The sequence below is a fragment of the Megalops cyprinoides genome, chromosome 9 (assembly GCF_013368585.1).
Source record: "Megalops cyprinoides isolate fMegCyp1 chromosome 9, fMegCyp1.pri, whole genome shotgun sequence".
Taxonomy (NCBI): Eukaryota; Metazoa; Chordata; class Actinopteri; order Elopiformes; family Megalopidae; genus Megalops; species Megalops cyprinoides.
The window spans coordinates 23,714,728-23,786,816 of NC_050591.1; the positions used below are offsets into that span (position 1 = coordinate 23,714,728).

At 44.4% G+C, this 72,089-nt stretch overlaps 1 protein-coding gene across 2 annotated transcripts; it reads right to left on the reverse strand.

Moving 5' to 3' along the window:
• Positions 1 to 8,281: 8,281 nt before the first annotated feature.
• epha4l (eph receptor A4, like) lies at positions 8,282 to 56,407 on the reverse strand. 2 transcript variants are annotated; one of them, XM_036537377.1, is made up of 18 exons: positions 56,203 to 56,407; positions 54,311 to 54,378; positions 51,413 to 52,076; positions 34,909 to 35,064; positions 30,374 to 30,709; positions 23,602 to 23,726; positions 22,979 to 23,138; positions 22,402 to 22,513; positions 19,612 to 19,670; positions 19,284 to 19,397; positions 18,721 to 18,906; positions 16,011 to 16,072; positions 14,925 to 15,134; positions 14,481 to 14,630; positions 14,028 to 14,221; positions 12,234 to 12,389; positions 10,927 to 11,935; positions 8,282 to 9,593 (listed from the first exon to the last, which is right to left on the reverse strand). In XM_036537377.1, exons 1-17 carry the CDS (start codon positions 56,297 to 56,299, stop codon positions 11,821 to 11,823), a joined length of 2,964 nt encoding a protein of 987 aa, XP_036393270.1. In that variant the 5' UTR covers positions 56,300 to 56,407; the 3' UTR covers positions 8,282 to 9,593; positions 10,927 to 11,820. The 2 variants fall into 2 exon arrangements, with proteins under 2 accessions (XP_036393270.1, XP_036393271.1); XM_036537378.1 differs by lacking the exons at positions 8,282 to 9,593; positions 10,927 to 11,935 and having other exon boundaries at positions 12,230 to 12,389.
• Between the last annotated feature and the right edge of the window lie 15,682 nt (positions 56,408 to 72,089).

Below are 72,089 nucleotides of genomic sequence, written 5' to 3' on the forward strand. Positions count from 1 at the left end.
GTGGCGGTCTGATGGAAATTACAATGGGTCCTCCTTATTATATTTTCACCACTTATTATAAGGAGCCCTTAAAAACATGTTTAAGAGGAGAGGAGTGGAGATTTGCCGCATCCCTGTCATTTAAATCTTCCTGACATGTAGGTTCTGTTGAACTACGCCCACACACTAGAAATACACCTCAATCAGGAAGATCTTCTCCCATAATTCAACTGTTCCACACTGATGCCCGCAGTGGAGTGGAGTCTTTTTTGCAGCAGCATGCCACCGGGCCTGCATTGAAGAGATATTCTATCTCACACAACCAATAGTGACATCTGAAAGACTTCCCCATCTTACCCCTCAAAACCCCCCTGTGCACCATTCAATCCTTTTCTCTTTTCAAATAAAGACAATCCATATGTTTCCCTCTATGCATGGTGAGTCAGAGGAAGGATCAGTGCATTAGCCTGTTTATCAGGGACCCTCTCCTGTGACCGCAAAGCCACCTCTGTGTCAACTGAGCCGGAGACAGGAGTGAAATCGGCCAATCTCTCTTTGCCCCTCCCTTGGGTCCGGTGACCCAGTTTAATGGTCAATTACTGGGGTGAGGCTCCGGTTCCTACGGTAAGAGCTTCTGGATTTGCATTCTTGCTGGTTCATTGTATGTCTATCTGCATTGCAAGGTACCATTCCTACCTCCCCGCCCTGGGGCACCCGATAGATGACCCGAAGCTCTCTTAAAGGAAATGATATGAGTCTGATGTCAACCCCTGCTCAGGTCAAACCTAAATCCAATCCCACAATTAATCCAACTTTATATTCTACACATTCTAACAGAGGGGGACTGACAAGACAAACCTGGTTTAGTGTTCTCTAGCGAAGCTTATTTTTCTTGGACAAGTGCATACTATATATTAGCTTCTGCCCTTGGGTGCCTTTATGGCCACTCTACCTTGTGAATAACAGCAAGATGAGTTCAGAACCACTGGCAGGCTAAACTACTGCAGTGCTTTCCGTAGTTTGTTAAGTCAATAATTTAATGCTAATTGGCAGTGGCCAAGGACTGACTCCATCCCCATGTCTCCAAGCAAAAATAAAGTGCTTTACGTCATTTTCCAAAGGTGGAACTGATCTGTCTTTCACCTGGATTACATTTCGAGACAAACCTTGAGTTTGGCTCTTAATCCGCTGCTGATAGTTTGAGCTTGTTATTTAGACAGTTTTTCCACCCATGCAAACATTGTTTAACTCCGCACACATTCTCCCATTCCCCTCGCCATTCCATTATTGGGAAGTGCTGCTGAACGGCTTCCATATGCGGCCGTCTGGATGGCTCACACCGCAAGAGAGGCCCACGGCTGTGGCCAAACCCTCACGCACTGTCCCACTTCTACACTGTTGTTTTTGGACAGGGTCGTTAACAGAGCTAATATTAATTATCCGCTGAGCCTCACTAAGGAGACTGCAGAAAGGCCTGGGGTATGGGTGAGTGATGGATCCAGGCCTCTCGAAGCCAGGCCTGGCTCTCCACTCTGGCTTGTGTAAACAACACCCCCACGTCCATTACGTTTGCGGAGGCCAGGGTCTCCGTGAGGAGGTTTAATTGATGATTTTATCAAAGTGTGTCACTCATATACACAGCCGCATTCCTTGGCTGATGTGTTCTTTTATTTTCATTCTACAAATAGTCTGTCAGGAATATGTCCAGATGTTTGTTTAAAAGACAGCGGGAGAAAAAAAAAACCTTAGCCAAGTCAGAGTTTTGAAGAATACTAAGCAAAAAACAAACCCATTTCAGACATACTCAGCGATATGGAAGATTTGTTCTTGTTTATTTATTGCCATCATTCTTCCACAATCAGTCACCAGTGGCTTGATGCTGACTGAATGATGGGCTTTGTGTCGTAAGGCCCCTTTCTTTCTTTTCATTTTTATCCTCTCAGGGTGAAAGAATGAATCCAGATAAGGGGAGGGTGTTTGTGTTTTATCTCTCCCTCTCAGTAAGGCACTATGCTGGCGAGAAGACTGTCTGCACTGCTTCACAGTTATAATCAGGCACAGCTCTGGCCAGTTCCTACAAAATTCCTGATCCCCAGTGTGACTTTCGGGTGACTCCATTAACCTGTGCTTGGCCTTTCGCTGCTTTCACCTAATCTGCATCGCCCCTCGGCCAAACGTGGTGAAAAACCCCTTCACTTGTGTACAGAGGAGGCAGGTCAACTGCCTGGACAAACATCAATATTTATAGAAAGTGATTTGCAGATGAGATTATGTAGAGGGAGGTGGAGCAGGCTGGGATAAGACATTGTGGTCAGGGGTGACCCTCTCACCTTTAAAGACTACGCCCAGGACACAAAGCAAGATAAGGCTGGTCCAGCTGATAAACCTGATTCAGCCAACAGTCAGGTAATCACCTTGTGTTGTTCTCATGCATGCCTTTTGCCTATGTAGAAAAACAGTAGATTCATCTTGAAGAATCTTTTTATTTATCATTGAAACATGTTTAGGGCACCTAAACTGCTGCCGTGTGAAGGTTTGAATCCCCGGTTGGACACTGCTGTTGTAGCCTTAAGACTCAATGAATTTTACCATTAGCTATCCACACAGCTCACAAAATGCACAAGAAAAATGTGGCTCAATGTGCAAAAATATTATCATCTGTTTACTTGTTTATGGTATGTGGAAAAAAGACAGACAGGCTGAGAAGCTGAGAAGGGGATTTTTTTTTGTTTTATTTTTGAGTTGATGGACTGTAAATTTAAAGACTTGTGCCTGTGTTGGCCCTCCATGCTGCCTGTTTCACCAACAGTGCCATGTTAAGAAAATATATAGTGCTTTGTAAACCTACTGGAGCTTAACATGGAGAGGCCATTGCAGCCTGACCTACTTGTGTTCATTTGGAACAGAATTACTCAAAGAGGAGGGTGAGGAAAGAAGCTGTCATATTTTCTGAAGAGAAGCATGAGGTTCCGTTTTGAATTGCAGGTGATTAATACAAATTGTGTTGCTGTACAGAAACGAATAGTGTTATAAGATATGATGAATTTGCCACAAAAAATACAATTATGCATCTATTCACCCTCTCATCCCCCATCTTTCAAGTTAATGTGGCTTCAATTCAGCCAATTACCAATAAAGTTAAAACAAGAAGTTAGAAAATAGAGAGTTTTCAAAGATCAAAAAGCTCCAGAAAGAGACAATCAATTCCACAGCCACTTTTGGTGTGTGCATTTCAGAGGCTATTAGAGGAGAAAAATGACAAAAATGTTCCTTCACAATGACTTTTGGGTTTTTATCCTCTTCACTAATCCTCTTTCTCCTGGAAGGATGTCTTAGTCTGGGGAGACCCTCTGTCGCCTTCCCCCTTCTTCACCTCCTCCAACCTTTCTTCCGTCTTTGTTCTTCCCCATCCTCTTCTTCCTCCACTTGGTTCTACTCCTTCACCACCTCCTCCTCTCATCCCCTCCTCTCTCCTCCCTATGTGCAAGATTCACTCAGGTTTCTATGGCAACTCTGGCAAAGAAACATCTAGATTTATTTATTTCTGTTTTCAGAAGTTATCGCTGTGCTACTAGTTTGTCTTAGTTGGTTTTTATACATGAGGATTTCAAAAGCATCACAATAGCTGAGAAATAGTGCATTCTGGCTTACCTGCCTACTGTCTTAAACCAACAAAACATGCCAAATCAAACAAATTACTTAAGGCATTTCATTAATTGATTAAAAATCAGAAAAGTTGTAACTGCTGCTTAAATACTATGTACATGAAGACTGTTACACGCTGAAATAGTTCCAGATGAATTATCTACCAATGGTTCTGGAAAATTGTCATATGTTTCTTACAAGTGACACAGTCATTTGAAAACAATGACCTCGATATGCAAACATACACTTTTTAACTAATCTACTGCATATGTGGCAGTGTGGGGAGAAACCTAATGGTTCATTCCCATCAACCATTAATGGTCAATCCCACTACTAGGTAGCTAGATGGCTGGATGGAAACATGGTTGAACTGAACAGATTTTCATATCGTTTTCCATTGTTATTTACATAGCATTAAATATATGGTTTTTCGGCTGTGTTTTATCATTTCTAAGGTATTTCTGAATGGTGCTGCCTAGCATCTGTCCATCAGCTGTATACTGTAACATTACTTTTCAGATTGTGTCATCAATGGAAAGAGAACGGACAAAGTGATTTACAAAAAACAGTTTTCCAGTTTTCCTGCTCTGAATTGTTTGTTTAGTCTTGTCCTTTGTATCAACTTTGCTCCAAGCGCTTCAAGTTTTACGTCATAGGTCTCCACTCCTGTCACATCCTTTGAAAATAGTCTGTGGTCACTGGTTTAGTCCACCCTACACGATCTCCCTATGTTGTAATCTGTGGTTTCCATTAAGAACTTTCCTGCTAAACTTCCGTTTTATTTTTGCCTTTGAGTCAGCGTGGTCTGACATTACAACACTGTGTGCTATAAGCCTGGCCAGCTTTGTCAAATTTGCCTGTGCTGTCCACTTCTGAAACAGAGAGAACAGTTTTTAAGCCATTTGCTGCCTTAATTAGTAAACCACTTCCTAGCATTTAAATATTCACGACAGAGCTCCATTTAGAGCGTGTGGATTATGAATTTTCAAGAGAAAAAAGGGACCTACTTTAATTACCTCAGAAGAAGTAATGAATGGATATGTCAATCTAAGGGTAGAATAACTGTCTTGGTTAGCCATAAATTGGAAATCCTCTTTTCAGCCTAGCTTTAAACAGGGAAGTCTGCCTCCATCAACAAAAGGTCACAGTAAATCCAAGTTCTCCGAGCGGTGGGCTTAATGCCATTCTGAAGAGCTACACTTCATGCGAGCCTTCTAATTGGATCAGGAAAAAAAGGAACATTGCAAATGTTAAGTGTCAATTTAAGTTGTGCTCTGATCTGACAGCCAGCGCTGGAGCTGCAGAGAGTTTTCCCACCCATGCAGCTCAGAGCAACCAAATAAATTTCTAGCATTCCACGAGAAAATGTACTAAATATCCTTGCAACAAAACAAATAGCCTGAGCAGGTACTTAGCTCCAGCCTCAGTAGATATGTAGTTATGTAAACCTAGAAAAAAGGGTTTTCTTTCTTTCATTATGTTGGCAATTCTGTCAATCATTCCAGTGACTAATATTCAGTCCCTATACCTTTGCTTTTGCTGTTTTTAAAAGAATGGCAACACTTTAGAAACCCTTGTCATCAAAGCTCTTACGAGGCAAGAAATAAAGAAAAACCTTCATGAGGGACTTTTGGATTGTGATGACAAAAGCGATTTCCTCTCCAGCCGTAACGAAAAAGTGCAGGTATCAGGTCTGTCTACAATTATGGGAGCCAATACCTGGCCTTTCAGCATTGGTTTGTCAGAGCCAGATTGGCGTTTTATTCTCTTTTTTTCCCTCTCTCTTTTCCTCTCCCTGTGACAGACGGTCAGATCTCAGAATATTTCATTTGGAGGAGACGTCCCCTGGCAGAGTGAGGTGTCAATCCTGGCCTTGTCCTCTGTGACCTGTCACGGTTTCTTCTCCCTGCTCACAGAGAAGGACCATTCCTGAATTCTGTTCTCCCTGCCCTGTTGTCTACCCTTTGGCTCTCTTTAACACACACACACACACACACACACACACACACACACACAGACACACACACGCACACCCCTTTTAGCTTGATCCTCACAGAGAATCTCTTCTCTCTAACATTCAAAACATTCTTGTAAGAGCAACACAATGGTGGAGGAAGTGTGGTTCGTATCCACTTTATTTCAGCTGTGTTATCTATTTTTCAGACATGCATTCACAGGCTGCATGATGACGAGCTCTTTTAAGACCTTCCAGCATCTTCTTCCGTTTGCACACAGGATCCAAAAATATGGTGGCGTCTGAATGCAGAAGATGAGGTGCCTGTCTGTTGGATGCTGGGTAACTGAGGAATAGATCAGCGGGTATCAGTCAGTCTTACTCATTACCTTAAGAGGGAAGAGGGACATTTAAAGATAATGGAGAACTCTGCTCTATGCTGCCTTTAGTCTGTCCAGCCTGTCTCTAAGTGCTGTAAAGCCCTCCTTCTTCATAATTTGCCACACATGTAAGCCTCCCTCCTCCGTGAAGGTTGTGCCGGGCTGAACAATAAAGTGGTGTTTATCCAAGGAAGTTGCTTTATCTGAGCGCAGAATTCTGCAAAGGTGTTGGACAAACACACACTGTTCTAATTATCAAGGAATCTAGAATGTTTGTTGCATGTTCTGTTCTCCTGCAAAGTTATACTAACAGTTTTGTTTTGTTTTGTTTTCAACATCCTCCTTGCGGTTGACGGGCATCTAAATTCCCACATAATCATTTTTTTCCCCTAATGTATGCATTCCTCATTAACATGATTGTCACAAGAAAAAATGTAAAACGCTGCTTGGCGCAAAGCAGCATTTACCATAATTCTAAAATTGCAATTTTTTTTTTTTTCTATCAAAGACTTGGACAATCAACATTTTATCACTGCTGGAATGGCTGCGGGAAGCAGATGTTTGCTGATTAAACGTGCATGCCGTGCCAAAGCAGCCACATTAAGCCCCGAAAGCGGCCCATTCACGACGGACGGAAACTTGACGGAAAGCAGACCCTGCCTGAGAGACAGAGCTACAGCTCTGTGGCCGCGCGCCGCTGCAGAAATATAATGCCGCTTGATTGTGGAGTTTTTTTTTCTTTTTTGCATGTTGGCTCTCTTCGCCAGGCAGCGTTTACTGACAATCAACGCCAGAGTTTACAGAAACGGCAGATCAGACCAGAGGGAGGTTAAAGGATGGAGGATGGGGGGGGGCGAGAGGGGTGCCTTTTCACATCGAAAATGATCCTAGCTCCGGAGGCGTGCCCGGGGAACGCTGCTTCAAACACCATTAAGTGTGTTTACACTCCACGCTGAAAATCGACATAAATAAGAACCAGCCATGTTTGGTCTGAGTGCGGCGCAGATGTAAACCCGGCGTTCGCAGCTCCAGACACGCGGAGCTGTGGTGGACGCGCAAAGGCATCGCTCCATTTGGAGATCGGAACAGGAAAACCAGTAAATGAGAGAGATGCAGAACTGATACAGGCCACACAAAGGGATACAGGAAGGGATCACTGCAGGAGGCTGAAGGAATGCGCCAGCGAGTGGATAGTGATGTTGTCAATAGAAACACATGTACTGTGTCTATAATGAATGAGGATACAGGACAAAAAAATAACTATACGGGCATCCACCTGAGAGCCAACTAACTGTGGTTACAGCTGGTTTCCAGAACACTCAAATCTGCTCTCTAAAAGTAGGTAGTAGCAGGGGTTGAAATAAATGATTAAGATAGACTTATGGTAGACTTCACACCATAAGCACTAGTGAACCTCCCTGCCACAGGCTCACTGGAATAGCAAGAGTAGGCACCTCCCATTGCTTAGCAAGGGGAGATAAAGACACCACAATACCATAGTTTTCAGAAAACAGAATACTGTGTGTATATACTGTACATTGTATTATACTTGTTGGATTATATCAATATACTGTATATTGAGATAAAATAATAAACGTGGAAATGTATGTAAAAATGAAAATGTTGAACTCTTTGCAATAATACAACTCACCAACAAGTCCTCTGTGTATTCCCAATGTGTCACTGTTCTAGTTCAACTGAATTTTCGCCAACCTTGTACTCATTGGACCATTGGGCTGTATCAAGGGATCATGGTACCAGAGTGAAGCTATTTATATTTATTTCATTATTTATTATTATTTCAATATTCATTTCTGTATTTTTGTATCATTTTCTATATTATTTTGCATTATATATATATTTCATATTTCATGTATATATACTCATTTGCTCAATTTAATTCTTTTTTTTGAAATTGAAATACAATATTTATTGGATATATTTTTAATGATTGCCTGAAATCTTGATGGCCCTCCATAGATCCCTTTCTTGTAGCTTTTTGCTCTTGCTATGCACGCTTTGTAAAATATTATTTTGTGAGTGTGTCATGTGTGATTAAGGTGTTTGCAATATTTATCCAACCATACGATGCTGAGCTGACAGCAGGTTTCATACAGTTTCTACTTTAATAAGAATGCACCTCAGCACTCCTCCATTTTCTTCATTTTGCTATTATTTTACAATTTACAAACTAGATATAAAAGACCATAAATAAATGACATAAGTTACATGTACCTAATTTCATCAAAATGGCAAAACAAATAAACAAAACAAACAAAAAACAACAAAAAAGTTAATCTATATGACTAGATCATATGCCATCTGAATGCATACAACAAAAATAGTTTTGTTAGGTTTTTTTTTTCATTATAAACTAAATTAAAATGCATTGTACAGTACATTCTATTTGACTCTCCTACCCCCCACAGTCCTTGCATATTCCAAACAGGTCCTTGAAGGATAAAACAAATAAAAAATAAAGAAAAAGAATATTGAGTTGGCTTTGAGGGCAGAGACATTTGAAATGTGTGAACATCACATATAATACAAAAAAACTGAACAATAAAATAGACCATGTGAACAGGTCTGACTGACATTTGGTGCATATTAGAAAATGGTGAAAAAGAAAAAAAAAAACAACAATGGTGTCCAATATTTTTCCCTTTTAAAACCATTCCTGCAGTAAGTTTTTTAAGTACATAGGTGTCATCCTTTCAACTGTCCCTCTGATACAGGGACCCCTGAACCATGGTAGCCTCCCACCAAGAGAGCGCCTGTCGCTCTGTCTGTTTGTCTGTCAGAGTCCTGCCGAAGCACAAAGAGTCTTTAGTAGGTGGTGGGGCTCAGGCTCTCCCCTTTCTCAATCAGTTTTCAGGACACTCATCTCCATGCAGGTGGTTGGGGGGGAACGGCAAGGTGTTCCATCCCTTCGTTGGGGGCAAGGCCAGAGCAAACACCGCCCCCGGATCCCTCTCTGTACAGTGACTATGAGGCAAGCGCATCCTTCAGCACATATTCTACATGTTTCATTCACTCCTTTAATGCAGTATTCAAGTCTTCTGAAACCAATCAACAATGTACTGACGGATCAAAAGCAAAGTGCCTCATGCTGTTTTTCGACAGACAAACAGCAATCCAGGCTCCTCCTCTTTTTTTTAAAAAAAAAAAGAAAAACTGTCTTCCTCCACAAAGACAAAAGCGGACAGGACTAAATTTACTGGTAGCACTTTGAAGACATTCTGTCACACACAATGCACAGCTGTGACATGCAAACAAAAACTTGTAAAAAAAAAAAAAAAATCAAAATAAAAAAATCAGTCATCTGCAGGAGCCACATCTTTTATAATACATTCCTCCAATGTTTTTTAGTGTCATTCAATTTTTTTTTTTTCAATAAACGGGTGATTGAGGTTAAGCTCTCCTTTTTTTGTCTTTCTGCATGGACTTGAGGCCTACTGGGAATTCTGGGAGTGAGTTTTCTCATCCTAGGAGCAGAGGGGGCACTGCAGGAGACTCCAAATGGAGTGGAAATGCTCTTCGCTCTGCCGTAGAGTGACGCGGTTTTTGTTTTCTTCCCCTCCCGCCTGGGAAAAGAGCGCTGTGATGCTGATAGACTGCGGCAGCTGTTTCAGACACTGGAGAGGGGAGACAGGAGGAGAACAGAAAAGGGAAAGGATCAGAGAAGGACAGTCAGAGCAGGGGCAACACCTGCACTCCTTTCCCCACAATGGAAAGGAGAGGCTTCAGAGGACACTTTTTGAGAAGTGGTCTCCCAGCTGCACTCCCTTCACCAGCTGCTGAGTCAGTGTGACTTTCATAGCCTGCATTTGATTAATCTCTTCCATTAACACACCTTCTCACTGCTAGCTGACTGACTGGTCATTATATATTGATCAGGCTCTGTTAAGGTGGTAGTCAGTTCGTTACATTATGCAGATTCAGTCTTCTTTGAAGCAAGGCATGAGGATTCCTTAGCAAGGGATAAACACTAAAAATAACATGCTGAATAATAAAGTGCATTCAAATCAATTAAAAACAAAAGCACAAAAAAAAACCCTGTTTTTTAAAAAGACTGGCAAAAGAGCATTAAGTATGAATAGGGAAGTGTAAGTAATACTGGAGATGCTTGATGTAATTGCTTAACTTCCATCATAACATTCGTTCAATTGATCGGCCCTCCTCAAATTCCGTCAAACATTTTTGGCACCATCTCAGATGTCAGTGCATTAACGGATCTCTGAAGCTTATATGTGTCTGTGCTCTGAATCTCTGCAGACTCTACTCTAAGCTCTGCAAAGTCCTCTATTTCACTAAGCTCTCTATAGCTGTAGTCCACTAACAGGAAGACAAACACACGTGCGTGCACACACACACACACACACATGCATTTAAACAGACTACATTTGTGCTTAAGTACAAGCACAAAAGTTTATGTCAGCCATTTTCGTTCCTCTGTGCCATATATGTCAGTTACACAGTAGGGCAGCTTATGTCATCTGTTTTTCAATAAAAGCCAAAGGGTCACTCACACATGGATAGCAGCACTAATGTGAAATAATTCATCAGTTAAGGGCCTGAGCAGTTTTAAAGAAACTTAAGTATGACTTTTAAAAACAAAGCCTCCGCCATTTCAATTGTTCCAAGGGTTAACTGTTTAGACAAAACCAAACAGAGTAATGACCACTTTAAGAGGCATAGTGTATTACACTCAATATTGCTATAGTCCATGAAAGGAATATATACAAGCAAAAGCTTTTTGGCCATGTTTTCCATTTGATTACTTCTCCAACAACACTAAAATTAATTTTAGAATATCATAAATAAATTATACTGAAAACCTAAAGCACTTTGTTCACCTCCCTTCAACCTCAATTCAATGAAATGACAAACAACTGTGGTATATAATGTGACTGAGCAATATTTTCCTTCACAAAAAATATAACAGGAATGTCATACAGTACTGCTTACCTTAATTCAAAATGGATGGGGTTTCCAGTAATAAGGCATGCCTTTTCAGCTATTTATTTATTTTTTTCTTTTTTTTCCAACCAGCTGGATATCCTCAGTACCTGCAGACAGGTTCTGCTCAGGTCATTTTGAAGAGAGAAACAAAAACGAATCCCAGTCTATTTTCTCAGTATCAGGTCCAGGAAAAGGGATGAGGCCTAACTTTGTCCACAAGGATGTCCAGCCAAATTGAAGTAGAACGCCGAGCCTTGGAATTCAGGTCCACAAATTCTAGAACGGAGACATCTGTTCCGATTCAAAGGGCAGTGGTGGGGTTGGGAGGGGGGGGGGGGGGTAAGAATGCACTGTTTGTGATCAAAGACTTTCCTGAAATGTCCTGAGGAAAAAAAAAATTCTTCGTTCCAGCAAAACAACAGAGCAACAAACCAAAACAGCCCCCCACTGCGTTTACAAAGGCTGGACAGCACAGTCTTATCAGCGATGGTGGACTGACCCAGTCCAGGATGAATAATACGGCAGCAAATTACAAAAAAAAAATCATACACTGGCACACAAATACAAAAAAAAGTCCATGGATATTCCCAGGGAAAAAAATCCAGAAACAAATTTGTCAAGAAGGAGAAATCCCTTCCCAGTTTCACTGTAATGCAGAAGGCACAACAGTTTGGCCTCTATGGAACTGTTTTGAGTCCACCACAACACCACTGATGAACAATATCCGGTTGTCAAAGGGCAGGGATGAAGCTTTATAAAAGTGCCGTTTTTTTCTGCTTTTGTCTTCTCTTCTTTTCTTTTTTATTCAATTTAAAGTGCATGGATGAGGTAAACTATTTTATTATTTAATTTGTCTTTCCTTAAAATAAAAAGAAGTTATGAATTTGTTTATGTCTTGGCTCAGACGGGAACCATTCTTCCTTGTATCTGCTGCATTTGGGACAGCATTCCCTGGATGCTAGTTAGGATCTTGTTCTGGTGTGCGGCTGAAGTGATTCCAATTCTGGCCATATCACTGTTGACAAGAGAAACAAAACAAACAGTAAAAATTAATGTCTATGTGTATACATATTATCATATGTCATGCACATAATATAATATAATATAATATAATACAATATAATATAATATAATATAATATAATATAATAGTTATATGTGTGTAAAAAAAAAACTGACAGCTGTATATAAAGCCCTAAATAAATGAAGCTACAATCATCATCAATGTCATAATTCAACAAAATGAATAATCAGCTCATGAAAAGCCACGCTATAACCTCGCCCCCAGTTAGGACAGTACAAGAGTGTACTCACTCCTCCGTCATCTGCACCACGGCCTCCAGGGTGTTGTAACCAGCAGCGGTGAAGTTGTCCTTGTACCTCTCCATCTTGATGGCCTGCAGCCAGTCACCCACCGAGCCCAGAGCGGAGAACTCCGGGCTGCTGGGGTCCAAAAGGGTGGTGTTGGGCCTGAGGGGAATAAGGGAAAAGGGGAAGAGGGTTACATATCATTCCAATTCTACACTGTCAGGCCTGGGCATAGCTCTCTGTTGGTTTCATATTTCAGTTTGACTGATTAAGACCTGGAAAAAAAACTGACTTGACTTCTCAGCCAACTAACAACATCAATTAAATTACGACCTGAGGTGGAGTGAGCGCCAGAGAGCCCTGAGGCCAATGGGAACTGGAGGTTCTAATCCTAGATACAGTTTCAGCCCAATATAATACAATCTCCACACATAGAGGCATGAGAGATGATATGAGGGTATGGTAGATGTGACAGACTCAGCAGGCAGCTTTGATTCCTTTGATTCATTGTATCTTCATCAGTAGAAGCCAAGTCAAATATTGCTTCTTCTCTGTCCTGACACAGTTAAGCCTTGTTTAAATAGAAAATATTAATGGGGTTTGGCATTTTGTACAACAGCTGGTATTCCCAGCTTAAAATGTTTAATTAATTGCAGTAACTGTTCTTTCTCTGTCACACTTCAATTTGAAGTGAATTAAAAAAAATATATATATATATAGATATATATATATATATATATATATATACGTTTGGCTGGTGTAATTGGACTGAAACTGACAATGCGCTCACACACATGCATATACATATATGCAAATAAGTCCATTTACATCTATGTGAGTCATTGTGTATTCCTCTGTTGGGCTGGGTTTGTGTCTCACAATGGACACTGGGAGGGGAGATGACATGGAGCTGCTCCATAGATTTACAGCACACAGAGCTTGTATGATACGGGATGCACCATGGAAGGGGAGGGGTGGGGGTGGGAGAGCCCCCATAGTTTTACAGTGCTTCACCACTGTCTGCCATTAAATATTTACTGTGCCCCGTGCAGCTCTAGCAGGGACACTGGGCATGCTCACTGTGGCCCCCCACTCCTCCACTTCCTCCTCCATAATTCAACAGGCCGCCGCAGATTGATTTAGCCGGCAGCCCTGTTTTTAAACAGCACTTTGGGGAGGGAGGTCTTTGGCCGCGGGGAAGCCTTCCACGGTCGGGGTGTGAACAGCCTTACTGGGGGCCCTGTGAGTCATGTAAATCGTCTCGTAGTACAGCGAATGCCCCGAGGACACCTCGCGACCCTCCCCTCCCCTGCTGTTTATGTTAACCTGTGCTCGTAATTAGTCAGCGAGGACTTCCTCTCTCTCCATTCCATTAAGTGCCGTCTGGCCATTAAACAGGGATAGATGAATGCCGCTGCCCCTTTAGAATGCAATAAACGTAAGTGGATCGTCTAGAACGTGTACTGCTTTAAACAGGTAAGTAATGGCGCCCAGGTTCAAAGGTCATGTTTTTAACATGTTTTTGAACCAGTCCCAGGAAAGAACAATTTTAATCCCTCACCCCTTCGGTTAATATAGGAATAACGCTGGCAATGAAAGGGCGTTTTAATTAACAGTAAAAATTATACTGTGTGTTTGATACAAAAATGTGAACTGGAGAGTATGGTACAGAAAGAGAAGGGAGAAAAGAGAAGGGATATCAAACAAAGTCCATCAAAAAATACATAGTCAATCAAAGGCTCAAGCCACCTCCTTGCAATCCCCAACTGTGTGCAGGTGTGCAAGAGAGGGTGTGCCCACCTTGTGGTCTCTCCTCCTGTCCTCTTCAGGCTGTTGGGATTTCGGATCAGCTTGTCCAGCATGTTGACGATCTGTCCGAACTTGGGCCGATCGCTGCGCTCCTTCTGCCAGCAGTCCAGCATGAGCTGGTGCAGAGCCACGGGGCAGTCCATGGGCGGGGGCAGCCGGTAACCCTCCTCAATGGCCTTGATCACCTATGTGTCGGGTGGGGCAAAGATGAGGGGTTAGAGTTGAGGTTCAGGCACATAGCTGTGAGACAATCTCCATATTCGCTCACAGATCCTGCATCAATGCGCAGTGAGATTTTTTCACACTCAGATAGTTACAGTTACAATTTACACTTACATTTTAATCACAGGACATCATTTTCAGGTTCATTTTGTTGTTTTGTTATTGCACTGCATATTTAGCTTCTACTGTGTTCTAAAATGCAAAAAAAAAAAATTCACTCACATCCTGGTTACTCATGTCCCAGTATGGTCGCTCCCCGTATGACATCACTTCCCACATAACGATACCGTAGCTCCAGACGTCAGAGGCAGAAGTGAACTTCCTGTAGGCGATGGCCTCTGGGGCAGTCCATCTGATGGGAATCTTCCCACCCTGTGATCGATATGTTCCCATTATTTCCTTTTACAAAAATACAGCACACACACACACAGACACATACACACACACACACAAACAGTCATGAAGTGGCCCTCTGTCTCATCCAAGCATTGACCATACACCCCCCCCCCCCCCCCCCAACAAGTTCTATTCAGAGCATGATCCATAACTGCCACAGATTACTTCCTAACACATTTTATGTTAATAATCCTATTTCTTAAAATAAAAACACTTTTATCAAATGTAAATCAACACAAACTATGCATCTGCACAGTGTCTCGGCCTTACCCGTGTGGTGTAGGCTGCCTCAGGGTCATCCTCCAGCACACGTGACATCCCGAAATCGGACACCTTGCACACTAAGTTGCTGTTGACCAGGATGTTGCGGGCGGCCAGGTCGCGGTGCACGTAGCTCATGTCCGACAGGTACTTCATGCCCGAGGCGATGCCACGCAGAATGCCCACCAGCTGGATCACCGTGAAGCGCCCATCATTCTTCTGCATTACACATGAAGGAGCGGGCATGGCGTTACTTATTCACTTGGCAGAGGCAATTTGCTTATCCAGGGCCACTGATACATCTTCAATTTGTAATACTATTTGGATGGACTATCTGGACTATTTTTCTTTCATAACTGTAAACAGCAATATCTGGATCAAGCACATTGCTTAGTACAGCAGTAGCGTCCTGGTAAGGATTTGAAGCTGTACTCTTCCAGTCTGAAATCTAGTTGCTTAAACACCCTGCCATTCTTGTGAGAGTGTGGTGTTTGTAATGACCATAATAAGCATGGTAAGAAAGCTATTGCTACCACAGTTTACCACTGCCACTTTAATTCCAACACTGTCTTCAGAAGTCAAACCAGTCAATAACCAGCTTCATGACATTGAGGGACATTACTTATTTTATTGGCAGATAGCCTTATCCCCAGTGATTTACAATGCACACTTTTATATTTTCACATCTTACACATTCCACACCCAATTTACACAGCAATTTCATTTTATTGGAGCAATTCACATTAAGTGCTTTGCCCCAGGGCCCAACAGCAGAATCCCACTGGATGTTTGAACCTATGACTCTCAGATCCAGTGCCGTGACCACAAAGTATTCATTACTCTATTAGGTTACAATACAGGGATGATAATGATAATGATGATGACGATGATGATGATGATAATTATCATAAATACTGCACTGTACAAATGACCACAATTACCATAACAACCGAAACGATGACCATGATGATAGCGGCAACGATGCCATCACTGTTCTGGTATTTAGCCGTGATCCACATGTGATAACGCTGTTGCGCACGCAAGTCCGGCCGGTGGGGAAGACCAAGCCCATCGCCACGACGACACATGACTTACCCTCAGAAATGCGTCCAGCGATCCGTTCTCCATGTACTCTGTTATGATCATCACGGGTTTACCTGCGGCAGAGGGGGGGTAGGGCCGTTACCAGGGGGCGGGGAGCAGCAGCGGTGTGTAATGTAATGACAGTGGACAGGAATACGGCGCGGCCCGCGGAGGCGTTTCGCCACCACATCAGTCTTGTTCACCGTGATTTCATTAAAGCTGCCAAACGTGCGCCTGCGTCCCCGTGAATTATTTAGGGGACGGAGCGGCACTCCATCTGCCGCATTAACCCTTTCCCCGGCTCTCCGCCGCTCTAGGGAGCCGGCTTCATTTGAGCGGTTAGACTCCCCACGGGGGGCTCTGGTGATTTGTGTCTCGGCTCACGCGGGCGGGTATCTGCTCCCTCCCAAAGCGAGCGTGGGCTCGCTGAGAACCGGATGGAGTTTCAGACTCACTTTCACAACCAGACAAAAATCTGGCTTACTGCAGTGTGTGAGACAGCAGTACAACAGCAATGAAAAGCTCCAAACATAAAGAAATATTAATCCAATGTTTGTTAAAAATAACGTATAAACACATAAATAAATCACTATATAAATCTAAATGATTTCGTAATGTGTCTTTTAAGAATGTACATGTGAAACATGCCATCACAATTGCGTGGAAATGTGGTCTTTAAAATCTGTCGTTGAAATTGTTTTACCAGACATCACTGACCATTAAGTGGACCTTTTGTCAAAATGAAACTCTGAGCACAGCATACGCTTGGTTTGCTTGAAATACATTACATAACTTAAAGATCAATTCACAGCAGTCGACTTTAAATTTGTCAATGGCCTTTGCATGCATTTCCTTCAATGGTCCTGAACTCGAGTCCCAAATCAAGTCTCTAAAACACCTGACCCCTCTGCACCTCCATCTTACTCTCCATCCTATTAGCATATTTTTTTTTTGTTTGCTGAATATATCCATAGCCCCCGTCTACCCTGCACAGGGGCACAGGTGCAGAACGCCCAATTACCTGCCAGCCTCCGCTAAGGCAGAGCAGCGCTAAGGCAACAGTGCCCCAGCCTGTTCTAAAGGAGGAAGCCTGCTGAGAATCATACAATGGCACACAATAGGTCAGCTCACCCGCACTGGAAATTGAAATGATCATTTTAATTTGCCAGCAGCTACATTATGCAAATGACGGCTCCCATTTATCACCTCCGAGCCCGGGACAGCACTAACGGGTGTCGGGCTTCAATGATTTCTTTGGGACTTTAAAAAAAAAAAAAAAACGGCAGTGTCGCTCGCTCTCGCTCGGAGCGTTGTTTTGTTTATCTGTTTAATGTGTGTTAAACATTATTAATAATTAAAAATGTTTAATTGGCCCTGCTGGAAATGAAGCCAAAGTGGAGGGCAAGTAAGGCCCCCTTTTAAAATGCGCCGTGAGAAATCTGCAATTAAAATAATGGATTCTTAATAGATTCCACCGACACACTCAAGCGTGAAGGTCTGATTGATGAAAAACTTAAAGAATGAACTCTTCTCTTTTAAGACAGAGAGGGGAAAGAAGGACACAACTGCACTGTGACTGGATCCAAATGAAACATCTCTACAGTGCCTTTTCTCTTTCTCTCCCCCCGTCCCCCCCCCCCCCCACCACTTCCTCCATTTTCTCTGCGTCTTTCACACATATGTTGGCATTATCTCCAACAACTCATTATTTCAACCAGGATAAGCTGCTAACTTAATCTTAATGCAGCAGACCAGAGCGAGTGCTAGCGAGGGCCGGGCCACATGCGTGCGCCGACGGCCCTACCAAACGGCCCCCCTCGCACACAGACATCCTTTCAGGTTCCTGTCTCATACGCCACATTCTTCTCCTCTTTCCCTCTTTCTTCTGCTGTTGAGAAGCCTGAATGCTGATAAGCCATCAGGACTGTGCGGCTCCAAAGCCGGTCGCTTGGCCCAGGTGGCGACTGAATGACAAGGCTCAAGCTTATCTCTCCAGGAGGAAGGCAGATAAAGTTGGGTGTTTGTCACGATACATTGCACCAGTCTATCCATCCGTAGGCCCCGTGCCCCGCCCCTCTCAGGCTTCTGACACTCGTGCGTGCACGCACACGCCCTGCGGCTCACTGACGCACGTTCACGTGCACATCGGGTATTCATTTCAGCGGAACAAAAAGAACAAAAAACAGAAGCAAAAAAAAAAAAAAAAAATCAAGGGCAACCTGCCCTGCAGATAGTATATCACTCCAGACCCTAAATACATTTAGAGCTGACACCATGATTAATGACCCTTTCACAACGAAACAATTTTTTGCGACACATTAGCTCATGCAGAGACCTTTTCCATCTGTCATGTTCCCAGGAGGGGAATTCCCATGCTGGGTGTTGGGATGCTGAGCTGAGTGTCTCTGGGTAGCAGTGCTTGTGACACTGGGGTACAAGTCTGGTTCCATAACGCTAGCTGAACACAAACTGGAATTAGAAGACAGTCCCTTACTGCCTTGGCAACACCTAACCAGAATAGAATAACTCTGGATTTACAGATACCTTTAAATCAGAAGATTTAAGACCCATAATAAGTGAATGTTTTAGCTCCTTATATAAAAGACTTGCATTGTGTAATTTTCACCTGAGGTGGAAAGAGGAAATTCCTTCCCACTACCGTAAACTTTTGGAGCCAATGAAATACTGCGCCGCAGTGGGGGCAGTTATCCTCTTAACTTACATTTAGTCACCACTCCCTCCAGGTGAATGATGTTGGGGTGATCGAACTGGCCCATGATGCTGGCCTCACTCAGGAAGTCCCGCCTCTGCTTGTCAGTGTAGCCGGCCTTGAGGGTCTTGATGGCGACGCAGATCTCCCGCTTACCGGGCATCTTCAGACGCCCACTGCAAACCTCCCCAAACTCGCCTGCCAAGAATACCAGGCTTTCAGATTAGCTGCTGTCAATTTATTCATCTGCTCTTACACAACACTGCGTCTCTATTCAATTCACTGGAAAGTGAGAAGAGAGAGAAAATGGATATTGATCTTTTTTGACGCTATTTCTGGTTGCTTTTTTTCCTCCTGCTCTTTTGTTTCTTTTTCATGTCATGTGCTTTAATGATTATTTTCAAAGATTAAGTGCTTGACTTTTAACTTCTCTGCATTCACAGCTCCTTCTGTGTACTGGATCAGGGTGAAGTACAAATACTTAACACGCTGTACTGAAGAAGTTACACTTCTAAATAAAAAATAAAAAATACATTTTCAAGGCACTACATGAAAACCATGGAATCAACCCTTACCAATTCCAATAACCTTTTCAATCTTGATACAGGAGGCATCGATTTCTTTGGCAAATTCTCGGACGGCCTGGTTGGGGTCCTCATAAGTGAAAGGGTCAACATAAATCCTCACACCTGTGGACACAGAGAGTGGGACGGGGATCAACCCGTGCGTCGGACAACCTGATGAACACACCACATCTGCTTTCTATTTCCAGCGTCCTGTTGGCTTCTGCCCACTTTCACACTCTCTCAAACCCCTCTTAACTTCAACATCTTAAGCTCACTTCATTTATTTCACCGCCAGCTTCGCCATCGTTGTTTTTGGCAGGGCCGCGTCAAGTCTCACCTTGGTGCAAGTGTTTTTCCTCGTCCGCGTCCTGCTTGGCTTTGCTGTATTTGCTCCTCCTGCAGTGCAAACACAGTGATGATAATGATTAAGAGCGAGAATGAGGATGGAGTGTCCCTGCCAGCAGTCAGGAATAAAGCTCAATTCAACTATAGCCCGGCCTGGCTGGCAAAGGCTGCCAGTCATACCCGTGCGCTGTGTAACAAGGGTCACACAGCTCCACAGAAACATAGCCGGCCCTGCTGCAAAGCCTCATCTTTGCTCCGTTTTTCCTTCTTTAATAGATAGCCCTGCAAACTGGAAATAACACCTCTTGAGGGCACACGACTGCACAGGCGGTCACAGGTATTGTTTGCTTTCCCCTTTTTTAACTTTAAATCCCCCTGCCCCCAGGAGGATGGAGGGAAACAATGGAATGTCTGAGAAAAAGAAACAAGGAAAGACAGTGGCCATGAATACAAATCCCAAGACCACCTGCTTGGCCCGAAATGGTAACACGCACAACAGGATTGCTGCTCAAACATCCTCATTGTACTGAGCTGTGTACCTTTTAATTATTGCCCTCTGCTCGGCCCCGCCCCTTCGTCTCTCCCTCCTGTCACCTGGTGACCCCTTGGCTGCCCCGAGGCAGCCCTGCTCAGCCTGATTAACTATCACAATGGGGGATCCCAGAGCACAGTAAAGCCCATTCAGGGACCTGCTGTGTTTGGAGGGAGGATGGTTGTGGGGTGGGGCTGAAAGTTCCGCAGGGGGGCCACAGTTTACCTGGCACAGGAGCTTAGGAAGAGTTTAAAGAATGCAGAACTGCTGCTGGGAGTCTTGGTGATAATTACAGGGAGGCAGAAGCTAGTGGAACTGGAATTTAATGGAAGTATGGAATCTATGCATGAATGAATGTGCGGGGGGGGGGGGGGGAGTGGGGTTGCTGCCACAGGTAAGACAGTGATGCAGGTGTGCTGGACTACAGATCCCTGCCCCAACAACACACACATACACCCCCCCAACATGTAACCACCCAACCATGTCTCCTTTTAGAGACATCAGTAGGGGGACCCTGGCAGGACTTGAGAGGGTGGAGGGGGTGGGGGGGGGAGTGTTCTATGATGCAGGGCTGACATAGTGCCCCTGTTGTTTTGAGCTCCTCAAGTTATTTTAAGAACAAGTGGATTTAAGAGGCACGCTCTCAGGGTGCTTGTGGCCAGTCGTCTCCTTTGTAATCCCCCTTAAACCCATTGTGTGTTCTCCCCCAAAACTGCAGCTGCAGCACAGGTGAAAAACAATTCAGCAGTGGCAACAAAAAACTGTGATTTTCAAACTCAATCAACACGCCCCACCTCCCAGCTACTCAAGGTTTACACAGAGGAAGTCCTTAACCAATGCTTCAACAGAGACCTTATTAATTAGCCTGTTTATTTATCTCATCCTCAAGGAGACAGCCTTGGAAAAACTGCCCTTGCATAATTCATGGCGTCTTTTTACAAGTACCCCCTTTATCAAGGCACAATAAATACAGCAGTACTAATCATAACGATGATTGAAATAAAAAATATATATCTCCAGTGGATATCACAGCAACGGCTCTATGAAAAAGATGTGAAATGAAAGCGAATGCAAATCGCATGGAAGCTGGCACTGACTGAATTTACCAAACAAATGATATGGCTGTGACACTATGGCAACACAGCTTGGCTTGAGTGGCCCCATCTTGGAACATCAGCTCAGCATGTCCTTGTTTTACATGTCGGATCATGATGTACATATTATCCTCATACCACTGGTGCGCACGTTCACCTTGTGCTGTCGTGTAAGGCTGACAGGGAGGAAAGGGGAGATTTCTAGGTATGATTAGAGTGACAGAGACAGAGAATGGCTGCTGATTGTATCTCCCTGTTGTGGCGCTATCAATCTTGTCCAGAGAATAATGAGAGTCATCAGGCATGAGTGGACAGGGCTCAAAGTCAGCGCCCATCAGTTTCTGACAGCCGGTTTCCAGCTTGCCCCGCATCGCAGTGTAATCACATTTCATTGTTCCCCAATCCGCTTAAGACATTTCTGGTGAAACATTTTATTTGCTAATTCGTAAATGCATTTCTCCTGTTTCCCTTGGCCACCGGTTTTCCTGTGTTTGTCTCCGGAGGCAAAAAAAAAAGAAAAGGATGGGCGAAACAGCTCTCAGCGGCCCTGTGCGTGTCACCTTTCCGATGTAGATGGCTGTAATGAGCATGTCTGAGTAATGAGGATGACAGCAAGCAGGCAGAGCACTACGCGGGCTTTACACTCTGTGCTGTATTCCCTCGTTCGTCGGGGGGTTCGGGGAAAGGAGAGGCGGTCCCCCCGGGGCCGGCCAGCACAACGGGAAGCGGCGGCCGACACGCCAGACATTTAATCAGCGAGGACTGCGAGCAGTCTGTCAAAAAATCTCCAGCCGCCGACGAGCTGACAGCTGCCACAAGACACAGCATGGCTGAGGCCGCCCCCGTGGGAGAGACGGAGAAGGAGATGGAGACAGAGAAAGAGAGGGAGAGCTAGAGCAGGAGAGTGTCCGACAGGCAGACAGGGAAGGAGAGGAAAAACAAGTGGAAGCAAGACCATGCAAGGGCAACGAGAGTGAGACTGGTTAAAAACGTGAAGAAAAGGACAGACAGAAGAACAATCAGCTTGAGAAGAAACAGTGAGAATGACTGCACAGGCAGTAGATACATCTTATACTGTGTGGGATTACTTTGGAAATAATGGACTGTGCTGCCCATAGAGTACCATTGGACGGCATTGATTGGGGGTGAGCCTCACCTCCTGCTGATGACGAAGGCACTGATGAGGATGATGACCAGGACCACACTCCCGACCACCGATACCAGAAGCACTGTGGGGTTCGCTCCGTCCCCGATGATCGGAGAAGGTACTGAAATGCGCGCACGCACACACACACACACACACACACACACAGATACCGCAGGTTAGGTCTCATCAACTGCCCTCACACCCCCAACAGGTCATCAGTCAAACACCAAGCATAAGGCACAAGGCCCTATCAAAGCCACTGATCTCCATGCCAGAGAACACAGTTAAGTGCAGACACCTACCATCACCTCTACCCCTCCCACTACGACCCTGTCCATTTGGCCTTTTCTATACATCCTGTTTTATGAGTGACAATAAAAGCCATGTGTTTTAGAGAGGCCCATCAAAGACAAAGGGGATCCATCGAAGCCTTTAAAAGAGAAGCGTTTTTTGCCACGTTATTGTCATGCACTTTAGCCTTTTTACATCTCAATGGATCCACCTGTGCCATGAGCCTCCCTTTCAACACAGTGTAAATGACCAGGGTCTCTGTGCAGGGCGCCCACCTCCTCAGTGTAGTACTCACCAGAGTTGGTCATGAATTCAAAGGGGGCGCTGAATTCTCCGTACCCCGCCGCGGTGCGGGCCCGCACATGGAAGACATAGGAGGTAAGGGGGTTCAGGCCTTTAATGTCTGCGTTCCTAGATGCCGTTTTGATGATGCGATAGCTCCGCTCGTTCTGGTCCTGACCGGAAAGGAGAGACAAAGAGGAAACTGATTCTTTATGTGTGTCAACAACCTTGTGTCCCACATGTTTTTCTCAGGAAGGTGACGGGTTCAACCCATTCAAAATAAATTCTGCTGCGCACATTCAAAATCTCTTCACCCCTTCCCTGTTAAACTCTCACTGACACGATCTTCTGTTTATCTATGGAAATTCCAGGCTCACAAGAAAGAAATTTGAACACATGTGATCTGTAGCCATAAAACCAGCCGGAGAGACACGAAAAGAGGGAATTACGAATAAAAAGCCTCTTCTTCTTCCTCTTAAAAATGTAGTCATGTTCACGCTGAAAATACTGCTTTTCTAAATACCTCCCACTCAGTTTGTCCCTTTAACTGGCACTGCGTCCACATATTACTGTGTATGAGGGACAAGAACGGGCAGTAACCTGCTTCAGAACCACATTTCCCAGCAGACCCCTCACCTTCTCATAGTATTTGACCTCATATTCCAGGATGACACCGTTGGGCCTCTCTGGCTCCTGCCAGGCCAGTGACACTGTGTGCCTAGTGATGTCCTTGGCCTGGATGGAAGTGACCGGGGAAGGAGCTGGAAGGGGAAGACAGACAGGCACAGCAAGAGAGATATTAACGTTCTGCTTTTCTGCTGCTCTTTAGCCTTTCACTCTGGCCAATAGGCCCAGACATGCAAAGTCATGTTGTTTCAAATTTTATGATTTCTACCCTGCATTTTTTTCCACTGAAAGAGGTATTTAAGAGCTGAGAAAGTTAAACACCAAGCAAGTGTCTTTCTGACAAATACTGAGGCTAAACAACTGGCTTGGATACACAAATCACCTCCTGAACTGCTCAGCCCCCTCCCATTCCTGACGCTCCTATGGTCAGGGCTGGTTTGAGTCACATCCTCTCTCACCATTTCCAGGCGGTTTTGTATATCAGAGAAGACAAAGCTTCTCCTCAGTAAAGCAAAAACTAGAAAAGTGAAAAGTCCCAGTCATGAACAAACCACTGCACAGGGTGGTAGGTTAGATATTAATATAATGATCATTTTCAATCTCAATCTCTAATTTTATATATGTTTGTGTGGGTGTGTCCTTCTTTCACAGTTTGAGAGAAGGCCATAAAGAAGACTTTCAAAAAAAGACAAAAGGTGTGCTTGCACAGGGACAGTTAGGGTTGAGCAAGTGTGTAGTTCAAAGAGACAATTCCTCCGAAGCCCACTGTCCCACTGCACAGAGTCTGGGACAAAGCCCTGCAGCCACCTACAAAGGTCTTTCCTGCCCCTCACTTCCTCAACAACCTGAAATTAAACACCTTGTAAAACTTTACTACCCTCCCCGCCACACTCCCTGCTCCCCATCTTTTCACCCCTTGCCCTCAATGAAGTACGTTTGGTCCTACATACAGACAGTCACTCCTTGTTGAACCTGATCAAAAGTATGGCAGCTACAGCTCATGTATGATACTCTCAATTGTCATGCTGAATGTACATACCAAAGTTGCCTCGAGTGGGGTCCATGAGGCTACAGATTTTTTCCCCTACCCAGGTCGGACAACAATCAGACAGTGACACTATAGAAATTAAACCAAACTGTGTGAGCTTGCATCTGTGAGAGGGTGTGGAAGGCATGTAATCCAGTCCACACCCGGGCCTGGCCCTCTGACATAAGCTTCACTATCTCAGTCTGGAGACCCACATGGGGAAGCACACAGGTGCAACTGGGAAAATAACAGGGGTTTGAGGTAATGAAAAAGAGACTGAAGCCGATTTATAATTTAGAGGCCTGTGCCCCACTGCATCTCTCCCTTCACAAGACCTCCAGGGGCATTCAATCAATCAGTCTGGAACTGGAAAAAAATATACCAAACTGAGACACACATCCCGATCCCGGTGATCCACAATTATGCTTTAAGCAGAGCCTGAAAGCTGTGGTGGTCGCAATAAAAGATAAACAATGCTTCATTGCTTCAATCTATAAAAGGGAATTTTGAAACTGTTTACTGGTTATTTATGTATTCATTCCACGTGAAGAGTACATATTTCCCCAAAAAGCAATCTATGCCTGCTTTATTACTGTAATTACGCATTCTTCAGGTATGCACAAAATGGGTTAAGCCATTCAGATTCCAGTAATTGCTAAGCAGTTAAGATTCCCCACAGTTTTGCTTACTTTGGCTTATTGCAGCTGACTGTGTAAACCTGCTGTTACTTTTAATGCCCATACACTATGTCAGCATCAACTCCAATTTTACATTCCTTGATGTTACTACCACAGTCACACAAAACGTTATCACAATGCATGCACAACATTGCGCAAACCTCTTGCATCAGTTGGGGACCCACCCTGCTCGGCTGAACTGAAACGCTGACTTTGAACTGCCACCTGCCCCCTTTTAAGAAATTAAGTGTTATGATTAATGTCTCTTTTCTGAGCCCCAATTATGATTCCATTAGTTTCCTTTTTGACCAGCAGGCCTTGCACATGTGCTAGTGAAACCAGGCTTTTAAGGAAGGATTGAGTTCAGGCGAGCTCTTGACTGGAACCAGAGGCTCCATTGATCATGTTGCATAGGGAGACTTCTCCCTGACCGGGTAAATAGATTTGCCCTGCTTGTGTCATCCCGCGGGCTAATGTGTTGCGTCTGTGTTAAACAATTAGGCTGCGCCATTTGTGTTGCCCAGATCAATCTTGCTCTAACGCGTCTGGCAACAAAACCAATTTTGGGGCCTCTAGGGGACTGTGGGTGATCTGACCATGGCAGGATTCTGGGGCTTTCCCCCCCAACTGGGATTTTTCGCATTTATCATTTTTCATAACCTGGCAGTTACTGCAATTTAATTGTGTACTGCAACTCTTTTTTTACAGTTAATGTGAAGTTAAAGAAGAGTGATTTTGCAAGCATTTGCCTCCTTGCACATACAGACAGATAGAAAGAGGTGTGCACTGTTCAAGCTATAACAATGAGGAACTATAAAAATTACAGTCTTAACATAAACGGCACGTGCTGTAAAAGTGAAAGTATTCTGTGTTATCTTAGAAAACAATAATGCCAGAACATTTGCTAAGATGGATTTTCTGCAGGAGAGATTAGTGGTACTTAAACACCCTCTGATAGCATGGTCACAGGGAGGAAAAACAAATGGGATATATAAATATTCAATCCTCATTTCTGAGAGAAAAAAAACTGACCATTGTTGTGGGTGAAACCCTCACACACACACGCACACACACACACACAAACTAACAGTGCACTGCATAAATTTGTGCTCACAATGCCAATGTCCTGGACTTTAGGATGAGGGAAACTCAACCCTGCGGTCCTTTAACTGCTTTGTTCCGGTTATTCACCCTTCAGACAAAAGCAGCAGTGTGCTTTCACTGCCGAGTGGGGTACTCTGGGCCTGCTCATTTCTAGCATGGTCACACCACTGAGCGGATTACAAGCCATGTAAAAATATTCTTCTCCAACCGGGTGGAGACTCCCAATACAATTCCACTGTCAGGGATGTTATCTGTTGACTGGCCAAAGTGATCAGAGCTAGATGAAAACTGTCCGCTTTTCTAATTAATACATGAAAAGTAATAACAGTACATTATGATTCAATCACAATTACTGAATTGTATGCCTTAAGCAATGTCGGGTGCATATATATATATATACACAAAATCACAAAGGGTCTTAGATTTCTCATTTGCTGTTAGCCATTAGGTTACAGCTGGAAAACTGTAACTGGTCCACTGTCAGGACAGCACCGGTGGTATGGGAGCGAATATCTTTCCCCCTGAATAGATGTGGGTGCGTGCGGCCTTGTGGAATCCTCCTCCAATTTAAAAATTTGCTTCAGAAATGCTCCTCCATGGCCTGGTGAGTATATCAGCCCTTGGAGCAGGTTAGGTTACATTACCAGTGTGCGATAAAGCCAGGAGTACAGGAATGTGTCTCAAGAGAGAGCCAAGTCATAGAATCTCTCTTTCACTCTCTCATTTTGTCTTTCTGTCTCTCACTCACTCACCCCCTCACTCTCTCTCTCTCCCTCTCTCTCTCTCTCTCTCTGCACTCCCTGTTTTTGGAAGGAGCCCAAGGAAAGCAGAGAAATAGAGCCCTGGCCGATCAGTGGTCCTAGCTTTGTCTGAAGCCGAGCTCTGTCTTTTTGTACTGGAGAAGAATCTCGTCACTGGAGACAATGGCATGCACACACACACACACACACAACAAATTAAAAACCATCTAAAAATTATCTATGTCATTTGGCAAGGGAATTGAGGGCATTAACACAGCCTTTGTGTTTCAAATTACCAACTTGATTACAGTTCATAAAAAAGGCAGTCCAGAAGGTGAAGTATCTAGCATAGGATATTGAGTACACCTGTGAGGCTTCAACACATGGGCCTCAAACTGAGTGGTTATTCTAATGACTGAGTTTGTTTTTTCTTTCCGATGTATGCAAGTTTATCCCACAACATTTGCCAAGAGAGTCAGCAACGGTTGATCCGTGCGGTTGAAAATTATTCATCGCTTTGACATGAAAGAGACTCCTTGCATAATATTCCTTTCTATGGCAGTGGAAGACATATGGCAGCCAGATTGCAGTCTGTAAGACAGTAGATGTTGATTTGCTACAGCAGAAGAAATTTGCAAAGCGGGTGCAGTTTTCACCACGCCAAACAAATCCCTCTCTGCATTCACCAGCACTACAATTATCCCCAATAAGCGAGCTTCTCTGCCTGTGTGTGGATATGCAACTCGAGGACACCGCCTGTACACTGTCTAATTAAAACTTGAATTTCAACAGAAACGCATCTAAGTAGTAAACAGCAAGCTGTCGTACAGATCTCTGAAAATAAGATTCTGATGAATAACTCTACCAACAGACATGCAAGGACAATTCATAGCTTAGGCTATTGGTCTGGACGAGCTCACATCAACCAGTAAAAGTGTGCGGTGTTGGCTTTGGGGTGTGGAGTTTGGGTTGCTGGGTGTGGTGTGTGGATATGGGGCCTGGGCTGTGTATGGCAAGCAGGGTTTGGGCTAGGGATGTGGAATGAGGGCTGGGGGGTGTGTGTGTAGGGAGTGGGGTTTGGGATGGGAGTTAGGTGTGGGAATATGGGATGTGGCTGTGGGGTTGGGTAGGGAGTGGAGTTTGGGATGAGATTTTGGGGTGTGGTCTGGATGTAGGGTGCAGGGAAGATTTGTTTTGGGGTGTATGTGAACCGGAGAAGGAATCTGGGATGGAGGCCACATGGCTGCAGCTTCACAGCTTCAACTGTAAGTGAGGACCCTACGGCTCTGTGTTATGGCCCATAAATGGGACAAAAACAATTTTACAGCCTATGACATTACAAAGCTGGAGTCCCTCCCCGATCCTACAACTCGCCCACCCCCCACAGCCTGGTTTTAATGGGATGGAGGTCCTGACTGATTTATGAGTAGAACTGTTCATGGTAAAATTTGGAATCTGTCCCCCCCAACCCCACTGGATTTCCACCCTTCCCCAGTGCCGAAACTTGAACCTTGATCAAGGGCCGCAGAAGGAGAGGATTCTAAAGTATGGATATAAAAACTAGTGGCTAGAGACTCGTGTGTCTTTTGAAAGAGGGGCAGGCGCAGATGATTAACTGCTCGATGGAGATATGGATTAAGAACGTAAAATTATACCGTCCGAGCACTTTCAAATATGTGTCTGTAAAAATCTGGTCCTTCAATGGTTCTCTGCTTCAATGGTCAACTTTGTTTGGGTAATGTGAGTGGATTTCAGAGAAGACAGAAGAGCTGTGAGAAAGGCCTCAGCAAACCTACATAAATATCATACATAAAAATAAATATCTGTGTGTGTCTGTGTCTATGTCTGTGATGTATACATATACGCTGAATTGACATTAAGTCATTTGTATAGATGACCCAAAAATCTCAAGAGTTTCTCTGTCCATATGCAGCTCCTCCCACACTCTGACATAATCACCAATGGTGCATTTACAGCCTTCTTTTGTTGCCGTATCTCAGGAAAGGGGAGATATGTGCCCCCCCTCAGCCCCCCACCACCCCCCACCACCTCTCCCTTCCTGTAGTTATTCTGAGCACAAACAATGGGCTGTCCAAGGCTTCACGGCTGGCCTGGACAGAGTGTGTTCTTCTGGGCCACCATCGTTCTAGTGGTCAGTGGGAAAACTGGACATTGTTAGACCAACTTTGGGGCTAGTAAAGCCATAATTAAACCGCCCACCCACCGGCAATTAAAAGCTGCCGATTGTTCAGAGGGCAGAATGCCATGGAGACTGTTTACAGCTGTCGTGGAAACACTTCAGCTAATGGCGGGGCTGCTTGGCTTACTCTCAACAAACTGCATCCACCAGGCAAAAACCTAAAGCGGTTCACCTGATACAAGCTCTTTAACTGTGAGTGGTCTCACTAATGACACAAACACATTCATCTCCACATCTCCCCATTTAAGTCTCCCAAAGGGTCCAGCGTGCACCGGACACTACCCCTTGCTTTGAGACAGAACATAATATTTGTTCCAATAGAAATTAAAATGAAAAAAAAAACAGCTCTTAGTAAGACACCCAGAGCTGTGCTGTAAACTTAACGGTAATAATCGTTCATCTGGGAAAGGTCGCAGCAGTAAAACACATTTGCACAAGAGCTGGAACAGAATGGCAGCATGACAAAACAATCCAGCCATTCAGACCACCATCAGACAATCCTCTTTTCTTTGAAGGGTTGCTATCTGAGATCAAACGACCTGTGTCATTCATTATTCCACTCAGTAAAATTACGACAAAAAGGCAGTAATACAAATGTCCTTCCATTCTATAACAGCATTTGCTAATTATTATGGAAATAAGTCATTGCCCAATAACACGTTGTGTCATCTTGGCACAATCTGACGAATGATCTGCTCCACCTCAATGTGAAACACACAGCACCTCCCTAGTCTGATGAAATCATTCCAGTTCATTCCCGATACATTTAATGCATCACCCTGCCAGCTTGTGGCAGAGGGTGACACACAACCTGTCTGCACTGTTGTTCTCATTCTTGGAACAAATCAGCACGAATCAGCTCCCTCCTTTCAACCTTAAACCAGGTCATTCAGCAACAAGCATAAGGTAAGCATGATGACATCACTACGACAACAGATGACGTCACATAGCAATGTCTTTCCCACACACCCACACCCACACACACACACACACACACACACACACACACACAGTGCTGCTGGCAGGGACTCACCAGCCTGGTTGGTGGTGACGGTGACAGAAACGGCCTGGTCGGAGCTGGGGCTCTGCTTGGACACGCCGTTGACGGCCCAGATCTCGAAGGTGTAGTTGGTGTGTGCCTGCAGGTCATTGATGGAGACGCGCGTTCCTTTCAGGCTGCGCTGCTGGGGGGAGAAGTGGACGGCGTTCCCGCACGGCTGGCAGCGCTGGGGGTCCGCCCCGCACCTCTTGCACACCACGTTGTAGGTCAGGTCCTGCCGGCCACCCGTCGACAGAGGCGCGCTCCACTCCAGGTTCACCGAGGTCTCGTTCACGTTGGAGATGAGGTGCTGGGGGGCCGAGGGCGGTCCTGAGACACACGAGGGGAGAGGGGTGAGGAGGACCTCTGAGGTGAACAATCACAGTGAGCTTTTACTATTCCAGCACTCACAGGAACATAAAGCCATTTTCCTTCATACTGTATTTAGAGTGTGAGTGAAATCTCAGCCATAACTAGAGTCGATTAAATTAACATCAAATTATTCACAGGTACATCATGTTTTCTCTCTGTTCTTGAGATGAACTCAGTTTAAGCATTTAGGCACGCATGGAGAGAAACTGATGCAAGTAAATCAAAAAGCTCTGTAAATAGAACCCCAAGATGCTAATTAATTTGCCCGACCGTATTATTTTTAGTGGAGCGAAGAGACATTAAATGAACTGGGAGAGACACACCCCTGGACTGACTCCATGTGACACATTCCTAGCAACACAGCAGAACTCTGAGCATCCTTCTAGTGTAGGCAGTGTGTTGCAGTGGGGAATTAACCACTAACAGCCTTGCGGTGCATGTGTGCTCTGAGGGTCAGTCTTTGTGGGGTTGTCCATGGCTACCAGACATTCCCATCTGCCCTATGAGATGAGGCTACGAAAGTCAGAAGAAGCTGGCAAACACTGACCGTTCACTTGAGGGGGAAAAGTCAGACAGCACCACACTGGAAAGGGCAAGCGAGGGGGGAGGACAGAAAGAAAGACAGAAGGAAAGAGGACAAGAGAGACAGGGCCAAGCTGGGTCAAATGCACGGAGGTCCCGCCAGACTCGGGGCCCGCAGGGAGGAGGAGGGGAGAGTGTTTAATTAGAGACCTCGTCAGGATGACCAGAGCCCGCACCTTCATTTCCTCTCCTCCTGAAAGGCCCATTATCAGGCCTCATTAAGCAGCGTGATAAAGACACCGTCAGACCGGTCTTATCCGCACCGTTCTCCTCACTGGAGCTTCGTTATGGATGGAGCTTCTAATTTAAGGCTCTGCAAGAATCATCACTGTAATGTCCTTTTTTTTGAAAACCTTTTTTTTTTGCTTCCAAACTCAAACCTGAAAGCCTTGCTCAACGGCTTTATTTTTTAATATTGAGTGAAGGTATTTTATTGCCGTTACTTTGAAATCGAAGAGGAATAAGTGTATATTGTCTGCTTGGAAACCCAGCCTTCTTTAGGTCAATGCATAACTGCGGCTGCCCCTGCGAAAAAATAGAGTAGGCAGAGAATGCTACAACCCTCTAATTTATAATAACACCAAACCTGCTTTGGATTGTTTTTCGTGACTAATGAGTTTGCCATTTTAAGAGAGGATCACCCATCAGATGCCGATTCCTTTTTACCTGAATGTTGTGGCACTACAGTACCTTTGTGTAGTTCATATTAATTCACTTTAATTATAGGAAATAAATGAAACAGTCACATTTGATGCCATCAAGAGAGTCAGCTGTTAGCAGGTGACCTGTGTTTCATGCTTGTTAACCATGAAAAACTGTTTTAAAAATAAGATAATTATCAAATAAAGCTAAATTCTCTGCTACTTTCATAGCTCAGCAACTGCAGAGAGCTCAGTCTGCTTTCAGACAGACCTTCTTTGCCTGCAGCTCTTCAGCAGGGGCAGACTGTTTTCTTTATTTTATGATTTTATGGCTCAATTTTACGGTGGCGTGCACATTCCTCAAGCTTCATTATGCCCACATTCCATGCCCGCTACCTTTGCCCACACCTGCCATTCTGGAATTCCCGGAGAATTTCAACCGTGGGAGAGCTATGTCAGCTGTGATTGACAGGCGCTAATAAACTCCTACAGGCCACGGGGTGATCATAGACACTTTGGGAAATAAAGCAAGTTTGTAAGAGGGGCCATGCTCTTAGGTCATTGCCACGCCCCCTCACCCCCTTGCCCCCTCGTGCCCCCCCCCCCCCCCCCCCCCCCCGGTGCATCGTCTCTCTGACAGTAATTGGCAGCCGCACTGCAAGGCGAGGTACTAGGCGGAGTACGAGAGTGCAGGGCAGATTGGCTGGAGCACAGACCCTGCCATTACTTTCAGAGGAGCTATTAATCGCAGAATCAGGCTGCCCCCCCCCCCCCCCCCACCCCCTCTCTCTCCCTTTCCTAACTGCCAAACCGCTGTGTTTTCCAGCCTCTGCGAGGAGACCTGAAATCTGAAAAACCCATTAAGGCAACAAACCCAGACGGAAAGCAACCTTCCTAACAATGAGACCACCTTTACAGGGCCTGGCCTTCCATTCAACAGGAGGGTCATTCTGACTTCTCTCCTCTTCCTCAGTGAAAATGATACCTGGCCATTATCGTGCTGGGGGGACCAAGCCAGCCAAGCATGGAATAAATTAAATGGCAATTGATATAAAAGGGCTTAGGGGAGGGAGGTAGGGGGTAGAAGGAAAAAAAACATATTAAGCACACACACACCCGACTGCTTCTAAATTTAGCCCTCATCTAGTTTTAATCGACAACCAGAGTTTACTCTGGGCGGTGGGAGGGAAAACGTTTTTTAATTACAAGAGACAATGTTCAACTGTTTGACCTTCAAAAAAGGACACTTGGAAAATTAGTTCTGGAATTCCCTTTGCCTTTCTCTGTGTTCTGTCTCTAAGAGGGAGAGCAAAAGAAAGAGAGAGAAAGGGAGAGAGGGAGAAAGAGAAAAGTGAAAAAAGGTAGCACTCTGTCTGAGTGACAGGTATAATTAACCCCACGTTGTTCGGACTGGTACTGCTGATGTGTGGGGAGATGCTGCTCCAGGAGATCCCAGAGAAAATACAACAGAGGTCAGAGGTCACAGAGCACAGATAGAATGAAGAAGCCTTTAGCAATGCACACATAGGACTCCACCAGAGAAGGCAAAGGAACCATCATGACTCATATTATCAGCAGAGGGAGAGAATTTATTAAAACAAAAGCGGTGCAGTTAGCACTATCACACTGTGACTCACAGAACAATTTAAGTGTTTTGAAATCCTTGTTTTGAATTCTCATCACTCGCCAGCGCAAAGGTGTTCCTTTGAGAAAATTACACCCCGAACAGTTATATCTTGATGGACTTTAACCATTTTATCAGATAAAAGCAGTGATTCAGGTTGACAGATACTGATCTTTCACCAATTAGTCCCCTTATAGTACCTTACATCCTTTCACCAACACTACCCCATCCTGACTCACCGAACACCACTCTGCTTTACCCCATGCTATTTTGGGCAGTGTTTTGTGACTGCATAGAGAGCTGACTTTTCAGGCAAGGGAAGCAATGCATTTCACCTTCCCTCCCTCCCTCACTCTCTCATAACATTCCTCTCTCTCTATCTCTCTTAATAATGGGCAGCAGTGTAGCATAGTGGTTAAGGAGCAGGACTCATAACCGAAAGGTTGGCGGTTCAATCCCCGCTGGGATACTGCTGCTGTACCCTTGGGCAAGGTACTTAACCCACAGTTGCCTCAGTAAATATCCAGCTGTATAAATGGATAACATTGTAAAGAACTGGAACCTATGTAAGTCGCTTTGGATAAAAGCATCTGCCAAATGAATAAATGTAAAAATAAATCTTTGATGCAGTGTTTTATTCCTTCATTACCACATTGTCACACTGAGTGATCACTAAATGCAAACTGGAATGAGAATTCAGCCATTTAACAGTGGCTAATGTGCAGAAACGCACAAGTACACACACACACACACATACGTACAACTGCACACACAGGTTTGGGAGATCATCAAGGTAAATCACACAATGACAGCAAGATACGTCTACAGCATGCAGTCAAGATGGCCGCCTAAATGTCTTTAGTCTGTTTCTCTGAGGGTTTTAATTCCTTTGGATTCAACAGTATGGGCCACTGAATGTCATGTCAGCAAGACAGCAAGATTAAGAGGGAAGGGAAAATGATAGTACTAAAATGAGGAAAATGAAATAGAGCATGATATGCACAGGTGCACCAAGCTGAACTCTTTAATCTCCAAGTGGAATTGTTCAGCCATGAGTTTAACTCCTAAACCGTCAATCTGCAGAAGTGTGGAGACGTCCTAGATTTCCTGAGACCTATGATGATCACAGCTGTGCTACCACAGAACATTGGTTCTGCAGCGGGCTGACAATATCCTCTCTGTAGGTCACTGAAAGGTCAGAGCGTGTGTGTGTGTGTGCGTGTATGTGTGTGCCTGTTTTGTGCCCGTGTGCGTGTGTGTGCAAGTTCTGCCTGTGTGTCTGCATGCACCGTGTATTGGAGGGCACTTACGGGTACAGGGCATGGAGGCAGGGTCGGTCTCAGACCGGAAGTAGCCCTTGTCACAGTTGCAGGAGGTGGAGCCCTCTCGGACAGAGTAGCTGTGTAGAGGACACTTGGAGCAGCTGCCGTCTGTGGACAGGGCCCTGTAGTAACCCATCTTGCAGGCTGAAAGAGAAACAGAGAGGGATCTGAGCACTGCACATTTTTAACAGTAAGCAGAACTTGAAGGATAGTAGGAAAACACCATTTTTTGTCTTTTGTTAGTTTTTACACTCCTGGTTCGTAATGTGCATTGTATATTTTTGTGTCCTTTTTGACAAAACTAGTAATTGTTGGCAAAGGCAGCAAAAGGCATCTGAGTGAAGACAGAGGCAGACAGGGGGAGTGCAGAATGAGGGAGGGAGAAAGACAGGGAGGAATAATCAATCAGGGTATTTTTATAGCTTGACGGGCTAGGCTGTGACACGGTCCTGAACTTGGGAGGACGGGGGTGAACAAGGGATCATGGGTAGGCCACCAGCATCTGCGATTTTTCAAACAGCCACACGAACATATTTATAGCTGTTTATTCTGCCATTTAGTTTTTTGTCCTCTCTCATAACCTAATGATCTATGTTTAGTATGCTGATATTGCTGCTCTGGGTGGATTTTTTTTCCTTGACACCAGGGAATGTGTGAAAGGAGTATTGAATTGCTACACTTTTTTGTGACTCTAAATGTGTGTGACGTTGATATCTGTGGAATGCTGCACACCCCTTATCTGAACACTCAAGTCATCCTTCATCCTCTCCACCTCCGAGGACAGAATCTCTGGTTTCTATCTTTCCTTCCCGCTCTCTTTTATTGCTCTATCAATACTATAATATGATATGCCACTCAACACAGCCAGTCAGTGCCTATGCAAAAAGATAAAAGGGGTGAAGTCTTTCTTTATTTTACGAAACAGCAGGGCAATAAACTTAATCTTCCCTGTTACAATCAATTTCCCTGTCGTGCCCAGTTTCAGAGCTGTAACCTGGATGACACCTTTATGACTCCGGCGGTGCTTTCGTCTTGTTGATATTATGATGGGTTGGGTTTCAAGGTGTTTTTTATTGTACAGAAGTCAGTTAGGGTTGCATTTCACCCATAAGCACTCGAGAAAAAAAAAAAAACAATAACACTGCCAGATGAAGAAAGCTGAGGCTGGACAAAAGAACGATTCTCCATTGGATGAGGGGACATAAATGACATGCATCGGGCCAAATCCCTTGTCCATCACGGTAACCACCGGAACTCGCTGCCTGCGGATATCTTTTGGCTCATTGGCTGGCAAGACGGTTTTACTGTCACTGACTGCAGAGGGTGGGGGTTCATCAAGGATCAGTTTTCAAGAAAGGCAACACTGTGGAAATAATCGCGTTATACCGAATTGTACACCCAAATTACAACATGCCAAATGTGCAGACACGCAGCATCGGCCTGCGCTTGTCTGGCTGTGTACTGCGGCAGCTGAGAGGTCAGCTTACACTGGGCCAGACGCCGTGGCACAGGCTCCAGGTGTGCCGACTCTTTTCCAGAAGTATCATTTTTTCAAAGACGAAGAGTGTACATATCGCACCCAACACGCCGACCCGTTCACAGCGTGAGCTCCACCTACAGGTGGGCAGTGCGAACTCCGCCAGCATCCAGTCTCAGAGGCGATGGCCTTCAGAAGATGGAGGAAATCCAGAAACCAGAGGTTCAGGAAATCCCTCAGACAAATACGAGTGCCGCCAAGCTGCCCTCAGCTCGCTTTTATGACCGGATTCCGGCCTTTACAGCCAGCACTGAAGCTGGATTACACTGGACACCAAAGGTCCGCTACCTACAGAGCATCCCTCTCATTATACTCTCTCCTGATCAATCCGGCTAAATCCGAGAGCTCATCAATGAAGCTGCAGCAGCAAGGCCTGCCTTTGATTACAAACGGCAGGGAGAAAGAGGGTCTAAGCTCCCAACAGCAGATCGGGGAAGGGATTAATAGGACTACTTTGTTTTATCTCGCCAGCAGTGATGCCAAACAGCACGAGAGAAAGAAAAGCAGCACCGGGTATGCAGATGTGCAGAGGTCACGACCTTCTGATGATGTGAGGCTTTATCGGTGTGCAGCGAGAGGGAAAGAGAGAGAGGAACTCCCGCTGGTCAGGCTGGTCCCCTTTAACAGGAGACTGCGGGGAGAGTTAATTGCAGCTAGTGCTCTGGGACCTTACAGCCAGCAAGGAGCCCCCTTTATTCCCCTCTGTCTGAGGTTATCTGACTGTCCACCTGCTCCTGGGTCTGAGAGTGCTCACCCAGGCTTGATAAAGCACCCAGCTGTCCTGCTCGCCGGCACTTTTGACCGGACACTATTCCCTGACAGAGCTTGCTACAATGAATACAGCATGCTCCCTAATACCTGTGGAAACAATGCCTTGGCAGGCTGTTGGCTGGTGGGGGAGAGTAAATGCCAGTTTATTGGAGGGGTGTTGCAGGGGGTCAGTGCTGCATTGAACTGATGAGTTTTGCACTTTGATAATTAAGCTGTCCCAGTCGGGCGTAATTACTGGCTAACCCCCCCACCCCCTCCAAACCCCAAACCCTGTTATTCAGGGCATTTAATCCCTCCCCCTTTTGCCCCAAAAGGGAACAATGTGGAGGTTTCAGAGCTTAGAAAGTATTCACGGATTTATTTATTCCCTCAACCATTTTCTGTGCTGTCTGAAATTTCTGGTATCATCGCATCTCAAAGGGCCATTGTTCTACACCTAAACAATGTGCACACAGGTTTACATGCCAGTGTACTTGTGCGCCTTCCAGAGATGAAAAAGAGGAGAAAGAAAGAGAAAATCTCAATAAAAGCCTTAGAGTTTGCTTCCAGGATGCTGTTGCCCAGTCCAGAGAGTGCGGTTGAAGATGGCTAGCCAAGAAAAGAGCGAGAGGGAGAGAGAGTGTGGACAGAAAAGAGACCACAGAGGTGGGTGGCCCAAAGAGTGCGTTTTCCTCATGGAATCTCCAGGAGGATTTGCTTGCTTGACTGATTTATTAGCCAGCGCGGCCTTGAAACACACACACACACACGCAGACACACACAGACAAGCCATAGGATCTGGTGGAGCAGTCAGTGTCAGACCTCTCTCCTTTTCTCCATTTCTCCTTCTATCTCTCTCAGTCCCTTGCTTCTTCAACTCCACATGCTCTCTTTTCAGGAGGAACAGCTTGCCAGGTGCCAAATTTTGCAGCCCAGAGATCAAAGGGGGACAAAAGGACTGGTGACTTACTGTTCCCTTCTGGAATGTCTCAAATGGCATCACTTATGGACTGGACCATTTCTTTTTCCCCTTTCTTTTATTCATTCTTTCATTCTCCATTGCTTTTCCTCTCTCCTTTGTCATCTCCTTTCTTCATTTCCCCCTCTCCTTTCTCCTCCTTTCTGTGAGCGGAGCACATTTCAGGGGCTTGTCAGAGTTAATGAGGAGTTGGGCTGTGTGGTAATCCTCGCAGTGAAAGGCACCGTTCTCGCGTGGCTGCGTGCAAAACACGACAGAGACCCTGCCCACTTCATCAACGCGCAAAACAAAAACAACACCCGACTCCAAAATCCAGGCCACAATCCAGAATCCAGTCCCACACAACAACGCATGAGCTGCACAATAGCTGGGAAGGGCTCTCCCAGAACAAACAATTGTTTCCTTTCACTGGAAGAAGTTACAATTAATAGCGCGTTTTTTTTTTTGTTTTTTTTTTTTATCCAAACGCTTCACTTTCATTTTGTGTGTGAAATTCAGTAGTGTGAGACCCTGTTTGCCCTAAAACATAGTTAATGCCATGCCATTTCCCTGAAAAGAATCCAGGCTCCTGTTACAACGTCTTGTCTACAAAGAGAGTGATCAGTTTTCTGTCCTCAGGGTATGCAGGACCCATCCAACTCACCACCTAGGCTGATTCTGTGCCCCTTTTCTTTCTTTACTTCTCTCCCTCTCTCTCGCTCTCGCTCCATTCCTTGAGAAAGCGGGTCAGGTGCCAGCGCAGCTGGCAGGTAGAACACCTGAGCTGGGCGCCAGGTGAGCTGGTTTGCACACTGCCGACTCATACGCCGCTTGCCTCTGCCGCTCGAGTGATTATTAAAGAGCCCCACCAAACCCTACAGTCACGCACTACCCCCCCTTGGAATCCATCACTACTCCCGTCAGACCGTTTCCCGGTTAGATTACACACCTGAGCGCCGTCATTAGCATTCCTACCTGTCAGCCCAGGAGCTGAGAAACCATTACAGGTTTATTTATTCATCCATTAATTCAATAACTGGGTTATTAATTACATCCGGGCGGAAAGTGACACGCGGGGACCGAGCTGATCAGATGATTGATGAGCAGGGACATGCTGACATCGTACCCTTGACCCCGTGATTAAGGATCTGCGGAATGCTAACATGAAATGGCCGTAAAGCCATCATCCGTCTGTTCGGCGCTCTACAGATTGATTTATCCCTCGTCCCTCCGGAGCTCATCCATCACCGCGTGTCCGGCTGGTGTCTGGGATATGAGCTTCCTCCAGCGCTCCTAAACACTCCTAACACAAGTGCCCCGAGATGCACATTGTTTTTATCTGCAGCGCAAAACCAACGTCAGGAAAAAAATGTCTCTCTTTCCAACAGAGAAACCATAATAAGACAGGTACCAAACAAAAAACATGGAAACCAAGTGTATTTGCTCACAAAGTAATTACTGGACAAGGCACTAGACAAACTGAAAGGAAAATACACTACACACCTCTCCCTGTTATTTGAGAAAGTTGTGCTGTGCTTCAGACCTCTATTATTATTATTATCATTATTATTATCATCATTATTACAACTTATTAGATACTATAACTTATAACTTTAATAATTATTATGTAACTTCTATTAAAGTATTGTTTTCAGGATTCCTGTCAGTAAAAGTGCCATGTTCCCACTGACACGTAGTCACCATTTCCCCCCCACCCATTATGTTCTTGATGTGTGCTCAACACAAACTCACAGGAACCTATTAGCACAATGGCTTAATCTTGCAGATCTATTATCCCCTTCCCGCAGAAAAGGGCTTGTCCGCTGGTTTTGGAGAAGAGGAGGGGTTGGGGCCTTCCCCGTGCTCAGAGAAAGCAGCCTGGACAGAGTCATCTTTGTGTGGGGAGGCACTGCCCGGAGTCAACGGGTAGGGGGTGGGGGTGGGGGTCGGATTCCAGGCTTGTGGCCGTGCCAGGTTCGTACGATGGCACCGCTGAGCGGGTCCGCGCTTATGAAGACCTGCGGCAAGAACTTTCATCGCACTTTGTGACACGGGTTCACATGCCAGGTGGGTAACGGACAGGCGAACGCTAACAGGGCAGCCTGGAGGAAGGGTCTGAGGCAGGCTGCAATGTACGCAATGCACAGCTGTATGCTGAGCGCTTCTGAAGCCAAAACAGCCATTGCTGTTCTTACTGAACAACCTGTGGGCAATTACAATGACTGAGACTGGCGCAGACATGCTAAACGTAGTAAGGTGGCAAAGTGGAAGTGTGGCGACTTAAGGAACGAAACCCAACAAGCACCAAAATGGCTACCGTGGGAACTCCGTGAGGCAGGTTCTGAAGCTCCCAGCCGGCTGCAGCCTTTGTGAGGACTCGTTCACATTGCACCGCAGGCCCCTGGGCTCTCAGAGACTTTGAGAAAGATGGAGAGAGAAGCTGATGAGACCTGGCCATCAATCCAACCCCGGGTGACACGAGCGCGGCCTCCAAACATGTAGTGGGGAGAGACCCTCCAACAGATCACAGAGGGAGCCCTGCAGGTTACAGAGGACCCCAGTCCCCTCCCCTCCCGTCACCCCCACCCCCAAACCCCTGCACCCTGCCACCAGAGGCTTTGTGTAAGCAATCTGGCATGCGGACAGTGCAGCGGGAATCTGGAGGTAAACAGACTCAAAAATGCAGGCCTTTGTCTTACTGCATTTCCTCCAGACCTCCAGAGAGAGAGGCACTGAACAGGCTAGAGCAAGAAGGAATATCTTGAATATTTTCGTGACACTGTTTGTTGTAAAAGAGTTGCATTTTAATTAAATTTGGGGGGTGTAATGGGGGACCTATGCAAATGCAGGGTTTGAGGAGGCGGTTACACCACGCACAGATAAACACAGGCAGGTTCTGCCACTCCATTAGCAGCGAAAGTAGGGAAACACACAGGAGGGGAAAGTGTCAGAGTTGGGAAAACTGTTGGGAGCATCGGTACATTATGGGTTTGAGGTTCATCTACAGCTCTTCATGGGCGGAAATGAGGCATTACCGAGAGCCGCTTATGTTAGTACGGAGGACTCCTTGTGTTAAGAGGTGGATGCCATGTCCCTGCTCCTTCAAGCAGGCAACAGCAACAGCCTGAGAGGATGACCTGACTGGACTAATATATGCGATGGTGCCCTTGGCAGAATAATTTGCACGTGTAATAGTTCCACGGTGCCCCCTCCCCACGGCTTGAACCACCTCCACGTCACTCACACTGCTGTTTGCTTTTCACGCTCCGCTCGCTGCCGCTGCAGCTGGTTTGCATTGTGACAGTAAACGTCAGGTTGCTGTCTGTCCCATTTCCTGGCACTGTTAAGCACTAATCTGGTGGATAGAAAGTCTTATTTGCCAAGAGCAACACCAGGGCTTTGTGTATTGGAAGTGCAATGTCCAGGAGCTCAGATCTCACCCCCCGCCCCCGCTCGATGTCACCTCCATAACGCAAGTGAAGTACCTTTATCCCGGTATGTATGGGGTGAAGTAGTCCTATTACACAACTCTAATGGTTCACAGAAATGTGTTTGTTTTTTTCTTATACATTACAAACATTGTGAGGTGTGACAATTATGTTGGTGTTCTCATAGCATTACTGAACTGAACTCTTTTCTTTGGGAAGAACAGAAGTGAGGTCATATCTACAAATGGAAGTGATACCCCAGTAGAAATGGAGTCAGCTGTTGTTGTGGGTCCGCAGGCATTAACCCCACGGTCCAGCATACTTGAACCTGGCTGCTTCGGACGCAACATGATATTTTGGTTAATGGCTTTTGGTTAGAGCAGGTTACACAGCTAATGCATTATGGTACACTAAACGCTAATGCAAAGATCGGCATGGAGCGATGCCTGGGAACACAATGGTGGCGCAATGCACACCGAACTGTAAAGTATTTCGCCATAAACCTTTGAGAGAAAAGACAGCAGAGCTGCCAAAAAAATGACAGATTGAGACTCTTCCTCTTAAATGTGTGTTCGGCGAGAATGTACCATGTAACGCTTCTTAAGAACTGCTTGTCTGCAGAGGGCAGAGGGGTATTGATTTCGCTTAACAGGGGTTGTGACTTATCAGGCGATGGTTGTTTAAAGACAGCCGTGGGCCTGCAACCCCTCCTTCACCTTTAACAGCTCTGGTAGTTCATCAAGCCAGCCTCTGTGCCTCTTTCACAGCCTTTCTCCCCCATGCTTTTTTAACAGAGCTAGATGGAGATGTTCGCCCCGTCTTATGAATCTACTTGGCACTTTTGAAAGCAGCACAACGCAGACAGAAAATGAATGCAAGGAGGTTTTTAGCTTTGATGTGCGCGCACTAGATCTCTTTCTTCCCAGCACTCTCTCTCCCTCTCGCTCGCTTTCTCTCCCCCTCCCTCCTCCCCTGGGCATACAACTTCAAGGGAAAATTTTTTGCAGCATCTCACAGAGCGCCGGATTAAGACGTTTGCTTTGCAATCCTGAGGACGTGCCATCTATGACAGAACCTGGTCAGATTTTTACATAACACAAACATGCAGATTACTGCATGATCTTGTCAGGACCAGGGGCAAGAAGGCCAGCAGCTATGACAGTCCCCTGTGGCTCCTCCCTCCACTCAAAGTCCCGACAGCGTAAACCCAAGATAATTGTGTGTATATCATATTTACTAAGGGGAGTTATGCAGTCTGCCAGGGCCCAGAGTTCCTGATTAAGGTCTTTTCTTATTAAAATGTGCATTCAGTTGAGACGCTAGCCCATCAGATTAGATGGCATTTTTTTCAATGTCTGTCTTTTTTTTTTTGTTCATAAATCGGGCCGTGATTACCAGTCCAGCCTTTGATTCCTGAGGGATCTTTCCCCTCGGAAGGAAAAAAAGACCACCTACCGCCTGGCAGAATTCAGACAGCTTTAGATAAAAATCAAGGAAAAGATGAAACGCAGAAACACTTGTCAAGGTGTTTGAAATCAACCTCGATTGTCAGGAAGAACAAAGAGAGGGCGGCAAGCAAACCAGGAAGATTAGCCCATCATATGTCCATCTTATTTATACCCTATTCAGGTTCATGCTCATGTAATAAGACAGGGATGATACATTCACAGAATATAAAGCTGATATGAAAAATGTGTGAGGATTTCAATGCCGTGCGGAACAAGGAGGTGCAGATACGACAGATATGGATCAGTGATAAATCGTGCTTCAGCAGTCAGATCAAAGTTAGTATTCAAGGAGGTGAACTGAAGGTGAAAGTAAAGGATGAAGGAGAAAGTACAAAAAACCCCTGTCAGACTCCCAACTGCAGTGTTATGAAAAAATAGTATCTCTCCCTCTCTCAGCCCCCCCCACCCCCCACCCCCAAACACCCCCCCATCTCTCTCTTTCTCGCTGTCTCTCTCCCACTTGCACACAGAATTGTGAATGAGTACACTTTTCCCCTCCAATCAACTCAATGCACAGTGTGGTGACCCTCCCCTATTGTCGAAGGCCCCCTTTTTCCTTTTCAGCCCTTTCTGTCTCCTCTCCTTCCCAAATGAACTACCCCTGCCCTCTGCGGATTAGCACTGGGGCTCTCTCTAGATCAAGCTGTCTCGGCTGTGGAGCCCCTATTGACAAACCCCCTTTTCTGTCCATCGGCCCAGCTGTCAGGGGCTTCCTGAGCACCCCTAAAAAGTGCACAGGGCCTAACGCAGAGCCAGTGAGAGAGAGAGGGAGAGAGAGAGAGGGTCTGGTTAGGAAAGGGGGGAGCAGGGGGGTGAGGGAGTATTGATTCGGGGGCTTTTGACATGCTAATTTGCTTAGTGACGGCTTTAATCGTCCTCTCTTCCCAGCCTGGCTTCAAAGAGAGGCTGCTTTTCAAAGGGGGTAATGTGGCGCGGTCGCTGATGGGAGAGTGTGCTGGTTTAGTAAGCAACCCCAGCCCCCTAGACTTGTGGGTGTGCTCATACATGCACCTAGAATCTAAAAGGAACTGCAATTACTCTCCCATCTTCGAATCCTATGGCATATGTGGAGATAAAACCTCCAACAAATACTGACGGAAATGTGACAGGCAGCTTCGGTTGAAAAAGGTGTTTTCCCATTCTCAGCATGCTGAGCAGGAAGTGTTCATCCTCAATTGTATGAACACGATCAATACCCCCATATGTGGACTGTACAAACTGCTTAGTCAAGAACATTATTAAGACTGGGGCACAACTCAGATCCAGGAGTGTTGTATGTGAGGGTTAATTTTCACATCTCTGTCCATTAAGAGAGAATAAACGCAAAAAAATTGGCATCAGCACACAAAAATAGTGAGATTTTTGGCAGGATTAGGGAGCTGCTACAAAACAATATGCAAACCTACTGTGGAATGATATGAAGAGCAGCATCAAACCCTTGGTACAGTACACCTGAGGAGATACGGTATACCTCAGTATGAACTGAGGAACTGAAGAATCATAAGAGACAATAGCAGACTGTCATACATGAACACAACCCCAAGGATAAGACCCAAAATGTGGGTACTAGGACAGTTTGGGGCACGGTCTCAGCTAGGTAGAACCCACAAATGGTTTGATGACGGCAGCTTTGCCCAGGATTTTTAAGCTTTGAAAGCTGACATGCTGTGGAGAAAATATAAAACCGTAAAAAAGCGACTGAAACAAAAAAAAGCTGTTTTTCTGTGATGGCTGTATCCAGGAAGATGTATGAGCTGTTCCCGACGGCTTGCAGCTTGCAGTGCAGCGTGGCGTTCGGGGAAACACGTTTCAGTCACACTTCACAACCAGCCTCTTCCTGCCATGAATTAGTGTCAGGGAGCCGGTGCTGAGTGTGAAAAGCATGGAACTCCGTGATTGATGCCCAGTCTGTGAGTCAAAGGAAAACCATTTCGACACCAGTGTAATGATATCTGAATCACAGACGTTCTTGAAAGAAAGAAGGGGGGCTGATGCTTCCTGAATGCAACAAGACAAGTGGAAAAGATGTTTTACTTGATATGTATTGTAAATAGTTTTAAAGCTGTGCCAGGATGTGTTGAAGGCTGAGGCCTACATAATCATCATGTTCACCACCATGATCAAATCCAGCCCTGTCAGTACAGTAATCGAGCGAAAAAGTACAGAACAGCACCTTTTTTTCGGCTTCCATTTTTTAGTCTCCTGCTCTAATGGTTTCCAGGCAACTTATTTCATTCTGATTATCCTCATCTACACAAAATTCTCTATGGTGTACTCTACAGAGTCCACCTCTGCTGACCTGTGAGGCGATGCTGGTTGGCTTACAGACGCACACACCCTGTGTCAGAGAGCTGGCAGGTGAGGATGTTGATCTTCTTTGAGAGCAGAGAGGAGAGTCTAAAGGCCTTCTGATTAATCACCAGCATTAATGTTCTCTGTGGATGCAGCATGACAACAGCACCAATAATCTCATTATTCCATCTGCTTATGCTGCCACTTGTGACTAATTGACAACTGCTAATGACACCCCTCAGATAGCTGTGGCAGCAGCGAGGACGAGAAGCATCAGCTGTGACACACGGAGCAGGCAAGCGTTGCTTCCGCACCTCTCTGTCAGGGCGGTGATTTTACACTTCTGAAAGCCTACTCAAAACATCAAAACTGGCTGCTTTTTCAAGCTTTTCCTGGCCAATGTAACCATGATGAAAAAGCACGTAGTCCCTACCTAGTAAGACTGATGGATGAAGAGAGGGGATTTTTTTCCCTTTTCAGGTTAACCTGTTGACCTCCCTGGGAGGGATCTTAACAAAACCCAAATATAGGCCCAACATGAGAGCATGACCAAGCCAAACGCTGCACAGCGGGGAGAGCGTGAGGGGGGTGGGGTGTACGTGGGGACAGCTCATCAAATCAACTTCAGCCACCGCACTGGACAGCTTGGTGGAGAAAGTGCCAACAGCAGATTAAAAGGCCATGAACAGAGAGGGAAAGGAAAGAAAGAAAGAAAAAAGACATGAAAACAATAGGAAAATCAGGAGGAAAAGTAGGAGGATGAGGGGTACATACTTTTTGCATCGCAAAACAAGAAGAGAAAAAAAACAGCACGTCTCTGACCACTCCCACTGCTTCACCAATTAATCGAGCTAAACCATTTTACTGACAGTGTCTCACAGAGCACTATTAAAGGTGGCGGGTAATTATAGGCATTTAAAATCATTAAAGTCATTGCGTGTGCAATCGGGCTAAACCTCTTGCATGTCGAGGGTCATGGGGCCTGCTGCAGCCTCCCCCCTTCGATATAATGGCTGTTAGTCTGCAATAATTGTAGCCAGTCTGGAACAATCAGAAAACAGTGTGTGCGTGCGTTCAGAGGCCGTAACTGTACACGCATGTGTGTGAGAGTGTGTGTGTGTGTGCGTGTGTGTTTGCAGTCATAAGGGACAAAAGGCAAATGGGATTATATGGTGAATTAAAACAAACCTCCTCTGCATCCCCCTGTGTGCATTTAACACACAAAAGGGGACTGACGAAAATTCAACACTGAGTGGCAAAACAAAAGAGGAAACACACCGGCAGGAGCGGAGCGTGCTGATAGGCTGTAATCCAGCCATAAACACCGGGGTGCGGGACAGCTGATGAGCAGCTGGAGCTTTCATTAGGAACACCTGAGATGGGCCCTGATTGGCCGTCAACCTCCCCGCCCCCCCATCCCATCGGCTCTGCTGTCAAACCGCGGGCGCGCGGCACGCTGAGCCCCACTGACAGGATCTCACTCTGCCGCCATATCACCTGCAGACGGACGAGCTGAGCTCTGCCAGGGCACTGTCAGAACCACGCAGAGCGGCCATGATGGACCAGTGGGGGAGGGGGGAGGGGGGGGGGGGAGAACACACACACACACAGGTGTGCTGATGCAAAATGCAACACCACAGACCTGAGAGGGAGACAAAAAAGCAAGCATACAAACACGAATATGCACACACGCACACACACACACACATACACACACACACACACACAATACACACATACATTTAAAAACCATGCACTTGTGAGACAAGCACAGAGAGGAAAATAGGAGAGAAAAGATGCTGCCCAAAATACACATCACTTTAAACAAAAGCAAGAGAGGGAGAGTTCAATCAGGACTGAATTAATTTGCATGAAATCCAAATCATCAGCCTCCTGCATAAATCACGGTGTATGGTGGTGGGGTGGGGTGGGCGGAGGGGACAGAAGCGGGGAGGCGGCTTGCGTTTGGAAAAGGAAGCTCCTCTGGTCATTGTGCCGGGGGGATATGGGCGTGCTGGCTTTGCATGCGGGGACACACAACATATGCAAATGAGGAATCTGCTTGCAACCAAAGGGCAAAACTTTTTTGTTAGCTTTTTTTCTTGCCCCCCTCCCACCCCCTTTCCTCAGACAGCTGACAATCCTCCTTTCACAGCCTGAGAGGCGACTCATAACCGGCAACAGAGGGGATCGTGACAGGAATCAACACGCGCAGTTCCCATCAAGAGCCAAAGCAGGCCTTGAATATTCATAATGAGGCACATTTTGGCAAGGGCCGGCTATTGTTTAACACAATGGAAGAAGAAAAGGAGGGAAAAAAAACACTGCAGAGTATGATGAGACACACACCTGCTCACAATTACAGACAGCGTGATGAGATAAACAAATACAGGGCTTTTGAAATAATCAATCTGCCTATTACTCTATAGGAGAGTAACTATATGGGCTGGGGGGGGGGGGGGGGGGTTTGTGGGACAGGGAGAAAGCTATTTGGTCATGCTTATTACGCTATCTAATATAGCATCCGGCTCACTGTCACCATGAAAGCCTGCGCACTCCGTCTCAGTCTTTCTGGTCTTTTTCGCATTACCCTTCTTTTAAGTGGGCCGTATAATTGTTTTCCACGCATCAGGACTCAGTCATGAGATACAAACTAATTTCACTGATAAGCAGGGAGAAGCCAATGCCGTTTTTTGAGCACTTGGAACCAAATACACTATACGTAATTAATTAATTTGATTGTTATGCTGGACTTTGAAAGAGGTGTTGAGGCACATTTTTAATCACTGTGAATTTACATTATATTATATATACATAAAAATAACCCAGTACAGAGACCAGGGTGGCCGTGTCCATATTGCCCCAGCTCTGCAGTATAAACACAGACTACTTCCAAGAGGTCTGGACCAGATCCAGGTCGCAACTGGTGGCTGCAACTTAACAGACTCCTCAATGCTACAGTTAAGTAATTAGAAAAAGAAAAAAAAAGTTTAATAGTTAGGAACTGTGGTTTAAGTATGTTCACTCCCAATCAAAGTGTGAAACTTCACTCCATTATCACAGTTTTCCACTGCTGGTCAAAAAAGGAAAGCGCCAATCCTGTCTGTTAAGTACCCTATTTCATCACCTGAAAGAGGCCATACTAAAAAGGTGTGGATAGCAATATAAGAAGGAAATAAGACGTTAAAAACCAGAATGTTTACATCTCCATTGTAACCTGCGTCAAGGACTTATGCAGCCATCCCACGTCTGGGTCTGTCAGCCACTCTCAGGATTCAACTGGTTTTAATAACTCATGGAGTGATTTCAACACCATAATTGCTTTCATATTTTTTGACTCAGCTCTAGCATTACAGTGGAGTTCAATAAGTTTTTTCCAACTTTTTTTTGAGGGCAGGGAAGGGCTTTGCAACTTGGCCATGAACTGGCAATCTGGCCCCATGTGGACAATGGTGTCTGGCACCTCCAGTAGGCCAGCATCGCGCCTGGTGCCCACTGCACTGCGGGTGTTGTCACGTCTCACGCCGGAGGTGACGCCTGAGCCGCTATCACCACGGGCTTCATCTCCTCTCCATAAACCCCACACCCACACCCCGGCAGACAACCAGCGAGTGAGTAAACTGCCATGGGTTAAAAAAATAAAAAAAAAGACGAAACAAAAAACTCTCTCCCTCCTCGGCCCACGGCCCCTCTGTCCTTGCTCCTTGCCTCGGTGTACTCTGCGCCCGTCAGAGTCCCAGCTGTCAAACTTTTGAGGTCTTAATCAATCTTAGCCCTGACCCCTGTCTGACGGGGGGAAGATGGATGAGGAAGTGAGGCACCTTTGACCTCCTCTAGTGTTCATCCCGTCGCGCTCCCCCTGCCCCCACCACCCCAACAATAGGAGAAGGGCCGTATTCACGCCTGCTGGGGTCCGGGCCCTGTGTCCCCCCATCAATAGGCTTTTTGCAGGGACCTGGGACACCCTGCTGGGTGAGCCCCCTCCCTGTCACAGTCCTCACATTGAAGGTGAACCTCTCTATTGGCCCACAGCCTCTCCACTAGGTCGCACATGGAAATATTAAAGAGATAATCATTGCATTTCAAGGCTGGGAGAGAATACAACCTTTTAACCTCTCGCCAAGAGGATGAGACTGGTTGATGCATCTCCTCAGTGCAATCCAATGAGTTAATCTGCCATTCACCCTGCATGAGAATCTTACTACGCACACAGGTACAGACATGGGCTAACAGAAGGCAGTATTTTCTAGCACAGCCGAAAATAGGCACACATTACTAAGCACTGCCTCAATAAAAATATTACTGCATGCCAATAACACAAGAGCTGTTAGAATTATAGTCCAAATTTCAAAAGATGTATGTAAGACAACTCTCTCTGGTGGTACTTGTGTTTTAATGGTCCATGTTACAATTAGTTAGGCTCTGTAACCACACTGAGGAAAAAAAAACGTAAAAAAAAATTGTGACACTCTGGTCCATCTCCATTTGAAAAGATCTTGAGGTCCATGGTGAGTTATGACCTCTTTCCTTTCCTCCCTCTCTCCCTTGGTTCTTTTTGAAATACCATAAAGAAAACAGAACAGAGAAGCTGGTCTCTGCCACCCAGAAGCACCCGGGTTGCCCAAAAATAAAAGGCGCCTGGGAATCCCACCCGAAATTGTCCCCCACCATCTGTGATCGCCTGTGCCTCCACCAAAAATTTGCCCACAAGAAACGCCCCCGGTCCTAAATTTTCAGCAGTATTTGTCATGCAATTAGCCTACTGAGATAGCACTTGTCCATAAATAAAGAGGAGTGTAGTGGCTAGGCCTGTGTTAATCACATTGGCCAGGCACTGACCCCCTCTGGGACCAGCCCACTGCCTTTAGGGGGAGGTAACTGGGCCATAAAACTGCCTGTAACAGTCCCATCCTCAAGGCTCAACCCCACCTCCCAACCATCCTCACACCACCCGCCTTGTGTAGCACCTCAACATACTACTTAATCACTGCCAAAAATCAAAGATGGCTAAGCAACAATGATACGCTCAAGAATTGTTCCATGAGCGTCTGCAACATAAGCTCTCTCTCCCATATTTTCCATCACCTCTGCCATTTTCACATCTTCATTTTTAGCATATTTTCTCATCCCGATAACCACTGCACATCCTCTTGAGAAAAGAAAACCCACTGCCCACAAGCTAATTAGAGCTGATTCCACAAATAAGCACAAGAGCAACATCACGCTTTGGTTCAAACAAATAATCCACACCGGCAGGTCCGGAAATCTCCATCAGTGTATCCATAGGCTGCATTCACATTTAACTAAGGGACCCAGATCCTACTTAAGCCCCTTTTCACTGGCAGTATTTTTCACTGCATTATTTCCCCACAGCACTTTCTTGATCTATCTATACATAATATGCCACTTTCAATGAAATAATTACTGAGGAGAGAAATGGCAGCAGAATATTGAATTTACCAATAAACCACTCATGCGCAATGAGGCACCAACAAAGCAGGAGGACTCTCAAGAAAATGTCTTCCTTTCTTTTGCTCACAAGCACACGTCAACCCACTTCAGAAAAATCAAATTACCTCTCGCTCCGAAAACATTTTAGGCAAACAGAGATACATGCACAGAACAAAGCCGATGAAAGCAGCGCTGATACAGCTGACTGCTGAATGGCTTTGCATGGTGGAATTTAAGTGCGCCCCCCCTTAATTAAATAAACCTGGCAAGTGGTGCCAGGCTGTAGCCGCTGCTCACTCGCAGCACTCGTCCTGTCAGGATTAAAGAGGCATTAGCACACGAGGCACCTGGAGCTAGCCTGAACCACTCATCCGACGCTGACGTCCCGTTCCCCCCAAAAATCCCAGAGGGACAGCTAATTAGTCCATTTACACTCATCACTGTTTCAATTACAAAGACTGATACACGTATAAAACCTGAGCAGAGAGAGAGAGAGAGAGGGGGAGTGAGCGGGAGAGGATAGCTGCCACAGTCAGAGGAGATCAGTGGATACTCAGCGAGTCCTTACCCTGACACTCTCCATTGCGTTCCTCGAACCCGGGGTTGCAGAGACAGTTCCCGATGGGCACCAGCCACTCCCCGTCTGCCCCGCAGTACATCTTGGGGACGTCCTTCTCCTCCGAGTTGTTGACGCAGGAGCCCCGCACCTCCACCAGAGAGGACGTGTCAGTCCCCGTGATGGTGTCAGGGAACTGGGCCAGGTTGCGCACTGTGAGGGGGCACTTCTTGTAGAACACCCGTACAGAGACCAGCGCGATGCAGGCACCCACGTCCTGGAAGGCCAAGTAGAAGCCCTTCCGGGTCAGCGCCCCCACGTCCCGCACCTCCGTGTTCAGCTTCATGATCCTGTCCCCGATATCCACCTGGGTGAAGCTCTCATCGGCGGCGATGGTGTCGATCTTCCCAAACTGGTTCTCCCGGATGTAGCGCTCCTTGTCGTTGTTGGACTCGTAGTAGTAGAGGTTGAAGGTCTCCTTGCAGGTGCCCATGACTCCGGGCAGGCTGTTGCAGTCCCGCAGGGTGAATTTGATCTCGATGTAGACCCGCTGTGCGCCCCCTCGAGGTATCCAGTCAGTTCGGAGCCAGTTGTTCTGGCTGGGCTCCATCACGTTACACACCTGGTAGGTGCGGATGGGTGTGTTCTTCTCATCCATGATGCTCACCTCCTCCCACTGTGGGAACCGCACAAACACAAACAGATGTTAGGGGGTGGTCTCACTGCAGCAACCGATAAGAATTTTCTAACTTCCGAAGTGTAAAACATACAGCAAAAATAAGGCTTATTTCACAATTAAATAGACGAAATTTAAAAATTAAAATAAACATCGCAAAAAATTATTTTATTGCCTAATTGCACTCCTTAATTATTTTGATAATCTTTTTAAATATTTCAACTTGAAAGATAGTGTAATATGTATTACAATCATAGGTATAAATGCGGGTGGAAAAAGAGTTTAACACTGTTTACGTGAGGTAAAAAGCCCGTCGTTTCAGGTCATTTGCTAAGTAAAATTACGGAGACGGCAAACCGATTAATATTATCTTTGTATACCGCGCTGCCCTGCAATTAACTGAACACATGCATATGTATATCAAAAACGTTACTGGGCCTCGATTTGTTGTTGACAATTTTAAGCAGCTTTTTGTATGAAAATCGGAAGACACGGGAAGCTGGTAAAAAGCCTTGTAGTAACAGAACCAGGTTTAATTACAGAACAGGCTACCGATAGTCAACACTTCTGTTAACACAGACTTTGTATCCCGAGTTAAATCAGGGATTATGGATGGCTTATAAATGTAGTATTTAAAAAAACAATTCAGAGGTGTGAATTACGGTTTAGCCGATAATTTATACGAATGATACTTAGCCTATATTAGCAGCGTAAACATATCGACGTTTGGAATTTCTAGCATTGTGAAAAGGGATCATCTGTCCAAGGCCTGCCCGAGTCCACAGATAGAAGCTCTCTGAAAGCTCGTGAATCGTGAGCATAACATGTACTCTTAAATTTTTCACAATGGAGTTTAAAAATAGTCTTCGAATTTACTGTGTTTTTAATGAGACCGGTCAGACCGGTGGCCGCGTCTAGCAGGCGTTCCATTTTGAAAGACGCAGCGTTAACCCGCAGAAAGAGCAAAAGCCTTATTCAGTTGGGATCGCAGTCACTGCGTTTCACCTTTTTAACGTGTGCTTATTATCTGGTTGTAATAATTTATGGTCCAGTAATTCGGCTCCCTCGCGAGAGAGCCTGAAAAGAACAGAGCGTATAGATAGGTGGTCAAGATGTGTGCCCCAACCCCCCCTTGCCTGATCTACAGAGGAAACCAAGCTTTCACGGCGATAAAGCTGTACCTTTCCTCGATTGTGAGAGAAAGGGGGCAATTGCTCGTAATCGGGGACTGAATGCGTGCTTGTCGGCGCTGCCAGGGCCCTGTCAGTAACCCCTCTGGAGGGTATAAAGCGTGTGAGGGTACGACACTGCGCGCCCTTACACTGTACCAAACCATATGGACCAGCTAGCCAAGTTCATGGAAAAAAGTAATGGGTGGGTGTTACAAAGAAAGTTTCTTTTTACAGTGGTTACAAAACAGTGAATAAATCTTATCGCTCTTAGCTACTCTTTTGAGAATACAAAACGCTTATCTGGTTAAAAATTGCAGAAGAGTTTAGGGTGAATTAATGTCTGTACGGTATGCCAAAAAACACTTACACTGGGTTTATGATGTGAATATTATATGACGCGTGTAACAAATTGATAATATATTAACTTCCTGTATTGAAGCTGGGTAAGAATGTATCTATGGGCCGTCTTACTGGTATTTTTCCATGAAGTAACCGCGTTGTACTGCAAATTTTTTGGTGCCACCGCTTCAATACGGTTTCTTCGTGAACACTCAGCATCATAAACCGTGCCCCTCCGCTTGAATCCAGAGAACAATTGAACTTGTATTCAATAAGTTGTACACCTCAGGGCCCTATTTAGGCAGTTTTGCTATCTCTGCAAACTGAACAGTTACAGGCTGCTGCCAGCGCTACCACAGATATTCCAATTTGACGGTAACCTCTCCATTAACCCAGATCGCATTCCTTATCATTTTATAGGCCAGTAATCCTTGTGGCAATAATTTAAATTGGCTTCCCTTGACTCCATTCATAGCACCGGGTTTTTCTGCGTCCCTAAGTTCCTTCCCCCTGCACCTATCTGGGGAAAAGGATATAACGTTTCTCCACAAAGAACGCTCCAATTCACCTTCTATTCAGGAAACCCGACGCCCAATTAAGTATCTACCATGAATCTGACTATTACGGACTGTTTTTTTTTTTTTTTTTTTTGGGGGGGGGGGGGGGGGTGTAAATGTCCATGTCTACCTTTACCTCCGCATATTTCACTAGGAGAACACTTACCCCTCCTTCTGTTGGACTCGCAACCCATCCTAGTTCTCCTTGTACTGATCTGGAATCCAACAATGTTACTAAAAGAAAGAAAGAGAAAAGAAACAACATGCACCGTTAGGACATACTCTGTGTAGACAAACACATTTCCATAGGTTGCGCTAACAAGTATTTTAGCATAAAGAGCGCCACAATAAATTTGTGATTATTACTGTGATTACTTACAATCGCTGGAAGAAAATTAATGCGAATTGCCATTATTGGACAGTGTTAATGTATAATAATGTGAGTTTAATAGATAGTTACACGAATATGTTCTTGCGTGTTCGTTTCAATAAGAAATATCTGTATATTCCCTTGACGAAAAATGAGTCACAAAGATATTTGACGTAACATATTTGACAGTGATCCTTTAATATTTTCCCCGCTCGCTTGAAACAGAAAACGTAAAATTCTACGAGTCCTTCAATATATCTGCGCCACACAAAAACAAACGTGCGTGATGCTCAATATACCACACATTGTACTAAACTGCTCTGGAATGATGTCAGAGCTAAGAATAATTCCAGAGAAAATAAAATATATAAGCATGTTTGCAGAGACCCACAGACCTACGCACAGGTGTATACGCACCTTTACATTACCAATTACATGTGTTCGAAATAAATGAAACAAGAAATCTTTATGGAGGTATTTTAAAGACGCAATCCGAAAGGAAAGGGAGAATGTTTGTGATTGTGTAAATTTAATCTGATGTGCAATGCCTATCAATGTTAGTTAGGCATTCGGAAAGATATAATAAAAACTCATCGGGGGGTGCTGGACGGGAGCCAGCCGTCTTGGTTTGATCTCAGACGCCGAGCCTTTGGACGGCAAGACTTTTGAGTTTGCCATGCATATTTGTTAAATCGAGAAGCAAAATAATAAATGATCCATTTCGATTAATGTTATTCATATCAAATAGCATGCATACACTGTAAAGCTGGACTTCGGAAGAGCAGCGCGGCAGTCGTGACTTGAATGCAACATAACCTGAACGTCTCAAAAGCACCGAGTGTTCTTGCTCTTGGATGCAAACTGACACTTAAATGCCTTTATGATAACTTTATAGTCACTACGTTATTTAAATTATTTGTATATTGGATTAAGTTTGATCTCATCATATACAATTATATACTGTTTTTCTTCCTTGAGTAGGCATGCAAAACATAAATGCGTGCATTATTTGACGAACGTTCGACTGAGGAATTTCAACCCAATATTTTGTTGAGGGAAACATAACGCTTCAGGACAATTAGGAAAATATTAAGTCAGATATCAAGAAGACAACTTGATACACGAATTTAAACACTCGTATGAATATAAATACTTGAATTCGACCTTTAAAAAGTACTTTCAGACCAGTACGAATCGCCTCTCAGTGCCCTCAGACAGTAGCATGGCACAATATTGAGCATGAGTCTCGTTTTGGGTTTGTTACCGAAATTAAGACCATGGGTGTTTTAGATAAAAATCATATGCTACAACACAGCGGCATACGTCTGTAGTGGCAGTATTTTACTACAGTCTTTAGTCTTTATTGCGCGGTCCCCGTTTTTATACACGGGATTTCGATAATTCCAAGAAGCAAAATCACCCGTTTACCTAGGCTACTCCGCACTCAAGAGAACCCACGAAGCAGCAACATGCAGAGCTCTCGGTATAAAGCGTCTACGGCTAAAAACACTAATGCAGTCAAACGCACAGTTTTAATTTTGTCCTCTGGTTGGTCGCGCACGTCGGGCAGTCGATGGTGCGGGACATGGACGGAGCCTCCAACGAAAAAGTGCGACTGATGTGCTGCGTCCTCATGTAGTAACCCACAAAAACTCCAAAACAGTTCCTGCGGTGGTCCAATTTCTTACCTTCATTTGGAGGATAAATCCGTGCCGGGGAAACAAACGTGGAAATTCCAAAAAGAATAGAAGTTGCCGTGTACAAAATGCTAGCCATTTGTCTCATTTGTCGCTCGCTGTTCCAATTGCTTCGTGCTACACGGGTCCAAGTTACTCTTTCCCTGTGGAATAAGTGTTTGAATCTAGTGAGCAGCGCTCCGTACACATTGCCAGGGGGCGTTTCTTCTCCCTCTGACGTGACTGTCAATCCAAATAGGGAATGAACGGGACGAAAAAAAAAGTAAAATAATCATTAACCGCACCCCTCTTCTTGTGTGGACTAAATCGGAGGCAATAAACGAACGAGACTAATTGTAATTCGGATAGTTTGTAGATCACTTGCACCGTTTTTTTTTACAGACACATGCTTCGTGAGGTACAGATTCTTTTTGACATTTTACCAAAAGTTCTGGTTAAGAGATTAAACACGGTAAAAGTTCCGTGACATATTATTAAACAGTGTTCAGCATGACATTCTGCCTGACTATTGTCATTATGGTAGGAATGATTTATGTTTGGTCTCAGATTTTTAGACTGTGGCCTACAAACGTGAATTGTGGATTGTTTTATTATTATTATTATTATTATTATTATTTTATGCATTCTATTCTCTCTCGCTGTGTGTGTGCCTTTTTATGTTATAATGGCACCATTCAAATATCATTTGATAACAGGTATGAATTCTGAATGTCTAGTGTATCACTCAGACAGACTGTTTCGTGTTAGTAAATGTACAATGATTAAAAAGGCAGCGTTTTATGTTGTAAGCCGGGTTGCAGTAGTACGCTTTAAATTCCGCAGCTAGACGGCTTGAAACAAGGACACCACCTAGCGGATATGATAGGCAGGCAAATATTTTGCTGCGGCAGTGTAGGCCAAGCCTTCTCCCTTGATTGGGATGTGGAATGTCTGGGTGTAAAATGCGAACATTTGTATTGACTTTTAAGACATAAAGAGACGAATATACAGCACATTTCATTTGCATTATTTCTTCTAAAAATATTCTTATTTAATATTTTGGGTTGCTTGAAAGAACATTTAAGCATATTATTTAAAAATTCTCATGAGCCATAAGGGCATGTTTCCCAGCGTTGGATTCGGAAGTAGGCTATAATATACAGCCTCATGCATGTTTTTATTTATACTATAGATTTCTGCTTTTTTGTATTCGTAAAATATGTGGGGGGTATGATCCTGAATTGAAAGAAAGAACCGCATATACGTTTGAAAAACGTAGCATGTGTGCATATGTTTTTCATTTAGGCGAAACTTTTTCTTATAATACAGGGTTTGTTTTAGTTTATATGTTTTCTTTTTTTTATTTAAAGTCAGCTTTCACAGCAAGCTTGAAACAAAAGAGGCCTTCTCTTCTTTTTGAGAAATCACAGCTGCGTCCTATCTCTTTAGTATTGAATGGTCATTTCTCTCCAGTATTTCTATTCCCAGGCTTCACGTCCACCTACGCAAGAACTCCCAATTTCCCCGAAGGAGTTCTTCAGCTCTTTGGATGGCAGCCGTGCGGGTATCTGCGGCCGCAGCGATATGTGCTGTGCCGAATTCTACCGGTTCTTTCAATCACTTCAAGAAGCCCTATACGCGCTGAGAGAAAACGACGAAGAGCTCGCGCAGATCTTGTCCCCATCAACCGTGATCACATCTTTAATTCACATTAATGTTGAATAAAATAGTCGACAAGTCGAGGGACTTTTTAACACCTAAAAATTAACCCTACGCAGTTAAACAACGACCTAAGTGTTGCAGACCACAAGAACTTTCTTTCTTCCGGAAGTAAAACGCGTGATCGTCGTGAGTTTAACGTGCGGAGGTGTAGCCACGGCAGTTTTCAAAATAAGTTGAAGTGCAGATGGCTACTCATTTACAGCGTTGTCTGCAGGGAGTACGCGAGGGTGGTGTGGGTTTGTTGGTGGGAGGAAGATGAAGATAGTTCATCTTGACCTTTATAAAGCGAGCATTACACAAAACATTACATGTTATCTAAACACGGAGAAAACCAGATGAAATAGTAAAGAATGCCGTTTTTGCTGCAGCTGGGAGAACAAATGAAAGACAGCTTAGCTTGTCCAGCCACGACTACAAATATATCATAGATAAATAGCCGGTACACAATTCAAAACAAACAAGACATTTACATGAATTTTTTGAAAGGTGTACTTTTATTACAAGAAGTTTCATTATACTTGTAGATGTCTTTGACAGTCATCACATTTCTATTCTATAGTTAATTTATAGTCCTCTTTGAAATGATTTATGAACGTCTGCAAGTATACTAAAACTAATTGTGTTAATTTATGTCATATTCATTTAAAACAAATGAAAATGCGTTTTATTTCCTAGTATAATGAAATCATTTATTTGATAGCTAAGAACCTGTACATGGAACCGTTGGTAAAGTTTTGTTTCAAAATCCAAAATAACTTCGCTGTGATTCTGTTGAGAGAGATCTCATTGTGAGGTGAAATTTCACTGGCTGTGGCAATGTAGTACTTGCTGTAGATCGTGTTTACGCCGTGATTTCAGTTAGGAACCCACTCATTTGAACTTACAAAATGCATATTATGCATTAATGTTATGTTATGTTTTGTAAAGTGTGTTTTTAAACGCAAGAAGACTGGTTGTCCATTTGTAGCATTTAAAATTTAGGACTACAGTTCAGTTTCGCTTATGAGAGTACGTTAAAACACAAATCCCATTTCACATTCTCTTTTTTTCCCCTTTCTAAACTAAAATTACTCAGACAGTGCTACCGGGCATACCTTCTTATCTGGCTAAAGTTGTTGAAACAGGTTTTCATTTATGATATTTGTTATGCTCATTTATTTATTTATTTATTTATTTATTGGCAAGGACTGCAATTCTCAAAATGAATGTTAAGTCAATGAATGATGATACAGAATATTGTGCCAAAGTTAGCTCATGCACTAGCGCTGGTATAATATTTTATGAATATTGAGTGGAGTAGGACAGTTGTTTATTGAATAAATCAAACAGTTGAAAACTTTGAAATTGAACATCATCTGCAATACCTTTGAAACTGGATCTCAACAGGCACTCTTTTTAGTCTGAATCAGCATTTTAACGAATGGAAATATGATATGATTATTGCAGAAAGTCTTTTTTTTTTTTAAGAAATATATATTCCCTTAATGGCTGTTGAACAGTGTGGCAGCAGTGCAGGAGAATGTGTTACATTATTTTTTCCATGTACTGAGCATGGTAGACATGGCTATATATAGAATGACGTGTCTTGGAAAGCCATTTGGAATCAAGACATACTGTTTTACAGTTGAAGTGAAGCAGTGTGTTGTACAGTTAAGTGTTGTGTTGTGTTTTGGCTGAAAGAAGTGTCCTTGAAGAGAAACACGTACAGGCTTCCTGAGCTCATTTTTTAGCCTTGTGTTAAATGATTGCAGCCCACATTGTAAGAAGCAAATGAAAACAGCTAAATAGTACAAAATCCTTTAGCAACTTAAAGTTGGAATATGCCATCAGCAACCTTGACAAAGGGCACCTAGGTTTGTTAAACTATACATTAAAGCCCAGAAAAGGTGTTGGAGGTGTTACATGTTAATAAATTAGCTTTTCATGGTTGATTGAATTGTTGTTGATTGACATTTATTCAGGGAGGTATAGCCCATTTATTAAAAACATTTTTAATCCCTGTTGTGTTATTTGTGGCAAAGATGCTCCTTCATAATAGCAAAATTAATAGGATCCATAATTGGGAGACCACCTTATATAGGTTCTGCAGTATCCAAATGTTTTGTAAAAGAGAAGTAGAAGATACAAGCTCAAGTATTATGGATATTGTCTTGTTATTCAGGAATACCAACAATGTAGTGAATGTATTTGATAATTATTCTGCTGTAATGTATTTAGACTATATTAGAAAGAACACACCACTTTCCATCTGCTTTCTATGTACATTAATCATTTGAAAAATGTACTTTTCATTGTTTTTCCCCCAGCCTGACAGTGTGACAGGACGTAGAGGACAGGTTTAGAAGTACTCAAGGAAATTACATTAGATGGAGGGGCAGGTGACGTCTATTTTTTAGGTCTCCAGGGCCCCTCTCTTGCGCCTTTGTGGCGGTACGGTTGCTCCGGCGAAACAATCTTAACCGAAATAATGAGCTCGGCGAAGCATCTGGCGCTCCAGGATGTCCACGGTCAACATCGATTGTCCGCCGATGTGACGGGATGAATGGCGGTCTTCAAATTTCACGTCAGGCTGCGTAACGATAAAGCCGGAATTAGCCAGGGAGGCGGCCTTGGGCAGGCCAGCCAATGGGAGCAGAGCCGGATCAGCAGGGCCTATTGATCGCCAGCCCCGTTGGGGGGTGCCCGCGGCGGGCGGCACTGACATCGGGGGCACGCCGTCGCATCAGGACTGTTGTTTTTGGTCATTTGTGTCACAGGTTTTTGATTGATTACTCTCAGATAATTTCCCCATTCTCTCCCCAATTCATAAGACCTTAGAAAGCATTCCCCGAGCAGCACCCCCACTTCGTTTTTTTGTCCTCGGAAGCCCCAGATGGCATCTGCCCACACATCTGTATTGTGTGGCTCTAACACAAGTGCTCTGTTTTCTCGAGTACGCCCCATACCCCGGGTTGTGTCGGCAGAGCCTTAATTGCAGGCTGTAAAAAGAAGCCATCCCATCCCCCTTACCGCTCTCTAGAGAACTTTGGCTGTTGTCTAACTCTGGGCTTCCTCTCGCAAAACTGACGAGTAGAAACCGAACTCCCCATAGAAGGTGACTTGTGGCCACCTCCAGCCAAAACTGTGGGTGGAGGGAAGGCCCAAACTGGTAGGAACAATGGAGAGCAGCGCTCATGGCAGATCGGCTTGATGGAGGCCAGGATGTGTGGGTGTGTGAAAGAGAAGGGGGCAGAAGAGGTGGTCTGTTGTTGCTGGCTCAAACACATCTCTGCAGCCAAACTCATCCTCAGTTCAGAACGCCATGATGGTGTAATCATTACATCGTTTGTTTTATGTGTAGACTTCCCGAATGTTTTGGTTAATACAAAAAAAATTGCATCCACCGGGAGCCTTTGATAGTTCTCAGGGGTTATGATGATCTTGTGTTATGATGAACTTTGCAGAATTATGCATTCTGACAACCCAGCACAGACCTTAAGATATCCATATTGACTGACTGAGGAGACCATGACTTTATTCTACATCTTTTACTGATAAAACACAACAAACTTTGATAGGAGCCTCGCTAAGTAGCCTTCTGTTCTAGGGATTAGGACTTGTAATGCAGGACATACGAAGTTTCAAATAGAGAATGAATTTATTTTATCCCATTTCTTTATTTAGCCAGACAGATATCCAGGCTCAATTACAGTGAGGGGTAACATAAGGGAAGTCACCAGGGAAGAAAAGCAAAAATGTAAAAATTCTGCAAGAAAGTAAAACTTTTGCAAAGTTGTACGGTAAATATTTTTCTTGTTTTATTCAGTGTAACTCAATTAAGGACTCTGTTTTTCTTGGCTAAACTCAACAGCTTTATTTCAGTGCCCACCAAAGAGCATATTGGGCATGCATGAGTGTAGCTAGGTTGTGTAGGTAATGTGCTACCGCTGGTTAGGGATTGTGAATCTAGCCTGAGAACACTGGGCAAAACAAGTAAATAAGACAGTTTGCCCATGTGTTGCTTGAATACTGCTGGGTTAGGTAGAGTTCTGAAAAAAAGTATCTCAAAGCACCATAAAATCTGATCATCTGGCAGGGTGAGGTCCAAGTATCCAAGTCAACATGAAACATGGCGTAATTGTTGTGCCCCTTATAGCGCCTTCTGTATTCACTTTATATAAAATCAGAAGTCCTGGAATGTATTGTTACTTGCATAGCAGGTGCTTGATTCTATTGTGATTTGCATGTATTGTGTTTCTAAATGTTCACCATTTGTACAGCTGAATACTTGCTGAGGCAAATCAGCTACAGCATATATCACTAAAGTGTTCAATGGCAGGGTCCAACATAGGAATCGAAACTGCATCCATACTGGGTTATAAGCCCAGCTTCTTTGCCATTGTGCCCCACTGCATGAATACAACAGTGAGCAGAGGAAGTTGTTTTTTCAAGTTAATGTATAAGGCAGGCAAAGTCCAACCACAGGGGAAGTGAACCCACAGCATGCATCTCTTAAGTTCTGTAACCTGGGTAGGGGGTCATGTTATGCCTTGTTCATCAGACCACAGGGTTTAGACCAAAGTCCTATGCTGTGGAGCAGCCATATGTATACCTGCTGGGCTGGATGCCAGTCCAATGGCCATTTTTTTCAGTCCAGTGAAATTTAGCATAAAATGGATGTATTTTATGGATAGTGTAGCTGTCTGTGTAATATTGAGTGCCAAGTGGAGATAATAGGTATAATTCTAAAGTATGGTATACTTTATCTCGGGATACACTGTCCCTGCAACACCACTGATCTGTCATTTAGGATTTTTTTTTTCATTAAATATGACTGATAGGAAATGTTTAAAGCAACTGAGATGTTAAAGCAATAGTAAGTAGTAGTTGGGCTGCAGAGTTTTTTCCACATATTTAAAGTGTTCATACCTTAAATCTGTTTTCTAATTTTTTTTTTTTTTACCAAGAAGGGGGAAGCCTCAACAATCATATATTCACTGCATCTGCCTGTAATTTACCATCCACCTTACAAGATAACATGATATGAATTTTTTTTTTCAGATTTTACACACATCTTGCTTTTTACACTGTCAGTCCCTGAAGGACAGACAGCTTGAGAAAACGTTCAGAGTACTGTGGAGAGTATCTGTCTGTAACTGATACAGGATGGAATGGCAGTAATTTGTGCCATTGTGCCAGACTTGATTTTTTGTACTGACCCTTCACCTGAACATGATTGGTGGCAGTGGTGGGATGGAAAAGTATCAGATTCTGCATGGCCTTAATTTGGGTTCCATCTGGCACCAAGCTATAAATAGAGCAGTTTGGTGACAATTTGATCACAAAGTAGAAACATTTTGGCCATCTGTCTTGTTTTCTGAGATCACACAGTTACGATAGTGATAAATTACTGCATGTATTATCAATTTTCTATATCTGACTATTTTACATGGGTGCATGGAAAACCACATTCCACTGGTGAAAGGACATTTTTTAGGTGTGCATTTCCTAGGTGTGCACAAAGTCTGTGTTTTGATGTGTACCACCTGAGTCCACACTGAGCACCGTGAGCCTATATGTGTGCAGCAGCTTCCATATTGATCCTCAAAATGTTAGCCAGCCAGCCAATGTACCCACATCCAGACAGCGTGCCACTGTCCTCATCCACTCCTCCACTTGCCGTCTCCTAACTGATCCCTTCCCCACACTGCCACACTGTTTGTTCAATGCCTAGCTGGAGCTCTGTGAGCCGGCAGACCCCCGCCCTGCACACTCCCCCAGAGAGTGCAGAGATCAATGGCGGCTGTGAAGAGGGCCAGGGCGGCACACAGCGGGTCCCATTCATCCCCGTTACAGTGCTGATATTACTCTGTAAAGGGACCGGCGAGAGCGAGCCCCACACAAAGGGAACCAAGGTGTGTGTGGTGCGGGACTTCTGTTTTGTTACGTTGCCAGAGTTTCGCTGTCGTTGTTGTTGTTTTGTTCTGAAATGTCAGGTGCCTTTGTTGTGCAGTCAGAACCTCGCAGGGGGTTCAGGAACATACAAGAAGAGACAAACAGGAGTCCATAAGGCCTGGCTCTCTGTGCTGTGTGAAAAGAACAGCAAGCAGCAAAAAAATGTCTGTGCCTTTTAAGTATGTACACATTCACGTGGTGTTGCACAGTGGAGAGGAAATGTGCTTTTATGAATTATGGCCGGATTCAATTTTTTACCATAATGCATTTTGCCTTAGTTTTGTAAAACTTTTTTTCATGTTTTACCAACTTTCATTCCTCAGTTACAGTATTTATACCAGTTACCGTATAATTACACAACATATGTCGGTCAATGCATATGTCAATGACATTACCAAAAATACTGTGTGAAAAATTTAGAAACATTGTCAATATTTAAGTACTCAATGCTAGGACTGAAACTAGCCTTCCATTTTAGCAGTTATAGGTCTGTAGGCTGATTACAATTGCTACCTCCAAGTTAATCCCCCTGCTACTATGTCATATTCCTTTTGTGATATTGCAGTGATAGAGCTAAGAACATATTTAACCATGAAGGGCAATAATCAAGTTCATATAGGCAACCATAATATATTTCCCCTCATGAAACCACAGTCTCTGTCTGGGAAAGTTAGCAAACTTGTGGGTAATGGGACATAGCCAACATAATCCTCTCCCTCTATCATCTTGGGCTAAATGCCTTTGTGGTCAAGGTACTTAAATATAATTTTGTATTTCACTATTAGTTGTTGACAGATGAAAAATGATATACCTCTAAGTCATTTTCATGTGACAGTGTCAAAAACTGTTTAGTTCACCCACTCTCCTAGATATGTCTCTTTCAGCAGTCTAATTTGAACGGCCAAGATTAACATATATTGCCTTCTTATAAACACCTTTTCATCCTGTGAGCATATTCAGAAATGTGATTTTAACGCAAATCAGCTGGCGTGAGTATCTGATAAGACGGGAGTGATTTGGCAGAGTTTATGCCTTATTTCCAGTTAACACACTTAAGAATATGTATCTGATGATACTGTGATTCAGCTTACAAAACTTCAAAGAAAGAAAGAAGGAAGAAAATGAGAGAGAGCTTATGGAGAGAGGACAGAATGAGAGAGAAAGACAGGAAAAGAAAAATGAGAAAAAGAAAGATAAAATCGAATATAATAAGTGTAGTTGGTTGCCCAGTGCTTCTCAGCCTGTCACTTCACATAGAGAAATCAATAATGTATATGTCATTTACCTTTCTTACTTTATGTCTGTTTCTGCTACTTTATGAATGGTAACATACACTTTTGTTTAAAAACTATATGGATATTAACAGTATTATTATTACTTCATGCGTGATATTGATCATCGCTACCTGCTTTAAAATAGACATTCGTAAAGAAAAGGGAAACTAACAGTTAAACCTCTGCTTTTAGAGTTAAACACATAAATGTGGTGACAGCTGAAAGATACCTATGCTGTCCTACCGCTCTCTTTTACAGCCCGGATAAAAGAAAGGCCTGGGAGTGGAAAAGAGCAACGCAGCAGAAAGACCGGGATGGATGCGGCCGGGGCGGTGATGCAGAGGGTGTCTGAGGAAGGTCGGATGGAAGAGACAGCGGGTGTGGAATGCTGAGGTGCGGCTCTGCGACTTTAAAAGAGCAGGAGCGATTAAAATGTTGGAGGCATCGCGCCACGTCCCTCAGCACCATGACAGCTGTCAAGACTTATTGAACAGCAGCGCAGCGCCAAGGAGAGCTCTATCTGAAGCTCACTGCCGCGACTGCGTCACACTGCCAGTTTTCTGCAGCCTGCGCTGGCATCTGCTGCAGTCTCTCTGCAACCCCCCCCCCCCCCCCAACTGCTCCAGACAAACTCACATACACTTACATGCTCCCCCCCCCCCCCCCCCCCCCCCGATGACCCAAGGAATGTACACACTCTGCTGCTGTACAAACAGCAGCACTGTCATAGGAGTTGGCAATAAAAAGGCAATGTTTGTTGATGTGTTTGCTTAGTTGCTCTTGAACAAATTGTTACAAAACAGTCCATCCCTGTTCACACACATTAACACATGCGTGCACGCGCACACACACACATACACGGATCCGCATTTCCTTGAAATCTCTCTGTCTTACTCATACATACATACATACAAACACAAACACTCACAGTACACTGCCAGGTAGCTCTTCAATGCCAAAATAGCAATTATCCATCCGTCCAACCGCATCAAGATGGGAGGACTCCTGTTGACTAACCCCCAGGAATGGCAGCTCCTGATTAGTTATGTAAATATCGCATTACTGAGCCTCTTTCCAATTTAGAGCACAATGTTGTGTGCACTTTATCTGTTGAAGTTTGCTGTCATCTTGGTTGTTAAAGCCAATGCTGGATCAAGGGAATTTGTTTCATTTTCCAAAATGAATAAAAGAAATCTCCAAAGTTGCCTCCATGTTCTCAAATCTCCTTTGTAATGCTTTGCTGTAGTTTTAAAAAAAAGAAAGATAAAACAAAACCCTTCCCTTTCATTGTTTCTGGAAAATTCTGACAGCAGTATTTCTGAAAGAACCCTTTGACCCACCAGCTCATGTTAAAAGGCGAGTTGTTTAACTCGTGAGGGAGATACTGGCATTGCCAAACACTTTTGCCACTTTATTACCAAATTTGTAATTTTTAATTGGTTATTTCTATTTATTTATGGATGAAAATGGCGGCATTAGACCCACGCCAATTAAAAGCTGGTTTGCAGAGATGGCAACACATAAAGGTGGGAAGAGATATACTGAATAAAAGATGCTGAGAGAGATAGAGAGAGTGGTTAGTTAAGCCAAACACTGGGAAAGGAAGAACATAACAGCACAACAGTGTCTGTTTAAAAGGGGTAAATTAAATGAAAGATGAAACAATATTATGTTGATGGATTTGAAAAGATACATTAAAAAAGAGAGGAGATTTCTATGGCAAGAGGTGGCAGAGTGGTCTCAGAATGAGGAGTATGGATTTTTGTGTAATTGTACCTGAAGGAGCTCAGAGAGGGTAAAGCTGTTAGTGTTAATGGGATGGAGCACCGTGTGGTTGTGTATTTTGTGAAGAAAAGAAGACCTTTGACCGTACACGTATGCATTCTGCTCTTAGTCTAGAGAATGAAAGCAGAGATGTTAATCAAAAATGAGTATAACAGGAAGCTCAATTGGGCCATGTGGTGTGATGGTCTCTGTGAGCCTCAAGCCAAGAATGGAGAGAGAAGTGGTATTGTACTGGATTTCTCTCTCCATAGTGTAGTGTGCAGGGGTAAAGTATGGAGCTGGTTAAGGTTGTAGGCTGGATTTCCAAACTGTGTGAAACTGTGTATGAAACTGTGTGTGTGTGTGTGTGTGTGTGTGTGCGTGTGTGTGTGTGTGTGCGTGTGTGTGTGTGTGTGTGTGTGTGTGTGACTGTGTGTGTGTGTGTGTGTGTGTGCATGCGTGCATGTGTGGTGTGTGTGTGTGTGCATGTGTGGTGTGTTTTCATTTTTGCTGTCATCAGTCCGCAATGACAACAGATCAACCCACGTGGGAGTACAGGGTGTCTGCTATTCTTTGATACACACACGCGTACCACCAAGTCTGTTTCTCATACTGCAAGTCCCACAGTGCACCTCTGAGACGATAGGTGTATCCTCTTGATCTGAGTAACTAACAGGTGCTCATGCCAATCCCAGAGTGCCCAGAGCAGAGGGGTACATGGTTAACCTCACCCACTGGTGTCCCTGGTGGAACGTAGCCAAATTGTTCTACCGATGTGGACTGGCAAATGACATGGCCAGTTTCAAATTTGTGCCATAGGGCTCAGCCTGCGTGTAGAGCTTACTGTCTGAGCATCTCGCTAGAACTGGTACAGCTGTTTTACCCTTGAGGAGTATAATTTACCTGAATTTATTCATTAGATATCCAGCTCTTTAAATCGATATGACGAAATGGGGGTTTAAATGGATATGGTGAAGCCACTGTGGCGAAGAATGTCTGCTGAGCAAATAAATGATTACTGAAATAACAAAAGCAAAGGCTCTAGCTGTCTGGAATAGCCTTCCGCTGTGCTTCTGCAGTCCATGGGTAACATCAGTCTATTATTGCCCTGTCTGTTCTATGACTGATGTCCACATTCATATTTTTGTTTGGAGAAGTTCCTAATAAGGGCCTCCCTCCAGGAAAAGTGAATCATTTTATTTTTCAGTCAGTCAGCCATTGGTATGGCTGTTAAACCCTGACTCTCACACTCAGGTGATCTGTTTGCTACCCGCTGTCATTTTAGAGTTCAGTCACAGCAAGGGCAAGGGCCCAGCAGACGGGCATCAACGGCCCCCCACCCGCACTTCCAGAAATATCCCTCACCTCAGATCTGCCTGTTCTATGTTATAGCATTCATGCACTGCCATATGTTTAGTAATGGCTGCACATTGTATATGTTTGACCTTGAGGCACAGTTGGTAGTATGTAAATGCAAGAAAATGTGAGCTTTTAGACAGCCTGATCAAGAAACGTATGCTGTAAATATCCAACTGCAGTGCACAATATCACTGTCTTCTATACCTGTTCAACATCAGTGTGTTTGAGACATCATTAAAGTTTTCTATGTTGATGTGGAATGTGACTAAAATAGCATAGTCATGTTGTTTTGTTGTTAAGTTGAAAGAACCTCCCCGCCAAGACATATATGGGTCAATCTTAGGAGGCTTAAAAGATTTTCTCACTCAGATCTGTGTATACTGACAGATTAATGTGTACTTTAAATTAAATTATCATTAAACACGTGAATCATCCATCCCCTCTTATTTAATTGAGAACTGCACAAGGAATAACAATATAAATCATGTCTTTTAAATGGGGCCAAGGATGACATAAGTATTCAACATATTCTCTCCAGCCTTTCTAGCATGCATGAAATATATTTTGCTTCTGATAATAAGAATGTGACAGGTTTGTCAACACATACAGTGTTTCACTATGAACGTGGTAGAGCTAATGTAAATATGTTCCATTACTGTAACAATAAATAGTTTCTTTCAGACAAAAGTCATGCCAGCTGTTAGCTTGATGAATTGTTTTCCTTCACAGGAATATTATACCCGTCATTGTAACACTCAGACTTATAAACAGTAACTTTGACTTGCCCCAGTTATTTTACTCTGTTTTTATAATATTGCTTTAGGGTTTCAGCAATATGATAACTGTGAAACAATGCAACAATAATGTTGTTAGAACATATCTGTTTGCTGTGGTATACCTTATGCTTATATCTCATAAAAGAGACTACTCCCTCTATACCCTTTGAGCAGAGCTGGCAAATGCCCCACCCAGTAAGGTTAGAGAGAAGAATGTACATCAGATTCCATTAAGCCGTAACTGATAACATTCAGGTTACACATTTTTACACAGTTTTTTTTTAATTCTCAGGGTCTCAATGTCACCACAGCGAGAGGCACACCACGAGGTCACAGCCTGGACATGGAGGGACGGAGCTCCACTTGAGACGGCGGGGGGCTTTGCTTTTCAACGGCTGGACCTGGCAGCCCTGTGCCGCGGGCCCTGGAGGTGTCGGGGAGCGGTGGTGAATCTGCCTTCAGAGGGGTGAGATAAGGGCCGTGCGTTTGCCGATAGCGCAGGAATGACAGGCACACACCGCGCGTCTCCTGCATTTCCTCCTCGGGTGGATGTTTTCAGGCCACCAGCCACAAGACCCCCCGCCCCCTGCCCTGACCTGAAACCCTGACCTTGAAAGTCACGTCGCTGATTCATATTTATGTGCGCGATAGCCAGTCAATTATCCCTTCTCCATTTGTACTTGCGCTCATGAGGAGTTTGTGGCGTCTTGGTGAGACAGCAGGAAGTCCTTGTGGGGATGTTTCGCGCCATATGGCCATGGTGGGCAAGGCTGAGAGTTCCAAGGAAGGTGTGGATTCCGCAGAGCCGGAGAAGAGCGCTTTTTAACAAAGGCGCCTCTCCAAACAAGGCTGTCACAGAGTTTGACATACGGTATTCAGGGAGAGGACCCGCGGGCGCTATGTCTGCGAGCCTGCAGTCGCCCGGCAAGGGGAAGGAGAACAGGCGTGGAAGATTTGCGAGGAGAATCAATCATGAGCATGAACAGACTGATGGCTGTCTGTTGCCGCTCTCCGTGCCTGTCCCTTTAGTCCTGTCAGTGGTACCACCGAGCCTACTCCCACACAGAGACAGATGGCCACTGAGCTGGACACGGAAAAAAAGTTCCGTGTTCCTCCCCTGAATGCATGCTGGGAACTAAGCACTGAGAGAACAGTGATGTTTGGGTTACTGGTGGCACAATAATGGGAATGGCAATCACACAGCGCTACAAAAGTGAGGCATATGGCCATTTCGTTGTCGTTTTTTTGCCAATTTTTCAAATTCCAATTTAGACATTTATAGTTATATATAGAATGGCTTAGGCGATTAGAGGACTCCCACAATGCACCACTCCAACAACAAAAAAGCTACTCAAGCTACATTAATGAGCTGGTATGAGTGGTAAAAGTACAACATCATTCAACTCTTTCCCTTGTTCCCATCATAAGAGTGCTAGGCTTCAATTTATTAAAACATATATAGGTTTGTCTTGATATAACATACTGCTAGTCCTGGCCAAACTTACCTCTTTTTCTCACTATTGTTTTAAAAAGTCCACTTTCTTAAATGAGTTTAATCTCTGTCCACATCAGCCATACCCTGTGAAATTCGAGCTCGTCAGTATAGCGTTTAAACTCCATCCGACTCCTGGCCTCCATACCGCCCTCTATCTAATCAGAATCCATTAGCCACCGCCATTAAAATTCTTTTGTCCAATTTTGAAGGAATGTTACCTCTGCTGAAACGCACAGTACGACAGAGGCAGTGGAAAAGCAAGCCCGCACACAATAGTACCTTTTGACAATTTGCAAGAGTTTTATTACTTAATGTCAATAAGGGGTCCTTGGTGTGTGTGTGTGTGTGTGTGTGTGTGCTTGGTGTGCTCCGCTCTGCCTCAGTAATGCCATGAATTTGTGGAAATTTGAATTTTGTTAATTTAAGGTGAAAGCTGGACATGTTTTAAGGGTAATATTGCCAGACGTTTTGAATTCAATTGTGAATTTTCCTGATTGATTTTGAAAAAAAAATGTTTTTCAGAAATTGATCTGTGGGTACTCGGTCATGTATTTATTCAATCAGAGACGTCGGGGGTGGCACTCTGAGGCTGTGATTAGAGTGAAGTAGCGTGTAACACGGGAGGAAACTGGCTTCAAAACGTACTAGATCATTTTCTGACAAATGAACTAATGCATTTTCATCAACTCTCACCACGAGTCGTTTATCTCCCGTCCCAGGTCACTGAATCATGAGATTAAATGATAAATTCCATCTCCTTTACTGTCAAACTAAATTACGCCGGGATCTGAAATTACAGGGAATTACAGTGCGATCAGGAGGGGCGAGACGAGAAGCCTGCATGCTGATGTCGGGTATTAGGGTAGAAGGGGGAACCGCAGGGGCGCTGATCACAGTGGGAAATAACATCTACAACTGCCCTTTTCCTGTTCTCTTTCACTGAACATCCACAGCCACAGTAATAAGGGCAGGAATATTGGGAACTGAATCACGTTATTTCCAGTCCAATAAGTAAAGTATCTGTGGCTCCCCTGACCAGAGGAGAAAAGTGAAAAAGAGTGTACTCAAAACTGCTCTGGTTGTGAGCTGATGTAATGTTTTTAGTCTTGTTCCTGGATTTTTTATGCATTCCATGATCAAGCCTTTGCAAACATTTCCTTTAAAGGGTGCCAAGGGATGTTTTCAGAAAAGTTATCAATAGTTTACCTTGCTGTTGTCATTTGACCAGTATATCTAACTGGAACTTGGATTTCATTTTAAATTGTTTTCTGAAAATAAATTACAGGGATGTACATGTTGGACATAATTAAGCACACACCAGGAAAGAGGCCTTTAAACATCTGATTAATAAATGTTTGTTATGTCCAACCAAGCAGGTCCTTGAATTTTATGTGTCTTGATTACCTTGGCATAAAGCATTAGGCCAATTCACAATTTTCTGAAGTAATCAATCTGGGTCATTTACCACAGATTTTTGTATAAAATTGACCTGATTAGTTGTGTGTTTCTGTGGGGAAGGAGGAGAGTGCCAGTATCTGTGGAGTCTGTTGTAATTTCCATGTGACTAAACCTCAT

Excerpts from the sequence above, each read along its gene's own strand:
- epha4l (XM_036537377.1), bottom strand. The coding sequence starts at position 56,299 with ATGAGACAAATGGCTAGCATTTTGTACACGGCAACTTCTATTCTTTTT. Across the intron at positions 52,077-54,310 it reads CGAGTCCAACAGAAGGAGGG|TGGGAGGAGGTGAGCATCAT; the intron begins GTAAGTGTTCTC and ends CGGTTCCCACAG. Across the intron at positions 12,390-14,027 it reads ACAGGAGGAGAGACCACAAG|GCCCAACACCACCCTTTTGG; the intron begins GTGGGCACACCC and ends TATTCCCCTCAG.